At 44.5% G+C, this 72,089-nt stretch overlaps 1 protein-coding gene across 1 annotated transcript; it reads right to left on the bottom strand.

Annotated features, from left to right (window-relative positions):
• Positions 1 to 28,866: 28,866 nt before the first annotated feature.
• Positions 28,867 to 53,352, bottom strand: LOC310876178 (NLR family CARD domain-containing protein 3-like; the record flags this gene model as incomplete). The annotated part of the gene is made up of 10 exons (XM_083789623.1): positions 53,294 to 53,352; positions 34,734 to 34,826; positions 34,225 to 34,279; positions 33,430 to 33,675; positions 33,098 to 33,142; positions 32,702 to 32,830; positions 29,559 to 31,191; positions 29,297 to 29,467; positions 28,931 to 29,104; positions 28,867 to 28,888 (listed from the first exon to the last, which is right to left on the bottom strand). The coding sequence occupies exons 2-10, from the start codon at positions 34,770 to 34,772 to the stop codon at positions 28,867 to 28,869; spliced, it is 2,514 nt and encodes an 837-aa protein (XP_083645749.1). The 5' UTR covers positions 34,773 to 34,826; positions 53,294 to 53,352.
• Between the last annotated feature and the right edge of the window lie 18,737 nt (positions 53,353 to 72,089).

A 72,089-nucleotide genomic window follows, 5' to 3' on the forward strand; every position in this document is an offset into this window, starting at 1 on the left:
CCGTTAAAACGACAGGATTAAGGTTGGTGAGGGGTCTGTTAAAACGACCAGATTAAGGTTGGTGAGGGGTCCGTTAAAACGACAGGATTAAGGTTGGTGAGGGCCGGAGGTCCGTTAAAACCACCGGATTAAGGTTGGTGAGGGGTCCGTTAAAACGACTGGATTAAGGTTGGTGAGGGGTCCGTTAAAACGAAAGGATTAAGGTTGGTGAGGGGTCCGTTAAAACCACCGGATTAAGGTTGGTGAGGGGTCCGTTAAAACGACTGGATTAAGGTTGGTGAGGGGTCCGTTAAAACCACCGGATTAATGTTGATGAGGGGTCCGTTAATATGATCGGATTAAGGTTGGTGAGGGGTCTGTTGAACCGACCGCATTAAGGATGGTGAGGGGTCTGTTAAAACGTCTGAATTAAGGTTGGTGAGGGGTCCGTTAAAACGACTGGATTAAGGTTGGTGAGGGGTCCGTTAAAACAACTGGATTAAGGTTGGTGAGGGGTCCGTTAAAACGACCGGATTAAGGTTGGTGAGGGGTCCGTTAAAACGACCGGATTAAGGTTGGTGAGGGGTCCGTTAAAACATCTGGATTAAGGTTGGTGAGGGGTCCGTTAAAACCACCGGATTAAGGTTGGTGAGGGGTCTGTTAAAACGACCGGATTAAGGTTGGTGAGGGGTGCGTTAAAACCACCGGATTAAGGTTGGTGAGGGGTCCGTTAAAACGACCGGATTAAGGTTGGTGAGGGGTCCGTTGAAACGACCGGATTAAGGTTGGTGAGGGGTCCGTTAAAACGACCGCATTAAGGTTGGTGAGGGGTCTGTTAAAACCACCGGATTAACCCATTTAGACTTGACGTCGACAAAAAATGTCTTCTAAATCCTGACAGTTTTCTGAAATACCTAAGTTTCTATATCAGTGGTGCTCAATATTTCATGTCAAGGACCACAAACATTATATGTAATTGGCCGCGGACCCCCATTTGAAAATATGTTGTTCTAGGGACCCCTCGGAAGCAAAGATATGAGTTAAAAACGTTCGCTCTGAAAGAATATATATTCAAAGATTTGTGCCGCATTTTCACGATTAAAAAAAAATAGCAGAACTACAAGCTCGGTGGCGCGCTATGAGCTTGTAGATCTGCTATTTTTCAACAGCTAAATTATAACAATGCTTAAAACACCAAAAGGGGTTCCCGCCCAAAATGGATTAAGGTTGGTGAGGGGTCCGTTAAAACCACCGGATTAAGGTTGGTGAGTGGTCCGTTAAAACGACAGGATTAAGGTTGGTGAGGGGTCCGTTAAAACGACCAGATTAAGGTTGGTGAGGGGTCCGTTAAAACGACAGGATTAAGGTTGGTGAGGGCCGGAGGTCCGTTAAAACCACCGGATTAAGGTTGGTGAGGGGTCCGTTAAAACGACTTGATTAAGGTTGGTGAGGGGTCCGTTAAAACGAAAGGATTAAGGTTGGTGAGGGGTCCGTTAAAACCACCGGATTAAGGTTGGTGAGGGGTCTGTTAAAACGACCGGATTAAGGTTGGTGAGGGGTGCGTTAAAACCACCGGATTAAGGTTGGTGAGGGGTCCGTTAAAACGACCGGATTAAGGTTGGTGAGGGGTCCGTTGAAACGACCGGATTAAGGTTGGTGAGGGGTCCGTTAAAACCCTGGATTAAGGTTGGTGAGGGGTCCGTTAAAACGACCGCATTAAGGTTGGTGAGGGGTCCGTTAAAACGACCGGATTAAGGTTGGTGAGGGGTCCGTTAAAACGACTGCATTAAGGTTGGTGAGGGGTCTGTTAAAACCACCGGATTAACCCATTTAGACTTGACGTCGACAAAAAATGTCTTCTAAATCCTGACAGTTTTCTGAAATACCTAAGTTTCTATATCAGTGGTGCTCAATATTTCATGTCAAGGACCACAAACATTATATGTAATTGGCCGCGGACCCCCATTTGAAAATATGTTGTTCTAGGGACCCCTCAGAAGCAAAGATATGAGTTAAAAACGTTCGCTCTGAAAGAATATATATTCAAAGATTTGTGCCGCATTTTCACGATAAAAAAAAAAAACAGACCTACAAGCTCGGTGGCGCGCTATGAGCTTGTAGATCTGCTATTTTTCAACAGCTAAATTATAACAATGCTTAAAACACCAAAAGGGGTTCCCGCCCAAAATGGATTAAGGTTGGTGAGGGGTCCGTTAAAACCACCGGATTAAGGTTGGTGAGTGGTCCGTTAAAACCACCGGATTAAGGTTGGTGAGGGGTCCGTTAAAACGACTGGATTAAGGTTGGTGAGGGGTCCGTTAAAACGACCAGATTAAGGTTGGTGAGGGGTCCGTTAAAACGACAGGATTAAGGTTGGTGAGGGCCGGAGGTCCGTTAAAACCACCGGATTAAGGTTGGTGAGGGGTCCGTTAAAACGACTTGATTAAGGTTGGTGAGGGGTCCGTTAAAACGAAAGGATTAAGGTTGGTGAGGGGTCCGTTAAAACCACCGGATTAAGGTTGGTGAGGGGTCCGTTAAAACCACCGGATTAAGGTTGGTGAGGGGTCCGTTAAAACCACCGGATTAACCCATTTAGACTGACGTCGACAAAAAATGTCTTCTAAATCCTGAGAGTTTTCAGAAATACCTAAGTTTCTATATCAGTGGTGCTCAATATTTCATGTGAAGTACCCCAAACATTATATGTAATTGGCCGCGGACCCCCATTTGAAAATATGTTGTTCTAGGGACCCCTCAGAAGCAAAGATATGAGTTAAAAACGTTCGCTCTGAAAGAATATATATTCAAAGATTTGTGCCGCATTTTCACGATAAAAAAAAAATAGCAGACCTACAAGCTCGGTGGCGCGCTATGAGCTTGTAGATCTGCTATTTTTCAACAGCAAAATTATAACAATGCTTAAAACACCAAAAGGTGTTCCCGCCCAAAATGGATTAAGGTTGGTGAGGGGTCCGTTAAAACCACCGGATTAAGGTTGGTGAGGGGTCCGTTAATATGATCGGATTAAGGTTGGTGAGTGGTCCGTTAAAACGACAGGATTAAGGTTGGTGAGGGGTCCGTTAAAACGACTAGATTAAGGTTGGTGAGGGGTCCGTTAAAACGACAGGATTAAGGTTGGTGAGGGGTCCGTTAAAACGACCAGATTAAGGTTGGTGAGGGGTCCGTTAAAACGACCAGATTAAGGTTGGTGAGGGGTCCGTTAAAACGACAGGATTAATGTTGGTGAGGGGTCCGTTAAAACCACCGGATTAAGGTTGGTGAGTGGTCCGTTAAAACGACAGGATTAAGGTTGGTGAGGGGTCTGTTAAAACGACCAGATTAAGGTTGGTGAGGGGTCCGTTAAAACGACAGGATTAAGGTTGGTGAGGGCCGGAGGTCCGTTAAAACCACCGGATTAAGGTTGGTGAGGGGTCCGTTAAAACGACTGGATTAAGGTTGGTGAGGGGTCCGTTAAAACGAAAGGATTAAGGTTGGTGAGGGGTCCGTTAAAACCACCGGATTAAGGTTGGTGAGGGGTCCGTTAAAACGACTGGATTAAGGTTGGTGAGGGGTCCGTTAAAACCACCGGATTAATGTTGATGAGGGGTCCGTTAATATGATCGGATTAAGGTTGGTGAGGGGTCTGTTGAACCGACCGCATTAAGGATGGTGAGGGGTCTGTTAAAACGTCTGAATTAAGGTTGGTGAGGGGTCCGTTAAAACGACTGGATTAAGGTTGGTGAGGGGTCCGTTAAAACAACTGGATTAAGGTTGGTGAGGGGTCCGTTAAAACGACCGGATTAAGGTTGGTGAGGGGTCCGTTAAAACGACCGGATTAAGGTTGGTGAGGGGTCCGTTAAAACATCTGGATTAAGGTTGGTGAGGGGTCCGTTAAAACCACCGGATTAAGGTTGGTGAGGGGTCTGTTAAAACGACCGGATTAAGGTTGGTGAGGGGTGCGTTAAAACCACCGGATTAAGGTTGGTGAGGGGTCCGTTAAAACGACCGGATTAAGGTTGGTGAGGGGTCCGTTGAAACGACCGGATTAAGGTTGGTGAGGGGTCCGTTAAAACGACCGCATTAAGGTTGGTGAGGGGTCTGTTAAAACCACCGGATTAACCCATTTAGACTTGACGTCGACAAAAAATGTCTTCTAAATCCTGACAGTTTTCTGAAATACCTAAGTTTCTATATCAGTGGTGCTCAATATTTCATGTCAAGGACCACAAACATTATATGTAATTGGCCGCGGACCCCCATTTGAAAATATGTTGTTCTAGGGACCCCTCGGAAGCAAAGATATGAGTTAAAAACGTTCGCTCTGAAAGAATATATATTCAAAGATTTGTGCCGCATTTTCACGATTAAAAAAAAATAGCAGAACTACAAGCTCGGTGGCGCGCTATGAGCTTGTAGATCTGCTATTTTTCAACAGCTAAATTATAACAATGCTTAAAACACCAAAAGGGGTTCCCGCCCAAAATGGATTAAGGTTGGTGAGGGGTCCGTTAAAACCACCGGATTAAGGTTGGTGAGTGGTCCGTTAAAACGACAGGATTAAGGTTGGTGAGGGGTCCGTTAAAACGACCAGATTAAGGTTGGTGAGGGGTCCGTTAAAACGACAGGATTAAGGTTGGTGAGGGCCGGAGGTCCGTTAAAACCACCGGATTAAGGTTGGTGAGGGGTCCGTTAAAACGACTTGATTAAGGTTGGTGAGGGGTCCGTTAAAACGAAAGGATTAAGGTTGGTGAGGGGTCCGTTAAAACCACCGGATTAAGGTTGGTGAGGGGTCTGTTAAAACGACCGGATTAAGGTTGGTGAGGGGTGCGTTAAAACCACCGGATTAAGGTTGGTGAGGGGTCCGTTAAAACGACCGGATTAAGGTTGGTGAGGGGTCCGTTGAAACGACCGGATTAAGGTTGGTGAGGGGTCCGTTAAAACCCTGGATTAAGGTTGGTGAGGGGTCCGTTAAAACGACCGCATTAAGGTTGGTGAGGGGTCCGTTAAAACGACCGGATTAAGGTTGGTGAGGGGTCCGTTAAAACGACTGCATTAAGGTTGGTGAGGGGTCTGTTAAAACCACCGGATTAACCCATTTAGACTTGACGTCGACAAAAAATGTCTTCTAAATCCTGACAGTTTTCTGAAATACCTAAGTTTCTATATCAGTGGTGCTCAATATTTCATGTCAAGGACCACAAACATTATATGTAATTGGCCGCGGACCCCCATTTGAAAATATGTTGTTCTAGGGACCCCTCAGAAGCAAAGATATGAGTTAAAAACGTTCGCTCTGAAAGAATATATATTCAAAGATTTGTGCCGCATTTTCACGATAAAAAAAAAAAACAGACCTACAAGCTCGGTGGCGCGCTATGAGCTTGTAGATCTGCTATTTTTCAACAGCTAAATTATAACAATGCTTAAAACACCAAAAGGGGTTCCCGCCCAAAATGGATTAAGGTTGGTGAGGGGTCCGTTAAAACCACCGGATTAAGGTTGGTGAGTGGTCCGTTAAAACCACCGGATTAAGGTTGGTGAGGGGTCCGTTAAAACGACTGGATTAAGGTTGGTGAGGGGTCCGTTAAAACGACCAGATTAAGGTTGGTGAGGGGTCCGTTAAAACGACAGGATTAAGGTTGGTGAGGGCCGGAGGTCCGTTAAAACCACCGGATTAAGGTTGGTGAGGGGTCCGTTAAAACGACTTGATTAAGGTTGGTGAGGGGTCCGTTAAAACGAAAGGATTAAGGTTGGTGAGGGGTCCGTTAAAACCACCGGATTAAGGTTGGTGAGGGGTCCGTTAAAACCACCGGATTAAGGTTGGTGAGGGGTCCGTTAAAACCACCGGATTAACCCATTTAGACTGACGTCGACAAAAAATGTCTTCTAAATCCTGACAGTTTTCTGAAATTCCTAAGTTTCTATATCAGTGGTGCTCAATATTTCATGTGAAGGACCCCAAACATTATATGTAATTGGCCGCGGACCCCCATTTGAAAATATGTTGTTCTAGGGACCCCTCAGAAGCAAAGATATGAGTTAAAAACGTTCGCTTTTTCAAAAATAGCAGACCTACAAGCTCGTAGCGCGGCACTCGCGCTATGAGCTTGTGGATCTGCTATTTTTTATTTTGGTCCGTTAAAATGACAGGATTAAGGTTGGTGAGGGGTCCGTTAAAACGACTGGATTAAGGTTGGTGAGGGGTCCGTTAAACGACCGCATTAAGATTGGTGAGGGGTCCGTTAAAACGACTGGATTAAGGTTGGTGAGGGGTCCATTAAAACGTCTGGATTAAGGTTGGTGAGGGGTCCGTTAAAACGACCGCATTAAGGTTGGTGAGGGGTCCGTTAAAACGACCGGATTAACCCATTTAGACTTGACGTCGACAAAAAATGTCTTCTAAATCCTGACAGTTTTCAGAAATACCTAAGTTTCTATATCAGTGGTGCTCAATATTTCATTTCAAGGACCCCAAACAATATATGTAATTGGCCGCGGACCCCCATTTGAAAATATGTTGTTCTAGGGACCCCTCAGAAGCAAAGATATGAGTTAAAAACGTTCGCTCTGAAAGAATATATATTCAAAGATTTGTGCCGCATTTTCACGATAAAAAAAAAATAGCAGACCTACAAGCTCGGTGGCGCGCTATGAGCTTGTAGATCTGCTATTTTTCAACAGCAAAATTATAACAATGCTTAAAACACCAAAAGGGGTTCCCGCCCAAAATGGATTAAGGTTGGTGAGGGGTCCGTTAAAACCACCGGATTAAGGTTGGTGAGGGGTCCGTTAATATGATCGGATTAAGGTTGGTGAGTGGTCCGTTAAAACAACAGGATTAAGGTTGGTGAGGGGTCCGTTAAAACGACTAGATTAAGGTTGGTGAGGGGTCCGTTAAAACGACAGGATTAAGGTTGGTGAGGGGTCCGTTAAAACGACCAGATTAAGGTTGGTGAGGGGTCCGTTAAAACGACCAGATTAAGGTTGGTGAGGGGTCCGTTAAAACAACAGGATTAATGTTGGTGAGGGGTCCGTTAAAACCACTGGATTAAGGTTGGTGAGTGGTCCGTTAAAACGACAGGATTAAGGTTGGTGAGGGGTCTGTTAAAACGACCAGATTAAGGTTGGTGAGGGGTCCGTTAAAACGACAGGATTAAGGTTGGTGAGGGCCGGAGGTCCGTTAAAACCACCGGATTAAGGTTGGTGAGGGGTCCGTTAAAACGACTGGATTAAGGTTGGTGAGGGGTCCGTTAAAACGAAAGGATTAAGGTTGGTGAGGGGTCCGTTAAAACCACCGGATTAAGGTTGGTGAGGGGTCCGTTAAAACGACTGGATTAAGGTTGGTGAGGGGTCCGTTAAAACCACCGGATTAAGGTTGATTAGGGGTCCGTTAATATGATCGGATTAAGGTTGGTGAGGGGTCTGTTGAACCGACCGCATTAAGGATGGTGAGGGGTCTGTTAAAACGTCTGAATTAAGGTTGGTGAGGGGTCCGTTAAAACGACTGGATTAAGGTTGGTGAGGGGTCCGTTAAAACAACTGGATTAAGGTTGGTGAGGGGTCCGTTAAAACGACCGGATTAAGGTTGGTGAGGGGTCCGTTAAAACGACCGGATTAAGGTTGGTGAGGGGTCCGTTAAAACATCTGGATTAAGGTTGGTGAGGGGTCCGTTAAAACCACCGGATTAAGGTTGGTGAGGGGTCTGTTAAAACGACCGGATTAAGGTTGGCGAGGGGTGCGTTAAAACCACCGGATTAAGGTTGGTGAGGGGTCCGTTAAAACGACCGGATTAAGGTTGGTGAGGGGTCCGTTGAAACGACCGGATTAAGGTTGGTGAGGGGTCCGTTAAAACGACCGCATTAAGGTTGGTGAGGGGTCTGTTAAAACCACCGGATTAACCCATTTAGACTTGACGTCGACAAAAAATGTCTTCTAAATCCTGACAGTTTTCTGAAATACCTAAGTTTCTATATCAGTGGTGCTCAATATTTCATGTCAAGGACCACAAACATTATATGTAATTGGCCGCGGACCCCCATTTGAAAATATGTTGTTCTAGGGACCCCTCAGAAGCAAAGATATGAGTTAAAAACGTTCGCTCTGAAAGAATATATATTCAAAGATTTGTGCCGCATTTTCACGATTAAAAAAAAATAGCAGACCTACAAGCTCGGTGGCGCGCTATGAGCTTGTAGATCTGCTATTTTTCAACAGCTAAATTATAACAATGCTTAAAACACCAAAAGGGGTTCCCGCCCAAAATGGATTAAGGTTGGTGAGGGGTCCGTTAAAACCACCGGATTAAGGTTGGTGAGTGGTCCGTTAAAACGACAGGATTAAGGTTGGTGAGTGGTCCGTTAAAACGACCAGATTAAGGTTACCTAAGTTTCTATATCAGTGGTGCTCAATATTTCATGTCAAGGACCACAAACATTATATGTAATTGGTCGCGGACCCCCATTTGAAAATATGTTGTTCTAGGGACCCCTCAGAAGCAAAGATATGAGTTAAAAACGTTCGCTCTGAAAGAATATATATTCAAAGATTTGTGCCGCATTTTCACGATTTTTCAAAAATAGCAGACCTACAAGCTCGTAGCGTGGCACTCGGTGGCGCGCTATGAGCTTGTAGATCTGCTATTTTTCAAAAGCTAAAGTATAACATAATGCTTAAAACACCAAAATGGGTTCCCGCCCAAAATGGGGTAAGGTTGGCAAGGGGTCCGTTAAAACGACCGGATTATGGTTGGTGAGGGGTCCGTTAAAACGACTGGATTAATGTTGGTGAGGAGTCCGTTAAAACGACCGGATTAAGGTTGGTGAGGGGTCCGTTAAAACGACCGGATTAAGGTTGGTGAGGGGTCCGTTAAAACCACCGGATTAAGGTTGGTGAGGGGTCCGTTAAAACGACCGGATTAAGGTTGGTGAGGGGTCCGTTAAAACCACCGGATAATTAAAATGTCTTCTAAATCCTAACAGTTTTCTGAAATTCCTAAGTTTCTATATCAGTGGTGCTCAATATTTCATGTCAAGGACCCCAAACATTATATGTAATTGGCCGCGGACCCCCATTTGAAAATATGTTGTTCTAGGGACCCCTCAGAAGCAAAGATATGAGTTAAAAACGTTCGCTCTGAAAGAATATATATTCAAAGATTTGTGCCGCATTTTCACGAATTTTCTAAAATAGCAGACCTACAAGCTCGGTGGCGCGCTATGAGCTTGTAGATCTGCTATTTTTCAACAGCTAAATTATAACAATGCTTAAAACACCAAAAGGGGTTCCCGCCCAAAATGGATTAAGGTTGGTGAGGGGTCCGTTAAAACGACCAGATTAAGGTTGGTGAGGGGTCCGTTAAAACGACAGGATTAAGGTTGGTGAGGGGTCCGTTAATATGATCGGATTAAGGTTGGTGAGGGGTCTGTTGAACCGACCGCATTAAGGTTGGTGAGGGGTCCGTTAAAACGACCAGATTAAGGTTGGTGAGGGGTCCGTTAAAACGACAGGATTAAGGTTGGTGAGGGCCGGACGTCCGTTAAAACCACCGGATTAAGGTTGGTGAGGGGTCCGTTAAAACGACTGGATTAAGGTTGGTGAGGGGTCCGTTAAAACCACCGGATTAAGGTTGGTGAGGGGTCCGTTAAAACGACTGGATTAAGGTTGGTGAGGGGTCCGTTAAAACCACCGGATTAAGGTTGGTGAGGGGTCCGTTAAAACGACTGGATTAAGGTTGGTGAGGGGTCCGTTAATATGATCGGATTAAGGTTGGTGAGGGGTCTGTTGAACCGACCGCATTAAGGTTGGTGAGGGGTCCGTTAAAACGACCGGATTAAGGTTGGTGAGGGGTCCGTTAAAACGACCGGATTAAGGTTGGTGAGGGGTCCGTTAAAACCACCGGATAATTAAAATGTCTTCTAAATCCTGACAGTTTTCTGAAATACCTAAGTTTCTATATCAGTGGTGCTCAATATTTTATTTCAAGGACCCCAAACATTATATGTAATTGGCCGCGGACCCCCATTTGAAAATATGTTGTTCTAGGGACCCCTCAGAAGCAAAGATATGAGTTAAAAGCGTTCGCTCTGAAAGAATATATATTCAAAGATTTGTGCCGCATTTTCACGATTTTTCTAAAATAGCAGACCTACAAGCTTGGTGGCGCGCTATGAGCTTGTAGATCTGCTATTTTTCAACAGCTAAATTATAACAATGCTTAAAACACCAAAAGGGGTTCCCGCCCAAAATTGATTAAGGTTGGTGAGGGGTCCGTTAAAACGACCAGATTAAGGTTGGTGAGGGGTCCGTTAAAACGACAGGATTAAGGTTGGTGAGGGGTCCGTTAAAACGACAGGATTCAGGTTGGTGAGGGGTCCGTTAAAACCACCGGATTAAGGTTGGTGAGGGGTCCGTTAAAACGACCGGATTAAGGTTGGTGAGGGGTCCGTTGAAACGACCGGATTAAGGTTGGTGAGGGGTCCGTTAAAACGACCGCATTAAGGTTGGTGAGGGGTCTGTTAAAACCACCGGATTAACCCATTTAGACTTGACGTCGACAAGAAATTTCTTCTAAATCCTGACAGTTTTCTGAAATACCTAAGTTTCTATATCAGTGGTGCTCAATATTTCATGTCAAGGACCACAAACATTATATGTAATTGGTCGCGGACCCCCATTTGAAAATATGTTGTTCTAGGGACCCCTCAGAAGCAAAGATATGAGTTAAAAACGTTCGCTCTGAAAGAATATATATTCAAAGATTTGTGCCGCATTTTCACGATTTTTCAAAAATAGCAGACCTACAAGCTCGTAGCGTGGCACTCGGTGGCGCGCTATGAGCTTGTAGATCTGCTATTTTTCAAAAGCTAAAGTATAACAATGCTTAAAACACCAAAATGGGTTCCCGCCCAAAATGGGGTAAGGTTGGCAAGGGGTCCGTTAAAACGACCGGATTATGGTTGGTGAGGGGTCCGTTAAAACGACTGGGTTAATGTTGGTGAGGAGTCCGTTAAAACGACCGGATTAAGGTTGGTGAGGGGTCCGTTAAAACGACCGGATTAAGGTTGGTGAGGGGTCCGTTAAAACCACCGGATTAAGGTTGGTGAGGGGTCCGTTAAAACGACCGGATTAAGGTTGGTGAGGGGTCCGTTAAAACGACCGGATTGGCCCAGGCCGTAGCGTAACGGTCTGGGCACCGGACTGGTAATCCAGTCGCAGTGTGCCGCGGGTTCGACTCCCGGACCCGACACGGCCTTTACTGCATGTCATCCCCCCATCTCTCTCCCGTTTCCTGTCAGCCTACTGTCTGTCCCTTCAAAAAAATCAATAAAAGGCGTAAGCCGCAAAAAAATATCAAAAAAAAAAAAAAAAACGACCGGATTATGGTTGGTGAGGGGTCCGTTAAAACGACCTGATTAAGGTTGGTGAGGGGTCCATTAAAACGACCGGATTAAGGTTGGTGAGGGGTCCGTTACAACGACTGGATTAAGGTTGGTGAGGGGTCCGTTAAAACGACCGGATTAAGGTTGGTGAAACCACCGGATTAAGGTTGGTGAGGGGTCCGTTATAACGACCGGATTAAGGTTGGTGAGGGGTCCGTTAAAACGACCGGATTAAGGTTGGTGAGGGGTCCGTTAAAACGACCGGATTAAGGTTGGTGAGGGGTCCGTTAAAACGACCGGATTAAGGTTGGTGAGGGGTCCGTTAAAACGACCAGATTAAGGTTGGTGAGGGGTCCGTTAAAACGACAGGATTAAGGTTGGTGAGGGGTCCGTTAAAACCACCGGATAATTAAAATGTCTTCTAAATCCTAACAGTTTTCTGAAATTCCTAAGTTTCTATATCAGTGGTGCTCAATATTTCATGTCAAGGACCCCAAACATTATATGTAATTGGCCGCGGACCCCCATTTGAAAATATGTTGTTCTAGGGACCCCTCAGAAGCAAAGATATGAGTTAAAAACGTTCGCTCTGAAAGAATATATATTCAAAGATTTGTGCCGCATTTTCACGAATTTTCTAAAATAGCAGACCTACAAGCTCGGTGGCGCGCTATGAGCTTGTAGATCTGCTATTTTTCAACAGCTAAATTATAACAATGCTTAAAACACCAAAAGGGGTTCCCGCCCAAAATGGATTAAGGTTGGTGAGGGGTCCGTTAAAACGACCAGATTAAGGTTGGTGAGGGGTCCGTTAAAACGACAGGATTAAGGTTGGTGAGGGGTCCGTTAAAACGACTGGATTAAGGTTGGTGAGGGGTCCGTTAAAACCACCGGATTAAGGTTGGTGAGGGGTCCGTTAAAACGACTGGATTAAGGTTGGTGAGGGGTCCGTTAATATGATCGGATTAAGGTTGGTGAGGGGTCTTTTGAACCGACCGCATTAAGGTTGGTGAGGGGTCCGTTAAAACGACCGGATTAAGGTTGGTGAGGGGTCCGTTAAAACGACCGGATTAAGGTTGGTGAGGGGTCCGTTAAAACCACCGGATAATTAAAATGTCTTCTAAATCCTGACAGTTTTCTGAAATACCTAAGTTTCTATATCAGTGGTGCTCAATATTTCATGTCAAGGACCCCAAACATTATATGTAATTGGCCGCGGACCCCCATTTGAAAATATGTTGTTCTAGGGACCCCTCAGAAGCAAAGATATGAGTTAAAAACGTTCGCTCTGAAAGAATATATATTCAAAGATTTGTGCCGCATTTTCACGAATTTTCTAAAATAGCAGACCTACAAGCTTGGTGGCGCGCTATGAGCTTGTAGATCTGCTATTTTTCAACAGCTAAATTATAACAATGCTTAAAACACCAAAAGGGGTTCCCGCCCAAAATGGATTAAGGTTGGTGAGGGGTCCGTTAAAACGACCAGATTAAGGTTGGTGAGGGGTCCGTTAAAACGACAGGATTAAGGTTGGTGAGGGGTCCGTTAATATGATCGGATTAAGGTTGGTGAGGGGTCTGTTGAACCGACCGCATTAAGGTTGGTGAGGGGTCCGTTAAAACGACCAGATTAAGGTTGGTGAGGGGTCCGTTAAAACGACAGGATTAAGGTTGGTGAGGGGTCCGTTAATATGATCGGATTAAGGTTGGTGAGGGGTCTGTTGAACCGACCGCATTAAGGTTGGTGAGGGGTCCGTTAAAACGACCAGATTAAGGTTGGTGAGGGGTCCGTTAAAACGACAGGATTAAGGTTGGTGAGGGCCGGACGTCCGTTAAAACCACCGGATTAAGGTTGGTGAGGGGTCCGTTAAAACGACTGGATTAAGGTTGGTGAGGGGTCCGTTAAAACCACCGGATTAAGGTTGGTAAGGGGTCCGTTAAAACGACTGGATTAAGGTTGGTGAGGGGTCCGTTAAAACCACCGGATTAAGGTTGGTGAGGGGTCCGTTAAAACGACTGGATTAAGGTTGGTGAGGGGTCCGTTAATATGATCGGATTAAGGTTGGTGAGGGGTCTGTTGAACCGACCGCATTAAGGTTGGTGAGGGGTCCGTTAAAACGACCGGATTAAGGTTGGTGAGGGGTCCGTTAAAACGACCGGATTAAGGTTGGTGAGGGGTCCGTTAAAACCACCGGATAATTAAAATGTCTTCTAAATCCTGACAGTTTTCTGAAATACCTAAGTTTCTATATCAGTGGTGCTCAATATTTCATTTCAAGGACCCCAAACATTATATGTAATTGGCCGCGGACCCCCATTTGAAAATATGTTGTTCTAGGGACCCCTCAGAAGCAAAGATATGAGTTAAAAGCGTTCGCTCTGAAAGAATATACATTCAAAGATTTGTGCCGCATTTTCACGATTTTTCTAAAATAGCAGACCTACAAGCTTGGTGGCGCGCTATGAGCTTGTAGATCTGCTATTTTTCAACAGCTAAATTATAACAATGCTTAAAACACCAAAAGGGGTTCCCGCCCAAAATTGATTAAGGTTGGTGAGGGGTCCGTTAAAACGACCAGATTAAGGTTGGTGAGGGGTCCGTTAAAACGACAGGATTAAGGTTGGTGAGGGGTCCGTTAAAACGACAGGATTCAGGTTGGTGAGGGGTCCGTTAAAACCACCAGGTTAAGGTTGGTGAGGGGTCCGTTAAAACCACCGGCTTAAGGTTGGTGAGGGGTCCGTTAAAACGACAGGATTCAGGTTGGTGAGGGGTCCGTTAAAACCACCGTATTAAGGTTGGTGAGTGGTCCGTTAAAACGACAGGATTAAGATTGGTGAGGGGTCCGTTAAAACGTCTGGATTAAGGTTGGTGAGGGGTCCGTTAAAACGACAGGATTAAGGTTGGTGAGGGGTCCGTTAAAACGACAGGATTAAGGTTGGTGAGGGGTCCGTTAAAACGACTGGATTAAGGTTGGTGAGTGGTCCGTTAAAACGACAGGATTAAGGTTGGTGAGGGGTCCGTTAAAACGACAGGATTAAGGTTGGTGAGTGGTCCGTTAAAACGACAGGATTAAGGTTGGTGAGGGGTCCGTTAAAACAACTGGATTAAGGTTGGTGAGGGGTCCGTTGAACCGACCACATTAAGGTTGGTGAGGGGTCCGTTAAAACGTCTGGATTAAGGTTGGTGAGGGGTCCGTTAAAACGTCTGGATTAAGGTTGGTGAGGGGTCCGTTAAAACCACCGGATTAAGGTTGGTGAGGGGTCCGTTAAAACCACCAGATTAAGGTTGGTGAGGGGTCCGTTAAAACCACCGGATTAAGGTTGGTGAGGGGTCCGTTAAAACCACCGGATTAAGGTTGGTGAGGGGTCTGTTAAAACGACCGGATTAAGGTTGGTGAGGGGTCCGTTAAAACGACCGGATTAAGGTTGGTGAGGGGTCCGTTAAAACGACAGGATTAAGGTTGGTGAGGGGGGTCCGTTAAAACGACAGGATTAAGGTTGGTGAGGGGTCCGTTAAAACGACAGGATTAAGGTTGGTGAGGGGTCCGTTAAAACGACAGGATTAAGGTTGGTGAGGGGTCCGTTAAAACCACCGGATAATTAAAATGTCTTCTAAATCCTGACAGTTTTCTGAAATTCCTAAGTTTCTATATCAGTGGTGCTCAATATTTCATGTGAAGGACCCCAAACATTATATGTAATTGGCCGCGGACCCCCATTTGAAAATATGTTGTTCTAGGGACCCCTCAGAAGCAAAGATATGAGTTAAAAACGTTCGCTCTGAAAGAATATATATTCAAAGATTTGTGCCGCATTTTCACGATTTTTCAAAAATAGCAGACCTACAAGCTCGTAGCGCGGCACTCGGTGGCGCGCTATGAGCTTGTAGATCTGCTTTTTTTCAAAAGCTAAAGCATAACATAATGCTTAAAACACCAAAAGGGGTTCCCGCCCAAAATGGGTTAAGGTTGGTGAGGGGTCCGTTAAAACGATCGGATTAAGGTTGGTGAGGGGTCCGTTAAAACGACCGGATTAAGGTTGGTGAGGGGTCCGTTAAAACGACCGGATTAAGGTTGGTGAGGGGTCCGTTAAAACGACAGGATTAAGGTTGGTGAGGGGTCCGTTAACACCACCGGATTAAGGTTGGTGAGGGGTCCGTTAAAACCACCGGATTAAGGTTGATGAGGGGTCCGTTAAAACCACCGGATTAAGGTTGGTGAGGGGTCCGTTAAAACGATCGGATTAAGGTTGGTGAGGGGTCCGTTAAAACGACCGCATTAAGGTTGGTGAGGGGTCCGTTAAAACCACCAGATTAAGGTTGGTGAGGGGTCCGTTAAAACGACTGGATTAAGGTTGGTGAGGGGTCCGTTAAAACGACTGGATTAAGGTTGGTGAGGGGTCCGTTAAAACGACTGGATTAAGGTTGGTGAGGGGTCCGTTAAAACGACCGGATTAAGGTTGGTGAGGGGTCCGTTAATATGATCAGATTAAGGTTGGTGAGGGGTCCGTTAAAACGACAGCATTAAGGTTGGTGAGGGGTCCGTTAAAACCACCGGATAATTAAAATGTCTTCTAAATCCTGACAGTTTTCTGAAATTCCTAAGTTTCTATATCAGTGGTGCTCAATATTTCATGTCAAGGACCCCAAACATTATATGTAATTGGCCGCGGACCCCCATTTGAAAATATGTTGTTCTAGGGACCCCTCAGAAGCAAAGATATGAGTTAAAAACGTTCGCTCTGAAAGAATATATATTCAAAGATTTGTGCCGCATTTTCACGATTTTTTTAAAATAGCAGACCTACAAGCTCGTAGCGCGGCACTCGGTGGCGCGCTATGAGCTTGTAGATCTGCTATTTTTCAAAAGCTAAAGTATAACATAATGCTTAAAACACCAAAAGGGGTTCCCGCCCAAAATGTGTTAAGGTTGGTGAGGGGTCCGTTAAAACGATCGGATTAAGGTTGGTGAGGGGTCCATTAAAACGATCGGATTAAGGTTGATGAGGGGTCCGTTAAAACGATCGGATTAAGGTTGGTGAGGGGTCCGTTAAAACCACCAGATTAAGGTTGGTGAGGGGTCCGTTAAAACCACCGGATTAAGGTTGGTGAGGGGTCCGTTAAAACGACTGGATTAAGGTTGGTGAGGGGTCCGTTAAACGACCGCATTAAGGTTGGTGAGGGGTCCGTTAAAACCACCGGATTAAGGTTGGTGAGGGAGGGGTCCGTTAAAACGACTGGATTAAGGTTGGTGAGGGGTCCGTTAAAACGACTGGATTAAGGTTGGTGAGGGGTCCGTTAAAACGACTGGATTAAGGTTGGTGAGGGGTCCGTTAAAATGACCGGATTAAGGTTGGTGAGGGGTCCGTTAAAACCACCGGATAATTAAAATGTCGTCTAAATCCTGACAGTTTTCTGAAATTCCTAAGTTTCTATATCAGTGGTGCTCAATATTTCATGTGAAGGACCCCAAACATTATATGTAATTGGCCGCGGACCCCCATTTGAAAATATGTTGTTCTAGGGACCCCTCAGAAGCAAAGATATGAGTTAAAAACGTTCGCTCTGAAAGAATATATATTCAAAGATTTGTGCCGCATTTTCACGATTTAAAAAAAATAGCAGACCTACAAGCTCGTAGCGCGGCACTCGGTGGCGCGCTATGAGCTTGTAGATCTGCTATTTTTCAAAAGCTAAAGTATAACATAATGCTTAAAACACCAAAAGGGGTTCCCGCCCAAAATGGGTTAAGGTTGGTGAGGGGTCCGTTAAAACGATCGGATTAAGGTTGGTGAGGGGTCCGTTAAAACGATCGGATTAAGGTTGATGAGGGGTCCGTTAAAACCACCGGATTAAGGTTGGTGAGGGGTCCGTTAAAACAACCGGATTAAGGTTGGTGAGGGGTCCGTTAAAACGACTGGATTAAGGTTGGTGAGGGGTCCGTTAAAACGACCGCATTAAGGTTGGTGAGGGGTCCGTTAAAACCACCGGATTAAGGTTGGTGAGGGGTCCGTTAAAACAACCGGATTAAGGTTGGTGAGGGGTCCGTTAAAACGACTGGATTAAGGTTGGTGAGGGGTCCGTTAAAACGACTGGATTAAGGTTGGTGAGGGGTCCGTTAAAACGATCGGATTAAGGTTGATGAGGGGTCCGTTAAAACCACCGGATTAAGGTTGGTGAGGGGTCCGTTAAAACCACCGGATTAAGGTTGGTGAGGGGTCCGTTAATATGATCAGATTAAGGTTGGTGAGGGGTCCGTTGAACCGACCGCATTAAGGTTGGTGAGGGGTCCGTTAAAACGTCTGGATTAAGGTTGGTGAGGGGTCCGTTAAAACGACTGGATTAAGGTTGGTGAGGGGTCCGTTAAAATGATCGGATTAAGGTTGGTGAGGGGTCCGTTAAAATGACCGGATTAAGTTTGGTGAGGGGTCCGTTAAAACCACCGGATTAAGGTTGGTGAGGGGTCCGTTAAAACGACCGGATTAAGGTTGGTGAGGGGTCCGTTAAAACCACCGGATAATTAAAATGTCTTCTAAATCCTGACAGTTTTCTGAAATACCTAAGTTTCTATATCAGTGGTGCTCAATATTTCATGTCAAGGACCCCAAACATTATATGTAATTGGCCGCGGACCCCCATTTGAAAATATGTTGTTCTAGGGACCCCTCAGAAGCAAAGATATGAGTTAAAAACGTTCGCTCTGAAAGAATATATATTCAAAGATTTGTGCCGCATTTTCACGATAAAAAAAAGAATAGCAGACCTATAAGCTCGTTGGCGCGCTATGAGCTTGTAGATCTGCTATTTTTCAACAGCTAAATTATAACAATGCTTAAAACACCAAAAGGGGTTCCCGCCCAAAATGGATTAAGGTTGGTGAGGGGTCCGTTAAAACCACCGGATTAAGGTTGGTGAGGGGTCCGTTAAAACGACAGGATTAAGGTTGGTGAGGGGTCCGTTAAAACGACCAGATTATGGTTGGTGAGGGGTCCGTTAAAACGACAGGATTAAGGTTGGTGAGGGCCGGAGGTCCGTTAAAACCACCGGATTAAGGTTGGTGAGGGGTCCGTTAAAACGACTGGATTAAGGTTGGTGAGGGGTCCGTTAAAACGAAAGGATTAAGGTTGGTGAGGGGTACGTTAAAACCACCGGATTAAGGTTGGTGAGGGGTCCGTTAAAACGACTGGATTAAGGTTGGTGAGGGGTCCGTTAAAACCACCGGATTAAGGTTGATGAGGGGTCCGTTAATATGATCAGATTAAGGTTGGTGAGGGGTCTGTTGAACCGACCGCATTAAGGTTGGTGAGGGGTCCGTTAAAACGTCTGGATTAAGGTTGGTGAGGGGTCTGCTAAAACGACTGGATTAAGGTTGGTGAGGGGTCCGTTAAAACAACTGGATTAAGGTTGGTGAGGGGTCCGTTAAAACGACCAGATTAAGGTTGGTGAGGGGTCCGTTAAAACGACCGGATTAAGGTTGGTGAGGGGTCCGTTAAAACGTCTGGATTAAGGTTGGTGAGGGGTCCGTTAAAACCACCGGATTAAGGTTGGTGAGGGGTCTGTTAAAACGACCGGATTAAGGTTGGTGAGGGGTGCGTTAAAACCACCGGATTAAGGTTGGTGAGGGGTCCGTTGAAACGACCGGATTAAGGTTGGTGAGGGGTCCGTTAAAACGACCGCATTAAGGTTGGTGAGGGGTCTGTTAAAACCACCGGATTAACCCATTTAGACTTGACGTCGACAAGAAATTTCTTCTAAATCCTGACAGTTTTCTGAAATACCTAAGTTTCTATATCAGTGGTGCTCAATATTTCATGTCAAGGACCACAAACATTATATGTAATTGGTCGCGGACCCCCATTTGAAAATATGTTGTTCTAGGGACCCCTCAGAAGCAAAGATATGAGTTAAAAACGTTCGCTCTGAAAGAATATATATTCAAAGATTTGTGCCGCATTTTCACGATTTTTCAAAAATAGCAGACCTACAAGCTCGTAGCGTGGCACTCGGTGGCGCGCTATGAGCTTGTAGATCTGCTATTTTTCAAAAGCTAAAGTATAACATAATGCTTAAAACACCAAAATGGGTTCCCGCCCAAAATGGGGTAAGGTTGGCAAGGGGTCCGTTAAAACGACCGGATTATGGTTGGTGAGGGGTCCGTTAAAACGACTGGATTAATGTTGGTGAGGAGTCCGTTAAAACGACCGGATTAAGGTTGGTGAGGGGTCCGTTAAAACGACCGGATTAAGGTTGGTGAGGGGTCCGTTAAAACCACCGGATTAAGGTTGGTGAGGGGTCCGTTAAAACGACCGGATTAAGGTTGGTGAGGGGTCCGTTAAAACGACCGGATTGGCCCAGGCCGTAGCGTAACGGTCTGGGCACCGGACTGGTAATCCAGTCGCAGTGTGCCGCGGGTTCGACTCCCGGACCCGACACGGCCTTTACTGCATGTCATCCCCCCATCTCTCTCCCGTTTCCTGTCAGCCTACTGTCTGTCCCTTCAAAAAAATCAATAAAAGGCGTAAGCCGCAAAAAAATATCATAAAAAAAAAAAAAACGACCGGATTATGGTTGGTGAGGGGTCCGTTAAAACGACCTGATTAAGGTTGGTGAGGGGTCCGTTAAAACGACCGGATTAAGGTTGGTGAGGGGTCCGTTACAACGACTGGATTAAGGTTGGTGAGGGGTCCGTTAAAACGACCGGATTAAGGTTGGTGAAACCACCGGATTAAGGTTGGTGAGGGGTCCGTTATAACGACCGGATTAAGGTTGGTGAGGGGTCCGTTAAAACGACAGGATTAAGGTTGGTGAGGGGTCCGTTAAAACGACCGGATTAAGGTTGGTGAGGGGTCCGTTAAAACGACCGGATTAAGGTTGGTGAGGGGTCCGTTAAAACGACAGGATTAAGGTTGGTGAGGGGTCCGTTAAAACCACCGGATAATTAAAATGTCTTCTAAATCCTAACAGTTTTCTGAAATTCCTAAGTTTCTATATCAGTGGTGCTCAATATTTCATGTCAAGGACCCCAAACATTATATGTAATTGGCCGCGGACCCCCATTTGAAAATATGTTGTTCTAGGGACCCCTCAGAAGCAAAGATATGAGTTAAAAACGTTCGCTCTGAAAGAATATATATTCAAAGATTTGTGCCGCATTTTCACGAATTTTCTAAAATAGCAGACCTACAAGCTCGGTGGCGCGCTATGAGCTTGTAGATCTGCTATTTTTCAACAGCTAAATTATAACAATGCTTAAAACACCAAAAGGGGTTCCCGCCCAAAATGGATTAAGGTTGGTGAGGGGTCCGTTAAAACGACCAGATTAAGGTTGGTGAGGGGTCCGTTAAAACGACAGGATTAAGGTTGGTGAGGGGTCCGTTAATATGATCGGATTAAGGTTGGTGAGGGGTCTGTTGAACCGACCGCATTAAGGTTGGTGAGGGGTCCGTTAAAACGACCAGATTAAGGTTGGTGAGGGGTCCGTTAAAACGACAGGATTAAGGTTGGTGAGGGCCGGACGTCCGTTAAAACCACCGGATTAAGGTTGGTGAGGGGTCCGTTAAAACGACTGGATTAAGGTTGGTGAGGGGTCCGTTAAAACCACCGGATTAAGGTTGGTGAGGGGTCCGTTAAAACGACTGGATTAAGGTTGGTGAGGGGTCCGTTAAAACCACCGGATTAAGGTTGGTGAGGGGTCCGTTAAAACGACTGGATTAAGGTTGGTGAGGGGTCCGTTAATATGATCGGATTAAGGTTGGTGAGGGGTCTGTTGAACCGACCGCATTAAGGTTGGTGAGGGGTCCGTTAAAATGACCGGATTAAGGTTGGTGAGGGGTCCGTTAAAACGACCGGATTAAGGTTGGTGAGGGGTCCGTTAAAACCACCGGATAATTAAAATGTCTTCTAAATCCTGACAGTTTTCTGAAATACCTAAGTTTCTATATCAGTGGTGCTCAATATTTTATTTCAAGGACCCCAAACATTATATGTAATTGGCCGCGGACCCCCATTTGAAAATATGTTGTTCTAGGGACCCCTCAGAAGCAAAGATATGAGTTAAAAGCGTTCGCTCTGAAAGAATATATATTCAAAGATTTGTGCCGCATTTTCACGATTTTTCTAAAATAGCAGACCTACAAGCTTGGTGGCGCGCTATGAGCTTGTAGATCTGCTATTTTTCAACAGCTAAATTATAACAATGCTTAAAACACCAAAAGGGGTTCCCGCCCAAAATTGATTAAGGTTGGTGAGGGGTCCGTTAAAACGACCAGATTAAGGTTGGTGAGGGGTCCGTTAAAACGACAGGATTAAGGTTGGTGAGGGGTCCGTTAAAACGACAGGATTCAGGTTGGTGAGGGGTCCGTTAAAACCACCGGATTAAGGTTGGTGAGGGGTCCGTTAAAACGACCGGATTAAGGTTGGTGAGGGGTCCGTTGAAACGACCGGATTAAGGTTGGTGAGGGGTCCGTTAAAACGACCGCATTAAGGTTGGTGAGGGGTCTGTTAAAACCACCGGATTAACCCATTTAGACTTGACGTCGACAAGAAATTTCTTCTAAATCCTGACAGTTTTCTGAAATACCTAAGTTTCTATATCAGTGGTGCTCAATATTTCATGTCAAGGACCACAAACATTATATGTAATTGGTCGCGGACCCCCATTTGAAAATATGTTGTTCTAGGGACCCCTCAGAAGCAAAGATATGAGTTAAAAACGTTCGCTCTGAAAGAATATATATTCAAAGATTTGTGCCGCATTTTCACGATTTTTCAAAAATAGCAGACCTACAAGCTCGTAGCGTGGCACTCGGTGGCGCGCTATGAGCTTGTAGATCTGCTATTTTTCAAAAGCTAAAGTATAACATAATGCTTAAAACACCAAAATGGGTTCCCGCCCAAAATGGGGTAAGGTTGGCAAGGGGTCCGTTAAAACGACCGGATTATGGTTGGTGAGGGGTCCGTTAAAACGACTGGATTAATGTTGGTGAGGAGTCCGTTAAAACGACCGGATTAAGGTTGGTGAGGGGTCCGTTAAAACGACCGGATTAAGGTTGGTGAGGGGTCCGTTAAAACCACCGGATTAAGGTTGGTGAGGGGTCCGTTAAAACGACCGGATTAAGGTTGGTGAGGGGTCCGTTAAAACGACCGGATTGGCCCAGGCCGTAGCGTAACGGTCTGGGCACCGGACTGGTAATCCAGTCGCAGTGTGCCGCGGGTTCGACTCCCGGACCCGACACGGCCTTTACTGCATGTCATCCCCCCATCTCTCTCCCGTTTCCTGTCAGCCTACTGTCTGTCCCTTCAAAAAAATCAATAAAAGGCGTAAGCCGCAAAAAAATATCTAAAAAAAAAAAAAAAACGACCGGATTATGGTTGGTGAGGGGTCCGTTAAAACGACCTGATTAAGGTTGGTGAGGGGTCCATTAAAACGACCGGATTAAGGTTGGTGAGGGGTCCGTTACAACGACTGGATTAAGGTTGGTGAGGGGTCCGTTAAAACGACCGGATTAAGGTTGGTGAAACCACCGGATTAAGGTTGGTGAGGGGTCCGTTATAACGACCGGATTAAGGTTGGTGAGGGGTCCGTTAAAACGACCGGATTAAGGTTGGTGAGGGGTCCGTTAAAACGACCGGATTAAGGTTGGTGAGGGGTCCGTTAAAACGACCGGATTAAGGTTGGTGAGGGGTCCGTTAAAACGACCAGATTAAGGTTGGTGAGGGGTCCGTTAAAACGACAGGATTAAGGTTGGTGAGGGGTCCGTTAAAACCACCGGATAATTAAAATGTCTTCTAAATCCTAACAGTTTTCTGAAATTCCTAAGTTTCTATATCAGTGGTGCTCAATATTTCATGTCAAGGACCCCAAACATTATATGTAATTGGCCGCGGACCCCCATTTGAAAATATGTTGTTCTAGGGACCCCTCAGAAGCAAAGATATGAGTTAAAAACGTTCGCTCTGAAAGAATATATATTCAAAGATTTGTGCCGCATTTTCACGAATTTTCTAAAATAGCAGACCTACAAGCTCGGTGGCGCGCTATGAGCTTGTAGATCTGCTATTTTTCAACAGCTAAATTATAACAATGCTTAAAACACCAAAAGGGGTTCCCGCCCAAAATGGATTAAGGTTGGTGAGGGGTCCGTTAAAACGACCAGATTAAGGTTGGTGAGGGGTCCGTTAAAACGACAGGATTAAGGTTGGTGAGGGGTCCGTTAAAACGACTGGATTAAGGTTGGTGAGGGGTCCGTTAAAACCACCGGATTAAGGTTGGTGAGGGGTCCGTTAAAACGACTGGATTAAGGTTGGTGAGGGGTCCGTTAATATGATCGGATTAAGGTTGGTGAGGGGTCTTTTGAACCGACCGCATTAAGGTTGGTGAGGGGTCCGTTAAAACGACCGGATTAAGGTTGGTGAGGGGTCCGTTAAAACGACCGGATTAAGGTTGGTGAGGGGTCCGTTAAAACCACCGGATAATTAAAATGTCTTCTAAATCCTGACAGTTTTCTGAAATACCTAAGTTTCTATATCAGTGGTGCTCAATATTTCATGTCAAGGACCCCAAACATTATATGTAATTGGCCGCGGACCCCCATTTGAAAATATGTTGTTCTAGGGACCCCTCAGAAGCAAAGATATGAGTTAAAAACGTTCGCTCTGAAAGAATATATATTCAAAGATTTGTGCCGCATTTTCACGAATTTTCTAAAATAGCAGACCTACAAGCTTGGTGGCGCGCTATGAGCTTGTAGATCTGCTATTTTTCAACAGCTAAATTATAACAATGCTTAAAACACCAAAAGGGGTTCCCGCCCAAAATGGATTAAGGTTGGTGAGGGGTCCGTTAAAACGACCAGATTAAGGTTGGTGAGGGGTCCGTTAAAACGACAGGATTAAGGTTGGTGAGGGGTCCGTTAATATGATCGGATTAAGGTTGGTGAGGGGTCTGTTGAACCGACCGCATTAAGGTTGGTGAGGGGTCCGTTAAAACGACCAGATTAAGGTTGGTGAGGGGTCCGTTAAAACGACAGGATTAAGGTTGGTGAGGGGTCCGTTAATATGATCGGATTAAGGTTGGTGAGGGGTCTGTTGAACCGACCGCATTAAGGTTGGTGAGGGGTCCGTTAAAACGACCAGATTAAGGTTGGTGAGGGGTCCGTTAAAACGACAGGATTAAGGTTGGTGAGGGCCGGACGTCCGTTAAAACCACCGGATTAAGGTTGGTGAGGGGTCCGTTAAAACGACTGGATTAAGGTTGGTGAGGGGTCCGTTAAAACCACCGGATTAAGGTTGGTGAGGGGTCCGTTAAAACGACTGGATTAAGGTTGGTGAGGGGTCCGTTAAAACCACCGGATTAAGGTTGGTGATGGGTCCGTTAAAACGACTGGATTAAGGTTGGTGAGGGGTCCGTTAATATGATCGGATTAAGGTTGGTGAGGGGTCTGTTGAACCGACCGCATTAAGGTTGGTGAGGGGTCCGTTAAAACGACCGGATTAAGGTTGGTGAGGGGTCCGTTAAAACGACCGGATTAAGGTTGGTGAGGGGTCCGTTAAAACCACCGGATAATTAAAATGTCTTCTAAATCCTGACAGTTTTCTGAAATACCTAAGTTTCTATATCAGTGGTGCTCAATATTTCATTTCAAGGACCCCAAACATTATATGTAATTGGCCGCGGACCCCCATTTGAAAATATGTTGTTCTAGGGACCCCTCAGAAGCAAAGATATGAGTTAAAAGCGTTCGCTCTGAAAGAATATACATTCAAAGATTTGTGCCGCATTTTCACGATTTTTCTAAAATAGCAGACCTACAAGCTTGGTGGCGCGCTATGAGCTTGTAGATCTGCTATTTTTCAACAGCTAAATTATAACAATGCTTAAAACACCAAAAGGGGTTCCCGCCCAAAATTGATTAAGGTTGGTGAGGGGTCCGTTAAAACGACCAGATTAAGGTTGGTGAGGGGTCCGTTAAAACGACAGGATTAAGGTTGGTGAGGGGTCCGTTAAAACGACAGGATTCAGGTTGGTGAGGAGTCCGTTAAAACCACCAGGTTAAGGTTGGTGAGGGGTCCGTTAAAACCACCGGCTTAAGGTTGGTGAGGGGTCCGTTAAAACGACAGGATTCAGGTTGGTGAGGGGTCCGTTAAAACCACCGTATTAAGGTTGGTGAGTGGTCCGTTAAAACGACAGGATTAAGATTGGTGAGGGGTCCGTTAAAACGTCTGGATTAAGGTTGGTGAGGGGTCCGTTAAAACGACAGGATTAAGGTTGGTGAGGGGTCCGTTAAAACGACAGGATTAAGGTTGGTGAGGGGTCCGTTAAAACGACTGGATTAAGGTTGGTGAGTGGTCCGTTAAAACGACAGGATTAAGGTTGGTGAGGGGTCCGTTAAAACGACAGGATTAAGGTTGGTGAGTGGTCCGTTAAAACGACAGGATTAAGGTTGGTGAGGGGTCCGTTAAAACAACTGGATTAAGGTTGGTGAGGGGTCCGTTGAACCGACCACATTAAGGTTGGTGAGGGGTCCGTTAAAACGTCTGGATTAAGGTTGGTGAGGGGTCCGTTAAAACGTCTGGATTAAGGTTGGTGAGGGGTCCGTTAAAACCACCGGATTAAGGTTGGTGAGGGGTCCGTTAAAACCACCAGATTAAGGTTGGTGAGGGGTCCGTTAAAACCACCGGATTAAGGTTGGTGAGGGGTCCGTTAAAACCACCGGATTAAGGTTGGTGAGGGGTCTGTTAAAACGACCGGATTAAGGTTGGTGAGGGGTCCGTTAAAACGACCGGATTAAGGTTGGTGAGGGGTCCGTTAAAACGACAGGATTAAGGTTGGTGAGGGGGGTCCGTTAAAACGACAGGATTAAGGTTGGTGAGGGGTCCGTTAAAACGACAGGATTAAGGTTGGTGAGGGGTCCGTTAAAACGACAGGATTAAGGTTGGTGAGGGGTCCGTTAAAACGACCGGATTAAGGTTGGTGAGGGGTCCGTTAAAATGACTAAATTAAGGTTGGTGAGGGGTCCGTTAAAACGACCGGATTAAGGTTGGTGAGGGGTCCGTTAAAATGACTAAATTAAGGTTGGTGAGGGGTCCGTTAAAAAAACCGGATTAACCCATTTAGACTTGACGTCGACAAAAAATGTCTTCTAAATCCTGACAGTTTTCTGAAATTCCTAAGTTTCTATATCAGTGGTGCTCAATATTTCATGTCAAGGACCCCAAACATTATATGTAATTGGCCGCGGACCCTCATTTGAAAATATGTTGTTCTAGGGACCCCTCAGAAGCAAAGATATGAGTTAAAAACGTTCGCTCTGAAAGAATATATATTCAAAGATTTGTTCCGCATTTTCACGATTTTTCAAAAATAGCAGACCTACAAGCTCGTAGCGGGGCACGCGCGCTATGAGCTTGTGGATCTGCTATTTTTCAACATCTAAAGTATAACAATGCTTAAAACACCAAAAGGGGTTCCCGCCCAAAATGGATTAAGGTTGGTGAGGGGTCCGTTAAAACGACCGGATTAAGGTTGGTGAGGGTTCCATTAAAACGACCGGATTAAGGCTGGTGAGGGGTCCGTTAAAACCACCGGATTAAGGCTGGTGAGGGGTCCGTTAAAACGACCGGATTAAGGTTGGTGAGGGGTCCGTTAAAACCACCGGATTAAGGTTGGTGAGGGGTCCGTTAAAACGACCGGATTAATGTTGGTGAGGGGTCCGTTAAAACGACAGGATTAAGGTTGGTGAGGGGTCCGTTAAAACCACCGGATTAAGGCTGGTGAGGGGTCCGTTAAAACCACCGGATTAAGGTTGGTGAGGGGTCCGTTAAAACCACCGGATTAAGGTTGGTGAGGGGTCCGTTAAAACGACCAGATTAAGGTGGGTGAGGGGTCCATTAAAACGACCAGATTAAGGTTGGTGAGGGGTCCGTTAAAACGACCGGATTAAGGTTGGTGAGGGGTCCATTAAAACGATCGGATTAAGGTTGGTGAGGGGTCCGTTAAAACGATCGGATTAAGGTTGGTGAGGGGTCCTTTAAAATGACTGGATTAAGGTTGGTTAGGGGTCCGTTAAAACCACCGGATTAAGGTTGGTGAGGGGTCCGTTAAAACGACCGGATTAAGGTTGGTGAGGGGTCCGTTAAAACGACCGGATTAAGGTTGGTGAGGGGTCCGTTAAAACGACCGGATTAAGGTTGGTGAGGGGTCCGTTAAAAGACCGGATTAAGGTTGGTGAGGGGTCCGTTAAAACGACCGGATTAAGGTTGGTGAGGGGTCCGTTAAAACGACCGGATTAAGGTTGGTGAGGGGTCCGTTAAAATGACCGGATTAAGGTTGGTGAGGGGTCCGTTAAAACGACTGGATTAAGGTCGGTGAGGGGTCCGTTAAAACGACCGGATTAAGGTTGGTGAGGGGTCCGTTAAAACGACCGGATTAAGGTTGGTGAGGGGTCCGTTAAAACGACTGGATAAAGGTTGGTGAAGGGTCCGTTAAAACGACCGGATTAAGGTTGGTGAGGGGTCCGTTAAAAATACCGGATAATTAAAACTAAATCCTGACAGTTTTCAGAAATACCTAAGTTTCTATATCAGTGGTGCTCAATATTTCCTAAATATATCCTTGGATAAAGAGGTTAAAGTTATTGTGATGCTGTATTAACACATTTAGCTGGGGACCCCCTGGAACCCCCCAAAGACCCCTGGAGGGTCCCCAGACCCCACTTTGAGAACCAATGACCTAATAGCTGATGTGATGCTTTGACTGAATGAATAAAACAGAATAGCAACTTACTCATCATGCTCTTCCTCAAACCTGGTTTCAGCCAACACTCTCCACCGTGGTCCACACTGGAGTTGGAGGAGAGACAAAGTCAGACCTGAATATTCTCTATGATAATATAATTGATAATGATTTTACACCATTAAACATCAAACAACACAGAACAGCATCACAGTATGATTGAGAACATTGAGTCCTTCTCTCCTAGTTATTGATGTATTCACAGTGTATTGACCACCAAGTTATTGATGTATTCATAGCCTATTGATTACCTAGTTATTGATGTATTCATAGCCTATTGATTACCTAGTTATTGCTTTTCTATCAGAGGTGAGCTGGCAGAACAGAGGTTGTGTTGGTCTTTGTCTCTCTCACAGCCTCCTGCTGTCAGAGTTGAACTGACTAACTGTCTCTCTCACAGCCTCCTGCTGTCAGAGTTGAACTGACTAACTGTCTCTCTCACAGCCTCCTGCTGTCAGAGTTGAACTGACTAACTGTCTCTCTCACAGCCTCCTGCTGTCAGAGTTGAACTGACTAACTGTCTCTCTCACAGCCTCCTGCTGTCAGAGTTGAACTGACTAACTGTCTCTCTCACAGCCTCCTGCTGTCAGAGTTGAACTGACTAACTGTCTCTCTCACAGCCTCCTGCTGCCAGAGTTGAACTGACTAACTGTCTCTCTCTCACATCCTCCTGCTGTCAGAGTTGAACTGAATAACTTATTTCTATCTGATGTCTGGTGTTTACACGTGGTCTGAGTAGACACTGCATGCACACCCACACACACCCACACAGTCTCTCTCACACCTCAGAGCGTCCAGTCTGTAGCGTGGATCCTTCACAGCAGCAGAGAGCATCGCTTCGCCTGATTCTCCTGGATGATTGAAGGTCAAGTCCAACTCTCTCAAATGGGAAGGGTTGGAGCGCAGAGCTGAGGTCAGAGAAGAACAGCCTTTCTCTGTGACCAGACATCCTGACAAACTACACACACACACACACACACACACACACACACACACACACACACACACACACACACACACACACACACACACACACACACACACACACACACACACAGAGAGAGTTTCACAATGTTATATTTTGTCCCATTGATCTTAAAAACTTTTGTTTTATTTTAACACAGTTGAACCCAGTTTCAGGCATACTGACTTGAGAGTCTCCAACATGCAGTGTGGGCTCCCCAGTCCCTCAGCCAGGAGGCTGACTCCAGAGTCCTGAAGGTCATTATTGCTCAGGTCAACTTTTCTCAGGCTAGAGCTGGAGCTGAGAGCTGACGATAACTCCTGACAGCATCTCTTCGACAGGTTGCAGCCACTCAGCCTGAATAAACAATAGTGGTGCATGTATTAGATTTGATGTTAAATAAAGATCAAATAATATTTGAAATGTATCCAGATATCAGTGAACCTACAGAGCTTTCTTGGAGGCTTTGAGCACGGGCAGCAACCCCAGAAGAGCCTCCTCTGAAGCAGAGTATTTCTTCAGGTCAAACACGTCCAGCTCCTTTCCTGAAGACAGCAACACGAAGACCAAAGCTGACCACTGAGCAGGAGAGATCTTGTCTGTGGAGAGACGTCCTGACGTCAGGTACCGTTGGATGTCCTCCTCCAGAGAATGATCATTCAGCTCATTCAGACAGTGGAACAGATTGATGCTTCTCTCTGGAGATGGATTCTTTTTGATCTTCTCCTTGATGTATTTGATGGTTTTATGATTGGTCTGGAAGCTTTTCCCTTTTTTTATGAGCTTTTGTACGAACTTCTGATTGGTGTCCAAAGAGAGGCCCATCAGGAAACGCAGGAACAAGTCCAGGTGTCCATTTGGACTCCTTAAGGCCTTGTCTACAGCACTTTGGTAGAGGTGATGAATCTTGGATTTGAAAACCTTTCCAAATGACCTCTTGGAGGTTGAGAGTAGTAGGTTGTCACCAGTGTTGATGAAAGTGATGAAGACGTGGAGGGCAGCCAGAAACTCCTGAACACTCAGATGGACAAAGGAGAACATCTTGTCCCTTGTTCCGCGAACCTCTCCAAACAGTTCTGCGTACACTGCTGCGTCGCTGATATCAATGCCAGACGCTGTCAGGTGTTCTTCCTCGAAGATCAGGTCGCCTTTCATCAGCCCTTCAAAAGCCAGTTTCGCCAGAGAGAGAATGACATCATACTGTTTCCTGTCAGGATACTTGGCATTCTTAAGTAAGGACTGCATCTTAATGAATTGGGAGTACATGGCGCTCTGGCTCTTTGGCAGCTCTCCTTTCTTCCTCACAATTTTTTCCATAACGTTAGAAGTGATCCAACAGAAGGCCGGGAGGTGACACATGATGTGGATGCTTTGGGACTTCTCGATGTGACAGTAGATTTGATTGGCCAGCTGCTCATCATCAGGGAACCTCTTGAAGAAGTACTCCTTCTTCTGAGGGTCTCTGAACCCTCTCACCTCTGTCACCCTGTCAACAGAAGGGATCTGGCCGGCGGCTGCAGGTCGTGAGGTTATCCAGAATTTGGCTTTTGGAAGCAAGTTCCCCCTGATGAGGTTTATCAGGAGAACGTGCACTGTGTTTGGCTTCATCGGATCAGTCCATGTCACAGTGTTCTTGAAATCTAGAGCTGGCCTCGATTCATCAAGCCCATCCAGGATGAACAGAATGTTGCACTGTTGGAAGGTGCAGATATTTATCTTCTTGGTTTCACTGAAGAAGTGATGAAGAAATCCCTCCATGCTGTACTTGTTCTCCTTGTTCGCCTTCATCTCCAAATTCAACTCTCGGAAAGTGAATGGAAACACAAAGTCGACATGCTGGTTGGCTTTGCCTTCTGCCCAGTTCTGAGTGAACTTCTGAACTTGTACTGATTTACCAATGCCGGCCCCTCCCTTCATCATCACTGTTTTGATGGGATCACTTTGTCCAGGTGAAGGTTCCACTATGTCGTCCATGTTGATTGGTGTTTCTGGTCCAGGTGTTTGCCTGTATGCCAATTCAATCTGCTTGATCTCATGTTCTTGATTGACCTGTCCACTGCCTCCCACTGTGGTGTAGACCTCTGTGAACATGTCACTCACAAGTGGTTGTGGTAAATCTTTTGAGCTCCAGTGAATCAAACGCTGATTCTTCTGCCTCAGATTAGACTTGAGCTCTTGTTTACACAGATCAAGAGTTTCTAAATGACCAAAGACAAGATGACATCATTAAGTATGTGTTATAGAATTACATCAGTATAAGATGAAGGTGGGGAAGGTGTACTGCTGTACTTGGAGATACAAAGGTAGAGAACCTGATCTAAGTTTCTCTACTCACCCTTGCTAGCCAAGTCTTGTGATGGAAGTTCAGGTCCTGAATAAGGAGGAGGATAATGAAGTGAAACGTTAGTTTGTCTATTGTCATTATACGTTAGCATGTATTGATGCTCTATTGTCCTTATCTAAGTAACAACATTCATGCAATTAGTCTATTGTCATTATCATTATAGTAGAATGGCATTTATATAATTGCCACTAGAACTCTACAGTGTACCTTGCTGTGTAGTAGTACAGTAGGATATTTTACAGTGTACCTTGCTGTGTAGTAATACAGTAGTATATTTTACAGTGTACCTTGCTGTGTAGTAGTACAGTAGTATATTTTACAGTGTACCTTGCTGTGTAGTAATACAGTAGTATATTTTACAGTGTACCTGGCTGTGTAGTAATACAGTAGTATATTTTACAGTGTACCTTGCTGTGTAGTAATACAGTAGTATATTTTACAGTGTACCTTGCTGTGTAGTAGTACAGTAGTATATTTTACAGTGTACCTTGCTGTGTAGTAATACAGTAGTATATTTTACAGTGTACCTGGCTGTGTAGTAATACAGTAGTATATTTTACAGTGTACCTTGCTGTGTAGTAATACAGTAGTATATTTTACAGTGTACCTTGCTGTGTAGTAATACAGTAGTATATTTTACAGTGTACCTGGCTGTGTAGTAGTACAGTAGTATATTTTACAGTGTACCTTGCTGTGTAGTAATACAGTAGTATATTTTACAGTGTACCTGGCTGTGTAGTAATACAGTAGTATATTTTACAGTGTACCTTGCTGTTTAGTAGTACAGTAGTATATTTTACAGTGTACCTTGCTGTGTAGTAATACACTAGTATATTTTACAGTGTACTTTGCTGTGTAGTAATACAGTAGTATATTTTACAGTGTACCTTGCTGTGTAGTAATACAGTAGTATATTTTACAGTGTACCTTGCTGTGTAGTAATACAGTAGTATATTTTACAGTGTACCTTGCTGTGTAGTAATACAGTAGTATATTTTACAGTGTACCTGGCTGTGTAGTAGTACAGTAGTATATTTTACAGTGTACCTGGCTGTGTAGTAATACAGTAGTATATTTTACAGTGTACCTTGCTGTGTAGTAATACAGTAGTATATTTTACAGTGTACCTGGCTGTGTAGTAATACAGTAGTATATTCTACAGTGTACCTGGCTGTGTAGTAATACAGTAGTATATTTTACAGTGTATCTGGCTGTGTTGTAATACAGTAGTATATTTTACAGTGTACCTGGCTGTGTAGCAGTGGTGACAGTGATGATAACTGAACCACTGATGTTACATCCAGATAAAACAGGAGAAACCACTGCACTTCCACCATGTGCTTCATTAATGGCTCCAGCAGGGGGCACTGGAGAAGCTGCACAATAGAAAGAAACATATTAGTGTTACACTCAGAGAGAGAGAGAGAGAGAGAGAGAGAGAGAGAGAGAGAGAGAGAGAGAGAGAGAGAGAAAGAGAGAGAGATAGCGTGATTATAATATTGCATTGTTTAAAACAATTTGTTGCCTGCCAATAATATGATGATGACACCTTAACTCATTTACTGCTGGAGTACATACAGAAATAATCTGTTACTGTTTAACTAATTTACAAAAGGCTCCGTCCAGATTGTTTCATGACTCACCCTCGTTAGCCTTGTTAGTCGAGTCTTGTGATGGAGGATCAGCTCCTGCATAAGGAGAGGAGGATGAAGTGTGAGTGGACATGGTAAATGCATAAGGAGGATAAATGCATAAGGAGAGGAGGATGAAGTGTGAGTGGACATGGTAAATGGTAACTGCTGTATTTATATAGCGCCTTTATGATTGTGCATTACATTCATCCATTCACACAGCGATGGTGGAGGAAACCATGCAAGGCACCAACCTGCACATTGGGAGCAAGTAGCCCTTCGCTAAACCCAAAAGCGGTTGTCCAATTAAATAAATGAATGAATGAATGAATGAATGATCTTACCAAGGTCCACCAGCAGGCGGGGTTGGTGTTCCATGAGGGCATCATAAAATGCTGCCCGGGCGTTGGTTCCTCCTGGAACTACTGTTGATGTGTACAGAGTCCTCATTTTTTCCATGGTTGTCTTCTCGGCATGAATCTCGCTGTAGCTCTCAGGGTGGACCCAGCTGTCTCCTAGACTGTCTACTACAGCCATGACTGCGGACACCCTTTGGGTCAACTGTGCCCTGTGCTGCATCACAAACTGTGCTGTTTGCAAGAGAGAAAAAGAGTGGATGGAATTAGAGAATCCTATGAATGAAAAACAAAGCTCTCTGCATCTCCATTATGCCATACAAAGTAATGTAACATCTTGTACAACCCTACTGTACAGCCCTGGTAAACAGAACTACTGTACAGCCTGTACTACTGTACAGTACTACTGTACAGCCCTGGTAAACAGAACCCTACTGTACAGCCCTGGTAAACAGAACTACTGTACAGCCTGTACTACTGTACAGTACTACTGTACAGCCCTGGTAAACAGAAGAACCCTACTGTACAGCCCTGGTAAACAGAAGAACCCTACTGTACAGCCCTGGTAAACAGAAGAACCCTACTGTACAGCCCTGGTAAACAGAACTACTGTACAGCCTGTACTACTGTACAGCCCTGGTAAACAGAACTACTGTACAGCCTGTACTACTGTACAGCCCTGGTAAACAGAAGAACCCTACTGTACAGCCCTGGTAAACAGAAGGTAGCACCAGCTACCAACCTACTCACCGGTCACCTCGGACACTGAGATAAAACACTCACCTTTTCTGGATTTTTCTGCATCCATTGCTTCAGAAGTCAAGTCGTCATCAGCATCCTGTTGGATACAGTCATGTTATTTCAATCATAACAATACAGAGTGATGATCGTAATATGGTAATAAATATCTGTATCAGTCAATGTGGAAACAATTAGTAGGATAATATATATTTCCATTCCGTCTAACTCTACTACATATATGGTCTAACTCTACTGCAAAGCACGGGGAGAACATCACATCTAATTCATTGTGTTGCCATAAAGACTAATCCCACCGAGACAAACATTTAATAAGAATTGGGATAAATTAATGATTGATTGAATAATTAATGAACAGATTGGAGAATTACAGTATACATTTCAAGCACAACTCAATACAAAACTGTTAACTGTGGTCGACGATCATAAAGCATTACACTGGTTTACAATGGGGTCCACCATGTTCAATTCGTCATAACATTTAGCACAAATAAACTGTGTAAAGATGTGAGTGCATTAGTAACCAACAGTACCGTGGTCTGTGGACCTGATGCTGATGCTGATGGGTCCATTGTGGGTTTGATTGATGCCTCGGAGTGGAGCGACAGCAGCTAGCACTGAAGAACCTGGATGCAGTGTTGGGAAAGGTCTTTATTTAAGAACCTGGATGCAGTGTTGGGAAAGGTCTTTATTTAAGAACCTGGATGCAGTGTTGGGAAAGGTCTTTATTTAAGTGGTGCAACCACTTCCTTAAGTAGCTTTGTTTGTGCCTGGGTGGCCGGCTGGGTGGCTACCTGTGCCTGAGCACGGAAATTGCATTTGGTTGGTTTTCAAAACCAAGTGTCACTGTTGCGCAGCATACATACATACATATTAAATATTATTACTATACGTGTTTCCGCACGGACATGTTAGAGTGTAACACCAGAGCAGCTACGTTATGTGTAAAGTGAATAAAGTGTACGCAGCTTCAATGCTTTAATCGTCCGTTCTTGAAGTAAGAGAGGCAAGAATGAAACAGGCCTGTTCTAACCCAAGGAAGCTCTTCTCCACTTTCTCCTCCCTCCTTAAACTCCCTTCCCCCACTCAACCTTCATCCCTCACTGCTGATGTTTTTGTCAACTACTTCGAGAAGAAGGTTGATGATATCAGCAGCTCCTTTCCTCCCCTCCCACATAAAGTGGCATCTGACTCAACCAAAACTAACCCCAACATACCATGCATGTCCTCATTCTCTCCTCTTTCCCCAGACGAGGTTCTACAACTAGTAACATCCTCTAGACCTACCACCTGTCCTCTTGACCCTGTCCCGTCTCCAATCTTCCAGACCATCGCACCTGATCTGCTCCCCTTCATCACCTCCATCATCAACACCTCAGTAACCTCAGGCTGCGTCCCATCTGCCCTCAAATCAGCCAGAGTAACACCACTCCTCAAGAAACCAACCCTTGACCCCTCAGATGTCAAGAACTACAGACCGGTATCACTCCTTTCATTTATTTCTAAAACCATTGAACGTGTTGTCTCCAACCAGCTCTCTCTCCATCTCTCACAGAACAACCTGCTGGATCCCAACCAGTCCGGATTCAAGAAGGCCCACTCCACAGAAACTGCCCTGCTGGCAGTCACAGAAGCACTACATGCTGCCCAAGCTGCTTCCCACTCTGCAGTACTGATTCTCCTAGACCGGCAGTATTTGACACAGTGAACCGCCAGCTGCTCCTAGACACCCTAGCGGATCTAGGCATCGGTGGAATGGCACTAAAGTGGTTCTACTCCTACCTCACCGACCGGACCTACCAGGTTTCCTGGAAAGGTCTGTTATCATCCCCCCGAACCCTCCAAACTGCATGGGGTCCCACAGGGATCTGTACTTGGTCCCCTCCTTTTCTCACTGTACACTAAATCCCTTGGCACTATCATCTCTGCTCACAATATATCCTATCACTGCTACGCCGGTGACACACAACTGTTTCTATCCTTCCCCCCCTCTGCCACTCAGGTGGAAGAGCGCATCACCGCATGCCTGGCTGACATCAAACTGAACCCAGACAAGACTGAGCTTCTCTTCTTCCCAGCTCCAAGTCCTGCCCTATGCGGGAGCTAACTATTTCCGTAGACAACGCCCTGGTAACGTCTGTCCCAACAGCCAGGAATATTGGTGTTGTCCTGGACAGTCAGCTCTCGTTCAAAACCCACATCACAGCTGTCACTCGATCCTGTAGGTTCACACTCTATAACATACGACGAATTAGACCGTTCCTCACCCAGGAATCAGCCCAGCTCCTCATCCAGACAACAGTCTTGTCAAAACTCGACTATTGTAACTCCCTCCTTACTGGCCTACCAGCATGTGCACTTAAGCCTCTCCAGCTGATCCAAAATGCCGCAGCTCGCTTGGTCTTCAACCAGCCAAAATTCTCACATGTCTCCCCCCTGCTCCGCTCCCTCCACTGGCTCCCGGTCGCTGCCCGCACAGAATACAAAACTCTGATGCTGGCATTCAAAGCAACCAAAGGTATGGCTCCCCCATATCTTCCAAGTATGATCGAACCCTACAAACCCTCCCGCTCACTCAGATCAGCCAACGCAGGGAAGCTGGAAGCACCCTCACTAAAAACGCCGGGACAACGCTCCACACATCCCAAACTCTTCTCCCTTCTGGCTCCAAAACTGTGGAATGCACTTCCCATTGCAGTCAGAACTGCAGCATCACTCCCAATCTTCCGCCGTAGTCTGAAAACCCACCTTTTCAGACTCCATCATGGCCCATAGCACTTACCCTACCCCCTTAGATAGCATTTCTGTTGACTTAGATAGCATTTGACACAGACTTATAGCATGTTATGTAGACAGCACTATAATTGCATTGTATGTAGTCATAGCACGCCATAGTACATATGTATAGCATAGTAGTATATATGTATAGTTTATATGTATAGTTTCATTATATAGATATTCCACTGTTACTTTCTTAGCTTACGCATGTTTCTTGATAAATGTTTTTATGTGATGTATTCCCATGCTTTTTTGTTCTTGCTTAATGTAAGTCGCTCTGGATTAAGAGCGTCTGCTAAATGCCTACATTGTAAATTGTAAAGTGCAACACGTCCCGCTTTAAGAACAGCACTTATCCCGAGGCTGTTCGCCTCTTGAATGCTGACCCTCTTTTCACTCGCACTTTACAGCGTGAAGCTGCTTTGTAAAACGATGAACTGTGATGAATTTGCAATTTATTTATTCAACATGAATTGTAACGTTTTGCATTCTTCTTATTTATTGGTCCCCTTCATAATTATGATGTCTGTATTTTTGTATCGTGTTCTGTCTGATTATGTGATGTGAATATGTGTATGTATCGTATGTATGTTTTTAGTGCACTGAAACAAATTCCAATCAACTCTGTTGACATGGCAATAAAGTCTTGAATCTTGAATCTAGAGAGCTGGACCACCCATCCATTTTTGGAGAAAAATAAATAAATAATACATAATTATTATTTTCATAATCATATTCATAATGTCTTTGTTGTGTTTTTTCCGCGATCATCTTCCTTAATATTATGAATAAACAGGCTGTCACTTTTTCTTAGCTCTGACTTCTGTCTGTCTGACGTGTCTGTGTTGTTCAATTGCGCAAAAACTACAAATCCCACTATCCCAGAATGCTGAGCTCCCCAGTCTCCCCAGAGTTAGATGGTCAGAGTGCACTGCAGGTACACGGAGCCATGGGCAGGACACGACACACCGAGGGAAAGCCTCAGGGACACGGAGCCATGGGCAGGACACGACACACCGAGGGAAAGCCTCAGGTACACGGAGCATATGGGCAGGACACGACACACCGAGGGAAAGCCTCAGGTACACGGAGCCATGGGCAGGACACGACACACCGAGGGAAAGCCTCAGGGACACGGAGCCATGGGCAGGACACGACACACCGAGGGAAAGCCTCAGGTACATGGAGCATATGGGCAGGACACGACACACCGAGGGAAAGCCTCAGGTACACGGAGCCATGGGCAGGACACGACACACCGAGGGAAAGCCTCAGGTACACGGAGCATATGGGCAGGACACGACACACCGAGGGAAAGCCTCAGGTACACGGAGCATATGGGCAGGACACGACACACCGAGGGAAAGCCTCAGGTACATGGAGCATATGGGCAGGACACGACACACCGAGGGAAAGCCTCAGGTACACGGAGCCATGGGCAGGACACGACACACCGAGGGAAAGCCTCAGGTACACGGAGCCATGGGCAGGACACGACACACCGAGGGAAAGCCTCAGGTACATGGAGCCATGGGCAGGACACGACACACCGAGGGAAAGCCTCAGGTACACGGAGCCATGGGCAGGACACGACACACAGAGGGAAAGCCTCAGGTACACGGAGCCATGGGCAGGACACGACACACCGAGGGAAAGCCTCAGGTACACGGAGCATATGGGCAGGACACGACACACCGAGGGAAAGCCTCAGGTACACGGAGCCATGGGCAGGACACGACACACCGAGGGAAAGCCTCAGGTACACGGAGCATATGGGCAGGACACGACACACCGAGGGAAAGCCTCAGGTACACGGAGCATATGGGCAGGACACGACACACCGAGGGAAAGCCTCAGGTACACGGAGCATATGGGCAGGACACGACACACCGAGGGAAAGCCTCAGGTACACGGAGCCATGGGCAGGACACGACACACCGAGGGAAAGCCTCAGTTAGAAGCCGTGCGACGGTGTCGCTTGCCGAAAAGATCTGATCTACACAATACAAGCTAAACGACGCTTATAGCGTTGCGAGTGCGACGCATTGTTAGCTTCCACTAATCAGATATTTTCGGCATGCAACATCGGCGTGCGATGGAGTATAGTCTTAGCCTGGTTAATAAACCAGACCGAATCAGCCGTTGGCAAAAATAAATTGCCTGCCGGCGGATTTCGGTCTGGAGAGGCTCAATTGTACGCCCATTTCCTACACCAGAGAATGTGGGCGCCCAATAGGGACACGGTATGCAATATGGGCGGGCTTTGGTACAGTGACTTTCAATGCTTGAGACCTTTGACTGACAGTAGCTCTGACCAATTGCGTCAAAGAGAAAATGTTTCCCTGGAAATGAAATCCAAGCTGAGCCTCCCCAGACTAATATCCCGCGGTCTGTGCGATATTAGTCTGGTTTATTAACCAGACTAATATCCCGCGGTCTGTGCGATATTAGTCTGGTTTATTAACCAGGCTAATGTCCCGCGGTCTGTGCGATATTAGTCTGATTTATTAACCAGACTAATATCCCGCGGTCTGTGCGATATTAGTCTGGTTTATTAGAGACGTAGAGAGACCGTATCTATAGGCTAGAGACGTAGAGAGACCGTATCTATAGGCTAGAGACGTAGAGAGACCGTATCTATAGGCTAGAGACGTAGAGAGACCGTATCTATAGGCTAGAGACGTAGAGAGACCGTATCTATAGACTAGAGACGTAGAGAGACCGTATCTATAGACTAGAGACGTAGAGAGACCGTATCTATAGACTAGAGACGTAGAGAGACCGTATCTATAGACTAGAGACGTAGAGAGACCGTATCTATAGACTAGAGACGTAGAGAGACCGTATCTATAGACTAGAGACGTAGAGAGACCGTATCTATAGACTAGAGACGTAGAGAGACCGTATCTATAGGCTAGAGACGTAGAGAGACCGTATCTATAGACTAGAGACGTAGAGAGACCGTATCTATAGGCTAGAGACGTAGAGAGACCGTATCTATAGACTAGAGACGTAGAGAGACCGTATCTATAGGCTAGAGACATAGAGAGACCGTATCTATAGACTAGAGACGTAGAGAGACCGTATCTATAGGCTAGAGACGTAGAGAGACCGTATCTATAGGCTAGAGACGTAGAGAGACCGTATCTATAGGCTAGAGACGTAGAGAGACCGTATCTATAGGCTAGAGATGTAGAGAGACCGTATCTATAGGCTAGAGACGTAGAGAGACCGTATCTATAGGCTAGAGACGTAGAGAGACCGTATCTATAGGCTAGAGACATAGAGAGACCGTATCTATAGGCTAGAGACGTAGAGAGACCGTATCTATAGGCTAGAGACGTAGAGAGACCGTATCTATAGGCTAGAGACGTAGAGAGACCGTATCTATAGGCTAGAGACGTAGAGAGACCGTATCTATAGGCTAGAGACGTAGAGAGACCGTATCTATAGGCTAGAGACGTAGAGAGACCGTATCTATAGACTAGAGACGTAGAGAGACCGTATCTATAGACTAGAGACGTAGAGAGACCGTATCTATAGACTAGAGACGTAGAGAGACCGTATCTATAGAATAGAGACGTAGAGAGACCGTATCTATAGGCTAGAGACGTAGAGAGACCGTATCTATAGGCTAGAGACGTAGAGAGACCGTATCTATAGACTAGAGACGTAGAGAGACCGTATCTATAGACTAGAGACGTAGAGAGACCGTATCTATAGACTAGAGACGTATAGAGACTGTATCTATAGGCTAGAGACGTAGAGAGACCGTATCTACAGGCTAGAGACGTAGAGAGACCGTATCTATAGACTAGAGACATAGAGAGACCGTATCTATAGGCTAGAGACGTAGAGAGACCGTATCTATAGGCTAGAGACGTAGAGAGACCGTATCTATAGACTAGAGACGTAGAGAGACCGTATCTATAGGCTAGAGACGTAGAGAGACCGTATCTATAGACTAGAGACGTAGAGAGACCGTATCTATAGGCTAGAGACATAGAGAGACCGTATCTATAGGCTAGAGACGTAGAGAGACCGTATCTATAGGCTAGAGACGTAGAGAGACCGTATCTACAGGCTAGAGACGTAGAGAGACCGTATCTATAGGCTAGAGACGTAGAGAGACCGTATATATAGACTAGAGACGTAGAGAGACCGTATCTATAGGCTAGAGACGTAGAGAGACCGTATCTATAGGCTAGAGACGTAGAGAGACCGTATCTATAGCCTAGAGACGTAGAGAGACCGTATCTATAGGCTAGAGACGTAGAGAGACCGTATCTATAGGCTAGAGACGTAGAGAGACCGTATCTATAGGCTAGAGACGTAGAGAGACCGTATCTATAGGCTAGAGACGTAGAGAGACCGTATCTATAGGCTAGAGACGTAGAGAGACCGTATCTATAGGCTAGAGACGTAGAGAGACCGTATCTATAGGCTAGAGACGTAGAGAGACCGTATCTATAGACTAGAGACGTAGAGAGACCGTATCTATAGACTAGAGACGTAGAGAGACCGTATCTATAGGCTAGAGACGTAGAGAGACCGTATCTATAGACTAGAGACGTAGAGAGACCGTATCTATAGGCTAGAGACGTAGAGAGACCGTATCTATAGACTAGAGACGTAGAGAGACCGTATCTATAGGCTAGAGACGTAGAGAGACCGTATCTATAGGCTAGAGACGTAGAGAGACCGTATCTATAGGCTAGAGACGTAGAGAGACCGTATCTATAGGCTAGAGACGTAGAGAGACCGTATCTATAGACTAGAGACGTAGAGAGACCGTATCTATAGGCTAGAGACGTAGAGAGACCGTATCTATAGGCTAGAGACGTAGAGAGACCGTATCTATAGACTAGAGACGTAGAGAGACCGTATCTATAGGCTAGAGACGTAGAGAGACCGTATCTATAGGCTAGAGACGTAGAGAGACCGTATCTATAGGCTAGAGACATAGAGAGACCGTATCTATAGGCTAGAGACGTAGAGAGCCGGTAGCAGCTAAACTCCACCACCGGCGTGACAAACAGGAGAGGAGACTGTGTGCGCACACACACACACACACACACACACTATTTGACTCAGACAAACACGACATCATTTCTGGTATTCCACAGGGCTCGATTCTTGGTCCTCTGCTATTCTTCTTGTACATACTGCCATTGAGTGAACTCATTACCAATCACGGAGTCAATTTTCATTTCTATGCTGATGTTACCCAACTATATCTTTCTGTGGCTCCAGATGATCCCTGTGCCTTAGACCCACTGCTGACCTGTCTGTCTAGCATCAAATGCTAAATGAGGATAAGACAGAAGTTCTCATAATCGGTTCTAGTGAGCAGAAATAATCAATAATAAGCAGACTTGGCAACCTGACTGTAGAAAGTAACAGTACAGTAAAGAACCTGGGGGTCATTATTGATTCCGAATTGAATTTTAATTCAAACATTAATCATGTTACCAAGATTGCCTTTTTTCACCTTAGAAATATTGCACGAATCAGAGCCTATTTGTCCTTGGACGATGCAAAAACGCTAATCCACGCCTTTGTTTTTTCTCGGCTTGATTACGGCAATGCACTTTTTTCAGGACTGCCTGAGAAAACAACTGACAGATTACAACTTGTCCAAAATGCAGCATCCAGAGTTTTAACTAGAACTAACATGAGAGAACATATTACTCCAGTTTTGGCATCAGTGCACTGACTTCCGGTTGTATTTAGGATTGATTGTACAATTATTTTACTTGTCTATAAAGCTCTCAATGGTCTCGTACCTTCCTACCTACATGACTGCCTGCCTAAATATGTCCCAAACCGCCCCCTAAGGTCTTCCACCGCTGGCCTGCTCGCTTTGCCTAATAAAATGGCAACTAAAAAATACGGGGAAGCAGCTTTTTGCTTCTACGGGCCGACGGCATGGAACAAGCTCCCACTGTACCTTCGTCAGGCAGCCTCTGTAGACATTTTTAAAGCTCAGCTCAAGACCCACTTCTACAACATTGCTTTTAATTGATCTTTTATTTTTTGTTATTCATGACCTCACTGTTTTGCATTACTGCTTGTTTTTTAATGTCGTTGCCTTGCTTTTCTTTTATTCTCCATTGTTCTGTAAAGCACTTTGAGCTGCATTTAATGTCATGAAAGGTGCTATACAAATAAAGATGTATTATTATTATTATTATTTGTAATAGCGACGTGAAAATTAAACTTAAAGTCGCTGAGAGGCGATGGGATGGGCCATGTTGTCAGACGCGCTCCGCCGTAAACCAAAGGAATTCGCTGGATCCAAATGATGCATTTTAAGGGTTTTATTAAAGCAAGGTAGATAACTCATAATGGTGCTCAAACGTAAAGCAAAATGTCCACAGCTACAAAGTAAATAAAAATAAATGAAATAAAGCGGTCAACAAAAAGTATGGCGTCCCACACACCCCCTCTCTCTCTGTGTCCACAGCAGGTGAACAGGTGATGTTAAAGGTAACCTTGGGTCCGCCCCTATGCCCGTCAATCATCCACATCAACACCAGTGACAGCCTACTCATTTCATTGACCGAATGTATAGTCAACATAACCAAACCATTTCATGGCTCTTACACGCCAGCCCCTAATTATTAGGTTATTACATAATAATTACATTCAAATACATAATAGGAGGCATGAAATCCCAAACTAAAAAAAATTATATATATATATAAGTCCTTCTTCAGCCGAACGCAAAAACGATTCATTGTTCATGAGGCCAGATGTTCCGATGTTTCGGGTAAACACTCGAGTGTGTGTGTGTGTGTGTGTGTGTGTGTGTGTGTGTGTGTGTGTGATTGTAATCCATGGAATGCTAATTGTAAACTTATTCAACCTGAATCCAACAGGCAATGGAATTGTCCAGACATTAGTCCTCCTCGGCCTCTCGGATCAAGCAGATTTTGGACATTGGCAGATCCAGGCAGCTGTCCACTCTCCATTTCCATCAGTGGGCAAAGTAGGTAGATGTGACTATCCTCCTTCACCCCTTTGCCTTTGTGAGGCCTGGAGACATCCTCTGCCATCCTCTTTAGTAGGGTGAACTCCATAATTTCCAGTTCCACATTCTCAAGCGCTTCCACTGATAGGCAACTTGAAACCGTTTCTTTCTTGAAGGTCTCCATACAATTTTCCATCGAACATCTCGTTTGGTCCACGTCCAACTCAAACTGTTTGAGGTCAGTTTTTACTTCTTGTCTCCTCTCACAAAGAGACAAGAGCCAGGTCATAAGACTTAAGATCCAAGCTGCCGACTTTATCACACAGGTCCAAGATTCCCAGTATGGGATCCTGTGAGTCACTGCATCGACCTTCTCCTTGGTCTGTACAGCATGGACAACGGATTTCTTGACCTCAGGGTCATCGGAAACTAGTTGATGAATATCTTCAGGATCAACGTTAAACTTCTTGTTCCTAGTGGTTTTGATCACTGAAGTGTCATCCGTCCAAGTTACAGAAGCTGGATTCATGTGCAGCCCTTTCCTCCACAACACATCCGTGTGACTTGGCTTGGTGGCAGCAATGACCTCCATTTGTGGGGTGGTAATGTCCCTTCTCCTTGATGGTAAGCTGATCAGATGCTGGCCATTGACCAGCTCCATAAATGAATGATCTTCCTTTGAGAAGGCAGGTTGTTCATCATTGCTGCATTCGGGGAAATCTGTCTTAAACTCTGGCTGACACAGTTCATCCAAGTCCTTGACAGACACCCTGTTCACTGATAACTCTTGCTGCTGATAATCGTTTGCGTTCTCGCTGCCTCCTTTCAGCGGTCCAGTTACAGTCCAGCCTAGCATCGTCCTGATGGCATAAGGACCATTATTTAGACTGCTAATAACTTGCAATGGTTCTAAAGCTGCGGGAACATTTGTTCCTATCAATAGCTCAATGTCAGCATCGATCTCAGGCAGCTGAACATGTTGTAAATGAGGCCATCTCAAGAGATCCTTCTGTTTTGGGATATTCCCCTTGTGGACAGGCATGCACATCTGTGTGTAAGCCTTAGGAAGGTTACAGAAGTGCTCCTCGTTCAAACCAGCCACTTCCAGTCCGGACACACTGTAGCTAGAAACAACTTTCTCTTCGCCCATTGTCCTTAACAGAATATTTGTCTTCCTCCCTGTGAGGTCAAGTTTGTGCATCAGAGCTTCGGTGCAGAACACTGCAGAGCTTCCTGGGTCCAAGAAAGCATAGGTGGTAACAGTCTTGCTCCCCTTCTTGGACCTAACATGTACTGGAACAATAGGCAGTTTACAGTCGTCACCAGCCCCAGTAACGCCACTCGATACCACTGTGCCGTCCACTGATATTCCTGACTTCCGATCAGATTGGTCAGACCCTTTGTCCCATTCTTTCCGAGTGATATGAAGTACAGTAGGATGATTACGACCACAAGTTTGACAGGTCATCTTCTTTCTACAAAATTGGTTTACATGTCCAACACCCAGGCATCCGAAACAGACACCATTTTCTCTCAAGAAGCCCATCTTCTCTTGGTGAAGTCTTTTTCCCAACTGAGGGCACAAATCTAATACATGATCTTCTCCACAGCAAAGACATGTCTTCATTATTTGTTCCATCTCTGCAACTTCAAGCCGAGTCATGGGTGTTACCGGGGTCGCAGTAGTGGCATAGCTGATTCCTCTCATTCCAGAATGAGGTTGTGAAGTGCGTTTGCTCACACCTCTAGTTGTTGCTGGTGATGGAGCATCCTGTATGTTTCCAAATACTGGATCCGACAGTATTCTCACTTGTTTCCCAATAAAATCAGTAATGTCCATAAATGTAGCTCTACGTCTGTGTCTTTCCTGCAGATCACATGCCGCACTTCTCCACGTGTCCCGGTATTTGTATGGTAACTTTCTAATGATGGTCAGCATATTTGCAGGCATGTCCAGCTCATGTAAATATTGCACCTCTGCCATGGTGTTACAGCAGCCTTTAAGAAAAAGGCTGTACTCTTGAAGAGCTTTCACATCTTCGGTTTTAATAGGTGGCCATAAAAGAGCTTTGTCCATGTATGCAGATGCAATTTTCTGCTCGTCTCCAAACTCCTCCTTCAATAGAGCCTTAGCTTTAGCATACCCCCTCACGGGGTCCAGGTGCTGGCAGCTCTGAACAAGTTCCCGGGGAAGACCCTTTGTCTGCTGCTCCAGGTAATATAGACGGTCACTGTTATTTTGAGTATTGTTTTCCACTCCATTCTCAAAAGCCTTCATAAAAGCGTGATATTTTAATGGATCCCCATCAAATATTGTTACCTCTCTCTTTGGCAAGGATGAGAGGCATTGCTGCTGTATCAACAGTGTGGTTATTTCATTTTGTTTCCTCATAATACCAAGCATCTCATTTTGACAGACATTTGCATTTCCAGAATGTACATTTGGATTTCCATAATTAGCATTTGCATTGTCATGAGGAGTTGCATTTGGGACATTCAAGACATATTGCATGGATACATTTTCATGATGGTTTTGTTGAACTGGGCGTGGCATAGCTTCCTGGTGCATAACTGACAGAACCTGTGATTGTGAATGAATAGATTGAGTGTTACTTTTGTCTTTAGGCCTTGTTCCTGTGTCCACATGATTGTGTGACATTTTTGGTGTGAATGGATTTGCATTAGCATTGAGGGTTTGCATTTCTCTTTGTGTTTTTTCCACATATGAATTCATTCCATCCACATGTTTTATGTTTGAGGACCTCCCACTTATGACAGTTTTAGATTGTAGCACATTTAATTTTGCCATTTGTGCTGCAATGTCTTCGTCCATTTGCAGTTGCTCCTTTCTCTTGCGCAACCTTTCCTCCTCAGCTTCAAGTTCATGTTTATCTTTTAAAAGTTTGTGTTTGACCTGCAATGCTGCCAAGTCAGCTTGAACAATCAGACATTCGGAATAAACTCTAGAAGTGGTAGATTTCCCTCCTATATCAGAGTTTTGCATTATGGATTTCCTTCCCACATTTGACACACTGTCATTTGGATGTACATCATCTTGTATGTCATGTGTCATTATTGATGCAGCTTGCGTTATTGAATGAGGTTCATCCATTAGGCCTACTGGGGGAGTGGCCACATTTTCGTTAATCATGTCAGTTTCAACTCCCAAAAGTGACCTCGTTATTTGCGCAATAGTGTCAACAGGTTCTGTTCCCTTTGGTTCATTCAACCACTTTTCCACATCACATTTAAATGAATGGCTGTATTTTGCAATGCTGTAAAACCATTCATCTTGTCTTTCCTTTTCCTCGTCAGACAATAAAGGCAATAATGTATTGTGAGACATTATGGCATTTGCGTAATGTTCATCCAAAGTGACCAACAAAGATTTCACTGTCAAAGCATTTGCCCTTTTCTCCATGAAGGTTTTTATTTGTGGTATTAGTGCTTTCATTTTATTGACAGAAAGGTGGCGCTCCCGTTCAAGCTTGTCAATTTTGTTCAGCGCGGCCTTGGCCGTGAGCACAATTTCTCGTTTTCCACGTTCCATTTCTGACTGAGAACTGGTAACTTCGCCAGTATTTATTTGACTCATTTTCCTCTTAATTTCCAAGTTATTCGTGCAATTTAACACATCCACATTGCACACATTGAAAGGAAACTTATCCACAGAACATCATCCATCAGTATTCGGCAATATTCACACTCCAACAGCACAGCAGTTTGACAGACAAGCGGATTTAAATAGACGGCGGATTCCTTTGACAGCTACGAGAGGATTCATCAAACTTTATTCATGCGTCAACTTTACTCAACCCGTGTCGTGATCAGGTAGGTTACTCGTCGCCAATGGACTTGTGCAGACTGCGTTCCTTCCTTGATACAGTTTACAAGCGTAGGCTACTACCTGACTTTCGTTGACTTTGACCGTGACTCACGGACACGGAATGTTTGTTGTCAGCACTCAGCAGCCATGCAGAACCGTGATCCTCCGTCCTTGTCTCCGACCGTCTTTCTTCCATTCTTGTTCATTTGATTCGAACTTCTGCTGTTTGATGCCGCCGTTGACAATGCCGTTTTTTGTTGACAATGTAATAGCGACGTGAAAATTAAACTTAAAGTCGCTGAGAGGCGATGGGATGGGCCATGTTGTCAGACGCGCTCCGCTGTAAACCAAAGGAATTCGCTGGATCCAAATGATGCATTTTAAGGGTTTTATTAAAGCAAGGTAGATAACTCATAATGGTGCTCAAACGTAAAGCAAAATGTCCACAGCTACAAAGTAAATAAAAATAAATGAAATAAAGCGGTCAACAAAAAGTATGGCGTCCCACACACCCCCTCTCTCTCTGTGTCCACAGCAGGTGAACAGGTGATGTTAAAGGTAACCTTGGGTCCGCCCCTATGCCCGTCAATCATCCACATCAACACCAGTGACAGCCTACTCATTTCATTGACCGAATGTATAGTCAACATAAGCTGTAGGCTATTGTATTATAGCCTACAGCTTATGAAATATTAATGATTTCTAGCTAGCAGCTATTAATATTTGATCAGATGATAATGCTCATGACATGTGTGATGACAACTGCCCGGCTGTCACTCCGGGGGCAATATAACCCCAAATATAACCGAAATACGGCACGAAATACGGTCCGGCACGCACGCGCGCGCCGGCCCACCTGGCCATTGTGAGGCCCGTCTAGAATCTCCTTTCTGGCCGTGCCTCTGGCCGGCACCCTGGGCGCGTTTCCTGTGGGTCTGGAAGTTCCGGTGACTCAGGTCACATTCATACCAGAGAGCTTTGCTGCGATTAAAACGAATTCTGCTGCGCATTTTCAGAAAGTGCGCTTCGTTTGGCAGGTGTGAAGGCTCATTCGAATCGAAAATGCGTATCAAAGAACCGCATTATACTCCGAGCAAAAACGGGGGTTTCGCTTCGCTTCCAATCGCACTTGATTACGATTCGGTGCAGGTGTGAATGCAATCCGCAGTAAATAAAGGAAATGAAGCAAACAATGTGGCGGGTGAGGAGCTGAACACAGTTGGAGACGGAGAAGGCATATTTTACGCAGCGCAAAGATGTCCCGTTACCGTGGATAGACGTGGTCGGATGAGGAGACTGAAGCCCTGATCGAAATGAGGACGAGTAAATTAATCAATTATTGCTTAAGAAAGAAGAACACTGCAGTGCAGTGTAATAGTATTATAGCCTACATAATATTCTGTCTGTCTGTGCGTGCGTGCCGTAAACATGGAGTGCTGTCACTGTGTGGGGACTAGTGGGGAGTAGGAACTTTCATCTCAATAAACGTGTAAACATTTTGCGCTGCTGTCTGTTATATCAGTGTGCTCAGCACTGTGCCTGCATGCCCAAAAGAACAGTGTGTGGCTGCGTGCGTATAGTGAGAGAGAGAGAGGGGGGGGGGGGTCCAGTCCCAGACGGCACGACACATGCACGTTATGAGTATAATTTTATCACTGTGTTGTAGGCTGTGTTGTATAGGCTAGGTTTATGAATGGAACACATTGATAAAGGTCCCCCCTGCTGTGTAGGCTATAGTTTATGAATGGAACACATTGATAAAGGTCCCCCCTGCTGTGTAGGCTATAGTTTATGAATGGAACACATTGATAAAGGTCCCCCTTGCTGTGTAGGCTATAGTTTATGAATGAAACACATTGATAAAGGTCCCCCCTGCTGTGTAGTTTATGAATGGAACACATTGATAAAGGTCCCCCCTGCTGCGTTTCCAATTGCTACGGATGACAGTGTGAAGGCAAACCGCAGCAAATTAAATATGCAAGAATCCCCAAATCTCCGCCCATACGCATTGAGTCTACCGAAGTATTAGGTGAGAATGTGACCTTAGATAGCATTTCATACAGACTTACTGTATATCATGTGATGTAGACGGCACTAGAATGGCATTGTATGAAGTCATAGCACTTTATAGTATATATGTATAGCATGGTATATATGGGGTTCTCAACCCGTGGGGCGCGACCCCTCAGGGGGTCGCCAAACTATTTTGGGGTGTCCCCAAGAAGAGTTTACATAGTACACATAGTACATGCATACACCTTCCCTATAAGGCTGTACCCTAGCCCTGTTTTTAGGACTCGAACATTTGCAGGAACATCCGAACCATTTGGTTAATTGGTTCTAATTAATTAATTTCTCAGAGTGCTTTTAACCAGGCTGCAATTCATCAATAGATCCTCCGGGGGGCGACGTTGCATAGACTATCAGTGAAATAATGGTTAAGTTCATCAGGGGTTGGTGAGGGTTGCTACCGGGTTGGCCGACCGGGAAGGCGTGCATTTTGAGTGTGGATACAACCGTCTTTACTTTAATACACTATAATGACAACACCAGATATCCGTCTTGAACATGATCAGAGCGCAGCGCGTGCAGAGATGGGGAACAGGAATTCAACAGGAGACAGGAATTCATCATAAAGGAAGCAAAAAGGGAAAAGATACATATACAGCGAGGGGAAATGGGGGGGATTCAGATTTTACAGAGGCCAGTTTTGAATTGCAGCCATCCGTAGGTGCCCTTTGAGAGCGGTTTTGAAGGAGTCAAGGGATTCACATGTCTTAATGACTGTTGGTAGGGCGTTCCACATTTTGGTGGCATAGGAGCGAAAATAATTTAGTCCCTTGTTTGTGCCGAATCTGGGTTGCACATGATTTGTTGCACTCCCTCTGGTGTTGTGGGTGTGGACTTCGTTTACATTAAGGAAGTATTTAGACAGGTACATGGGTATCTTGGTGGTGTATTTAGACAGGTACATGGGTATCTTAGTGAAGTATTTAGACAGGTACATGGGTATCTTGGTGGTGTATTTAGACAGGTACATGCATATCTTAGTGAAGTATTTAGACAGGTACATGGGTATCTTAGTGAAGTATTTAGACAGGTACATGGGTATCTTAGTGAAGTATTTAGACAGGTACATGGGTATCTTAGTGAAGTATTTAGACAGGTACATGGGTATCTTGGTGGTGTAACGAATCTTGTGGACCAAACCCATTGCAAGATGCTGTACTCTGTCGTCGACCCTAAGCCATCCCAGCCTGTCAAAGTGGGCAGGGGTGAGGTGGGTTTGGGGGGTGAGGCCAAGTAGGAGCCTGACCAGTTTGTTTTGGGAGGTCTGGAGCCTTGTTTTAAGGGCCTTTGAGGTGCTGTGGTACCAAGAGGTGCATGCATAGTGATAAAATGGACACCAACGTAATCAAAAAAGTCAATCAAAGAACAAGATTCCTTTACAGGATCTCAACAAAATCACCTTGAAGACCTTAACAGGGTTTATTTGACTATGCATGCACCTCTTGGTACCATAGCACCTCAAAGGCCCTTAAAACAAGGCTCCAGACATCCCAAAACAAACTGGTCAGGCTCCTACTTGGCCTCACCCCCCGAACCCACCTCACCCCTGCCCACTTTGACAGGCTGGGATGGCTTAGGGTCGACGACAGAGTACAGCATCTTGCAATGGGTCTGGTCCACAAGATTCGATACACCACCAAGATACCAAGATAATGTACCTGTCTAAATACTTCACTAAGATACCCATATACCTGTCTAAATACTTCACTAAGATACCCATGTACCTGTCTAAATACACCACCAAGATACCCATGTACCTGTCTAAATACACCACCAAGATACCCATGTACAAAGATGGGCAGTATTTGAAATACATGTATTTGAAATACGTATTTGAAATACTTTTTTGTATTTTGTAATTTGTATTTCGCTGGGATGGAAGAAATGAGATGTATTTTGTATTTAGATACATTTTTTGACCCAGTATTTGGGTATTTTGTATCAAAATACATTTTCAATGTATTTTGCCCATCAGAGATGGTCAGTATTTGAAATACATGTATTTGAAATATGTATTTGAAATACTTTTTTTGTATTTTGTAATTTGTATTTCGCTGGGATGGAAGATGTATTTTGTATTTTGTATTTAGATAAATTTTTTGACCCAGTATTTGTATTTTGTATCAAAATACATTTTCAATGTATTTTGCCCATCTCTGCCCGTGTACCTGTCTAAATACTTCACTAAGATACCCATGTACCTGTCTAAATACACCACCAAGATACCCATGTACCTGTCTAAATACACCACCAAGATACCCATGTACCTGTCTAAATACTTCCTTAATGTAAACGAAGTCCACACCCACAACACCAGAGGGAGTGCAACAAACCATGTACAACCCAGATTCGGCACAAACGAGGGACTAAATTATTTTCGCTCCTATGCCACCAAAATGTGGAACGCCCTACCAACAGTCATTAAGACATGTGAATCCCTTGACTCCTTCAAAACCGCTCTCAAAGGGCACCTACGGACGGCTGCAATTCGAAACTGGCCCCCATAAAATCTGAATCCCCCCCCCCCTTTCCCCTCACTGTATATGTATCTTTTCCCTTTTTGCTTCCTATATGATGAATTCCTGTTCTGTTCTTTAGCTACATAGAATTGTCTATTTGTACGTCTCTAAATGTTTTGATGAATTGAACCATGTGGACCGTGTTGTAAACAAGTGTAATGCTTAATTGGGTCGTCCACTCACAGTTAACAGTCTTTGTATTGAGTTTGTGCTTGAAATTTACTGTAATTCTGCAAACTGTTAATAAATATTTCAATCAATCAATCTGATTGATTAATCAGAAGGCGGAATAGAAATGACATCACACATTGTGTTGTGTTGTGTGTATGGGTGCATGCGTTTTGCCCCTACAGTTTAAACCTGAGGAAGTGTAAATGTTTACCATGTGTCCATGTGAGAATAAAATTACATTAAAACAAAAAAAGTCTTTTATGTATTTGTATTTGAAAATACTCAATCTGAAAGTATTTAGAACATTCTGTTTAACCGTGCCTGGACGCGAAATCGCCCTCCAGGGCGAGGCCGCTTCTCACCCCCAGGGTGTCGTACTGGTACTATATATTCATACGGTCATAATGTACAGCGTAATACAGTAGCAGTGAAACACTGATACTAGTGTTGGAATATTATCTATATTGTGTGTATAACCTTTTATTCTGAAGTGCCCGGAGTGTTACCCGGAAGTGCTCATTAACATGAGTGTATATATTGGCTGAATAAACGCCTCTCGTCAGTGTGTTGTGTTGTGCGTCAACATGAAACTGACACTGCTGCCTACTTGTCTTATTTATTTCCTCCGTCTATATTTCTTCACTTTATATTTCTGGTACAACACGCTAAGACAGCTGTGAAACTCAACAACTAGTTTGTGTTATTAGGCTCAGGATGGTGAATTGACATCCAGATGAAATCAAAGAGACATTTTACCTTCATAGAGGAGATGACATCGGGGTCATCAGAGGGTCTTCATCCCTCCTCTCAAAGTGGGAAGAACATCTGTGGTGTTTCCCCTGGAAGAGTCAGGAAGAGGAACACAGACCATGAGCACTGGACTAGAAACACAAACCATAAACAATGTGGACTAGGACGAAAGTCACTCTCACCAAGATGGTGATATATTATTTGACCCCTGGTCCCTCTGAGGACCCCTAGGGGCCCCGGACCCCCTGTTGAAGACCCCTGCCTCAGCCCATATGCTAATTGTCCAGAGAATGAATAAAGATTCACTCAGTCTTACACACACACACACACACACACACACACACACACACACACACACACACACCTCCTCGCCACTCACCCTACACACTTGCCCTCGATATGAACGTTCACGTGAGGCTGCGCTATATTAAGTGTCGTCCGAAACCAAGCAGCCTTGAGTGGAAGTGGCTTATAAAGCCCTCAAGAGTGAGTCTGTGCCCATCTAGACTCCATTGCCTTGTGCAGCCCTGCTCTCTGTCCGCATGGAAACCGCCACCTACAAATGGAAGTACCACCACAGATAAATGCTAAATAAACTCCTCCTAAACAATCTTCATCTGATGCAGAATAGACAACGCTCCAACTGATGTTCACAAGGGCTATTTATTTACCCCACTGTGAAAACACTATAAATGAAACCACACAAACAAAACAACTTTTAACACAATGATTTATAAACACCATGGAGGTATATGACATGTCATTTTTGACAGTCATGCTGTATTTCTTTTTTCCATATTAATGAAATCCACATGTCACACAAACATACACGATGCAATGCAATATAACTGTACAAACAAAATGCATGATGGTAACCATGGCAACGATTGGTGTCTGCTTCCTGTTTCTGCACAAGGAGGGCGAGTGTATTTCCAAACAGTTTTTTATACCCAGCACCCTAATCAAGGGAACTTGATTCAGCTGGAGGGAGGGGCACTTCCTGACGAGGGAACCTCCCGAGAGACCTTCAAGTCAAGGGACTGGTTTCAGAAAGGGCCTAAGGGTGTGTACAGTCCTGTGCTCCTCTAGAAAAGTATTATAAAGTGCACTAAAAAGCTATCGTGAGATTTGTTGTATGATAAACACAGTCACGTAACAGCATTGGACATCCTATCCCAGTGTATTTTCGTTTTGTATTTGTTGCTCACGTTGGTGTACTATTAATTTTGATACTGAAGACAATGTTATCTTTCCTATAGACGTCACAACCAGTGAGGAGCTAACCAAAAATGTGTTTGTGCTTATGAACCTCATTTGAAGGTAAATGTTGTTGCACTATGTTCTGTTTTAAGTCAGAGATGAACCACTCATTTGAAGGTAAATATTGTTGCACTATGTTCTGTTTTAAGTCAGAGATGAACCACTCATTTGAAGGTAAATATTGTTGCACTATGTTCTGTTTTAAGTCATTTGAAGGTAAATATTGTTGCACTATGTTCTGTTTTAAGTCATTTGAAGGTAAATGTTGTTGCACTATGTTCTGTATTAAGTCATTTGAAGGTAAATGTTGTTGCACTATGTTCTGTTTTCAGTCATTTGAAGGTAAATATTGTTGCACTATGTTCTGTATTAAGTCATTTGAAGGTAAATATTGTTGCACTATGTTCTGTATTAAGTCATTTGAAGGTAAATGTTGTTGCACTATGTTCTGTATTAAGTCATTTGAAGGTAAATGTTGTTGCACTATGTTCTGTATTAAGTCATTTGAAGGTAAATATTGTTGCACTATGTTCTGTATTAAGTCATTTGAAGGTAAATATTGTTGCACTATGTTCTGTATTAAGTCATTTGAAGGTAAATATTGTTGCACTTTGTTCTGTTTTAAGTCAGAGATGTTTAAAGTTCATATTGTAGGCCTATTGTAGACCGTGGACTCCACTTTAGAATAATGCACATCCTAAACGTGGTGCCTGGTGTATTTTCTGTGTACCAGCAGAGGGTGCTGTTATGCAGTTTAATAATTCATTTTGGCTACAGCTAATTTCTGTATTTTCTATTTTATTTCATTATATAAAAAGGATGTTGTAGTTTAAAAACAAGTTAAAAAGATATTGTATTTGAATTCACTGTAAAGTATTATTGTCAACACCAAGTTAAAACCACTATACGATCACATCTGAATGCATTTCATGTAAATGTAAAGTATTATTTAAGATGTTCTGTACTACACAGTCTGACTAGCGATCTGCTGTGACGTCACAACCAGTGGAGGAGCTAAACCACAATGTTTGTGCTTGGGCTGTAGAGCCATATATATATATATATATATATATATATATATATATATATATATATATATATATATATATATATATATATATATATATATATATATATATGTGTGTAGAGCCATGCATCTCCATCCACCCATTGTCCTCCCTTGATAATACACTTCTGCCCAGTGCCCACAGGCACAGATAATCTGTCTATTATTTGTATTATTATTATTGACAAACAGTTGCTTTACGTTAGCCTATCGCTGCTATAGCTCTGTCTGACGCTGGCTGAGAGGTCTCGAGTTGGTCCCGCCCACGTCAGTAGGTTGTGTCGGTTTAATGTCAAATTATTACCATCTGAACATCGTGTGAAAAATCTGAAGGCAGTCGCGGTAATCTACACGTGTCTGTTGTCCCGACGGGCTGAAACAACCGTTTAAAACGTTTAGTTATTTGGCACACTGGGTTGAATTAACATGAACGCTCGTTCCCCGATCAAACACGACTACATGGTAAACGGCGACGCGCGTTCACGACCAGCAGCGTTGAATTCAACACAGACCGCCATAACCACCCGTTTAAAACGTTTTCTTCAGCGCATCCATTCATTTCTTCAGGCCGTCGTAACAACAGACACACACAGGTTACTGCGACTACCGTTACATTTCCCATATAGGGTGACCAGATGTCCCCCTCTGCTTGGGACCGTCCCTCATGGACAGGACTTTTCAGGCGTCCCACAAATTAGAGACCCTGTCCCACATTGTGAGGCATCACTGTTGAAACGCCCTATAGTCAAGGACTGTCTAAAGAGGACGAGACGCGAAGACCGTACGGGCGACGCCATGTTGCTCCATGGAAGGAAAGAAACATGCGCAGTTGAGACCTCTTTAGACAGTCCTTGACTATAGTCCCCTAATAGAGGATATGTGCGTGACATGATCACCAAACCAGGAAGTTATGTGGGAACACCTACTGAGTGGCAAAAAACTACTTTCTGGCATCGACAGCCCACATGCATCCTAACAGAAAATAAAAACTACTTTCTGGCATCGACAGCCCATATGCATCCTACGTAACAGAAAATAAAAACTACTTTCTGGCATCGACAGCCCATATGCATCCTAACAGAAAATAAAAACTACTTTCTGACATCGACAGCCCACATGCATCCTAACAGAAAACTACTTTCTGACATCGACAGCCCACATGCATCCTAACAGAAAAGTCCAATATGATTCCACCACTGCTAAAAGGGCATCAAGGGGCTTTACCTGCTGTTGTTCTGTCTGTGAGGTCTGTGAGATCTGCAGTGGCTCAGTGCACGGTGACAGGTTTGGAGTGCCTGTGAGGTCTGTGAGGTCTGCAGTGGCTCAGTGCACGGTGACAGGTTTGGAGTGCCTGTGAGGCCAAGTTGTCTCTCTTTTATACACGGAGGTTGAAACAGAAACTGTATTCTCAGTTGAGATTCTGGTTGGTTTATATTACTGGTGCTCAGGCTATGCATTCAGGTGTTAATGGAGCTCTCCACCATAGATACTCTCACATTGTGCCCCCTATAGCAGAGAGGAGGTATTGGGGAACTCTCCACCATAGATAGATACTCTCACATTGTGCCCCCTAGCAGAGAGGCGCGCCCACATACTTCGCCAGGAAGCTGTTCAAATCAAACTGACCCCATCATGCAGAACTGAGAGATAAGATTTTTAGATAGGCTATTGCATTTTAGTTTTATATTTGTGATTGGCAAAACAATGCAGTGTTTTTTATGGCACCTCTGTGTTTTATTAAAACCTGTGATCATGCTGAAAGTTGAATAAACAATAAACTAACTAAAGGGAATACCTCTGGCTCATGGACATTGACCTCATCTGAGTTACCCAATGTTTTTGCCACAATGATCACCAAATGAGTAGGAAAAGCCACACCTAGTTTACAGTAAAGTATACTGTATAAGGGGTGGGCAACTTTGACGATAGAGAGGGCCACTATATTTACACACTAACTGCCTATAGGGCCATATATTGCTGTCGTAGCAAAAATAGCCGATCTACAAGCTCAAAACGCGTCACGCTGCGACGCGTATTGTGCTTGTAGATCGGCTATTTTTGCTATCTTCATAAAGTCCATAGGCCAGAGCTCCACATTGACCTAATACCAACATAAAGTCCATAGGCCAGAGCTCCACATTGACCTAATACCAACATAAAGTCCATAGGCCAGAGCTACACATTGACCTAATACCAACATAAAGTCCATAGGCCAGAGCTCCACATTGACCTAATACCAACATAAAGTCCATAGGCCAGAGCTCCACATTGACCTAATACCAACATAAAGTCCATAGGCCAGAGCTACACATTGACCTAAGGGACTGATCGTTATTTATCCACCAGGGGGGGGGGGGGTGCAGATGTGATTTTATTTTTTTTATTTTTCCTCATCCCCCCCCAGCCTCCAAATATTTTTTCGGGACCCCCCCTCAGGGACTGGAAGAATATATATGACCATATGGTCAACACTCAACACTGATATGCCATTGCATTCTTCCAACTAAAGATTTAAATATGCTCCAAAATAGCATATGCAGACCTACAAGCTCACAACAACACGCTGATGACGCGACGCAAATTTGTGATCTTAGATTGGCTATGTTTGAGGTGAGCCTCGTGCGTAAAGTCATTCTAGCTAAGCTGCCAAGGCAGTGGGCACCCCTCGCCTCTGTGCCCAAGCCCAGGATGATGAAAATGAATGAATGCTAAATAAATATGTCACGCAGTCGCATACCATAATACTACAGCGTCATACTCCACAGAGAAAAGCACAATTTGCGCAACACCATGCGTGGCACCAACTGCCTGCTCGGCTCATTTAGCCAGCCAGGCACCACCGAATAGTTTAACTCTTTATAGTCTATTACAACCAGTACGCAGACAAGAGTAGGCTACATCATTGGCACCGGCCAAGTACTATTCTCTGACTCACACCAACATTGCAAGGGGCACAGTGCGCAAAGATGCACATCACGACCAGCCAGCCCTACCTTTTAAATCAATGAGCGTCTGTCTCGTCTGTGCTTTTCTCCGCCACCATGTCGACGATGCGTTGTCCAAAGACAGCGTCTCTTCCATCAAAATATTCCATATACCATCAACATAAAGGCAAGGTGTTTCTGTGATGTTTTTCTACTTTCTATTTGGATGAACTTGACGTTCACAAGCAACTTGAGTCACCAACAGTAACTTGTAAGAAGCCTTCTAAGCCAAGGTTATATCGTTACGTCATCCACGACCTCAGCCGCGACATTATTATTATTATCATCTCAGTCTGACATTCTCCTGACTCAGTGAAGCGGCGCTGGGTGAAACCCAAACACCAGCAGCAGCGCTGGTGCTTCCAGTCTGCTTTCCACATCTTCCTCCTCTCTGACACCGACAACACTCGCTCTTTTCAGTGCAAACACCGTGGTTCATAACCGTGTTTTTTTTTTCGCTTGCATTATTCTACTGGAAATGTCATGAGACATGAACGGCGCAGAATCAATCTATCTCGCGCCACCTTGTTTTGAACTGAAGTGGCTACGTCAGTTACTGAGTCAGACCTTTGCTGGTAGAAGAGATCTACAAGCTAACAACGCGCCACCAAGCAACGCGTTGTTAGCTTGTAGATCTGTTCTATTTGCATGTGCAGTGAGAAGCCCCTGACTGCAGCTTGCAGATCGGGGAGGAGCTGATGGTGGGCGGAGTTAAACAGTGATTGTGGGTGTAGTTAAACCATCAACCCCTCCCATTCTGGGCAGGGTCGAACCATTTAAAAGTTCCCCCGCGGGCGTCCTACTGTTTCCGGGTACTACTAGCACTGACCCCATGAGTCGAAGCAGCAGTCAAACAACTTCAGCAAACAGCAGTTACTATTCTTACTTACAGTTACTATTCTGTCCCTATCGGCTTCGTAACTCGGACGGCGCTGAGTCGGGTCTGACGGCCTTCGCACCGCTCGGCACGGCGACTCGCTCGGCTAGCGCCTCGCTCGGCGGTGCCTCACGGGGCTCATGGCCGCCAGACACGGCGCGCCTCCGTACTTATGGGAGGGGTTGATGGTTTAACTCCTCCCACCATCAGCTCCGCCCCGATCTGCAAGCTGCAGTCAGGGGTACTAGTGTGCAGTTGCGCACACATGGAAGATACCAAGTACACTCGCCACACAGGGTAAACTTTATATAGATAGGAGTAAAACACTATGAAAAACAAAATAATCTAAACATTTTTTAAAATACAAAATTCAGCAAAATAAAGTTGTACAACCTCCCCCAAGCCAAAATAAAATAAAACATATCCCCCCTCAGGCTCAAAAAATAGTTTAATGACCCCCCCCCCCCTTTTTTTGCACCATACCAACCTTTGATAAATAACGATCAGTCCCTAATACCAACATAAAGTCCATAGGCCAGAGCTACACGTTGACCTAATACCAACATAAAGTCCATAGGCCAGAGCTCCACATTGAATCTGAGTTCCCTGATGTTTTTTGACACAATGATCACCAAATGGGTAGGAAAAGCCACACCTATATTACACTGTTTCATTATTTTCACCTATGGTGACACATTTTAAGAAATAGTTATTTTATTATCAGCATGAAACTAAATTGTACATTTAAATAGGAAAATATGGCAGATTTGCAGGGGTCATCCCTATGTTCCCCAGATTCTATGTTCCCCACTTAATTACCTTAGGGTTTAGGGTTAGCGTTATAGGTTTATGTTTTAGGGAATACAGAACCCGGGGAAACATAGAACCTGGTGAACATAGAACCTGGTGAACATAGAACCTGGTGAACATAGGTACACTCCTAATTTGCATAACTAACCAGAATCAAAAATCTAAATGTGATGTTAGCCACGAGGCAACCTTCTTATTTAACGTAGTTTACATGAAGGGAAATTCACGTGTGTGTGTGTGTGTGTGTGTGTGTGTGTGTGTGTGTGTGTGTGTGTGTGTGTGTGTGTGTGTGTGTGTGTGTGTGTGTGTGTGTGCGTGCGTGGGCGTGTGTGTGCACATTCTCCTACTCACGGACAGGTCCATTCCACAGGCGTGTCAAATGCATTACATACTGCCTTCTGGGCACACCTGCTCCAGGGTGGAATGACACCGAAACTCTGTGTGTGTGTGTGTGTGTGTGTATGTGTGTGTGTGTGTGTGTGTGTGTGTGTGTGTGTGTGTGTGCGTGTGTGTGTGTGTGTGTGTGGCAGCTCCGCCCACGGAGGTTTTTGTGGTATTTAAAACATATATATAATGAGGGGGAGGTCAGGTGCGAGTGCAATAATAGTTAATATGATCCAAAATGCCGCAGCTCGCTTGGTCTTCAACCAGCCAAAATTCTCACATGTCTGCCCCCTGCTCCGCTCCCTCCACTGGCTCCCGGTCGCTGCCCGCACAGAATACAAAACTCTGATGGCATTCAAAGCAACCAAAGGTATGGCTCCCCCATATCTTGCAAGTATGATTGAACCCTACAAACCCTCCCGCGCACTCAGATCAGCCAACGCAGGGAAGCTGGAAGTACCCTCAATAAAAACGCCGGGACAACGCTCCACACGTCCCAAACTCTTCTCCCTTCTGGCTCCAAAACTGTGGAATGCACTTCCCATTGCAGTCAGAACTGCAGCATCACTCCCAATCTCAGCCTGAAAACCCACCTTTTCAGACTCCATCATGGCCCATAGCACTTACCCTAACCCCTTAGATAGCATTTCTGTTGGCTTAGATAGCATTTGACACAGACTTATAGCATGTTATGTAGACAGCACTATAATTGTATTGTATATAGTCATAGCACGCCATAGTACATATGTATAGCATAGTAGTAAATATGTATAGTTTATATGTATAGTGTATGTATAGTTTCATTATATAGATATTCCACTGTTACTTTCTTAGCTTACGCATGTTTCATGATAAATGCTTTTATGTGATGTATTCCCATGCTTTTGTTCTTGCTTAAATGTAAGTCGCTCTGGATTAAGAGCGTCTGCTAAATGCCTAAATTGTAAATTGTAAATTGTTAATAGTTATAGACCAGTGTTTACAAACATTGAGACTGGGCGCATACGGGTGACTGTTTCATCTAATCAATTCCCAACAGATCTCCAAACCTGTTGTTTTGGGCAGCGCTGGTTTCAGTCCATTCAACCTCTCTTGTGTGTTGGCTATAGTGAGACGCACCCTAGGAGACATTTATACTTCATTGTGTGTTGGCTATAGTGAGACGCACCCTAGGAGACATTTATACTTCATTGTGTGTTGGCTATAGTGAGACGCACCCTAGGAGACATTTATACTTCATTGTGTGTTGGCTATAGTGAGACACACCCTAGGAGACATTTATACTTCATTGTGTGTTGGCTATAGTGAGACGCACCCTAGGAGACATTTATACTTCATTGTGTGTTGGCTATAGTGAGACGCACCCTAGGAGACATTTATACTTCATTGTGTGTTGGCTATAGTGAGACGCACCCTAGGAGACATTTATACTTCATTGTGTGTTGGCTATAGTGAGACATTTATACTTCAAAGCGCAACAGTATTGCGCACAGAGACCAGCTGATATACAAGCTCACATCGCATCGCGGATGTGACTGTTGTGAGCGTAGAGGTCTGCGTGCGAGACACCGTCGCGGGACGAAGCATAGATTCTACTTGATGGGCTGCAGGTGCGCGTGCAGCCGTGCACAAACAGGCTCTGCTGCCGTCAGTGCCGTGACGCGCCTCCCGTCCCGTCTGATAGATAAAAAGGGTCTTATTTGTATACAAACTAATGTCCAGTGGTCATATTCTCCTTCTCCTGAACTATGAGCCAGGCCGGGTCATTGATATTGTCACCTTATTCATACTTTTACTCTTAACCTACTGCCTGTTGTTCTCCTTATCATCATAATGTCATGTCATCCATGTTTATGGTCAAAATATGCTTTCATCTGTCCCATTTAATATCTTGTTGACTCCTTATTCAGTCACCATGTTCCTTATTCAGTCTCCATGGGGTCTGCCTCCAGCTATACAAACTTTCAATACTGTAGGCGCTGTTTTTAATTCAACATGCAGCTGCTGTGTTATCAGTCTAGTTTGACCTTGGCCAGTTGGCCTAGTAACTTGGTACAGGGAAAGAAGTTATCTACAGGTTGCCTCGCAACGCCTGCCTAGGCGCTGCCGCTCTCCAGGCCTCAATGGGCATCAATGACTGAACCAAGGAAGATGAACTCTGCGTCGCTACGCCATCCTCATCATCTAGGCGTTGGACTAATGAGGGACAGCCAACACTGGTTTTGTCATCTGACATTGCGGACATGAAACATCTCCAGCCAATGAACATTATATCAACAAATCTGACGGGATCTGCAGTATTTAGCCTGGAACAAATGCTGTGAAGAGGAGTCTGACGGGATCTGCAGTATTTAGCCTGGAACAAATGCTGTGAAGAGGAGTTCAGTGGAGTTCAGCTTCGGGTTCTTTTTGGAATCAACAATTGATTATTCTAAATTATATTGATGTAAATATATTCTGAACCATGTAGCACATTCTCTATGTAAATTGACTTTATACCGACTAAAATAATTGTCTCTCCGAAAATTATTTCATCCTGCCTCCAAATCATTTTTTAAGGTATGTTTCTATTTTTGGTACAGTGATTGTCATTTAAAGGGCTAATCACTCATTTTTAAGGTACAGCACGGTATTTAATTGGTCTCCCAGCTGGGTTATTTGAAGTTATAGATTTACAATATGTTTTACAAATTATACAGTCCTTGCTTTCATTATAAAAGATGGATCCCATTTAAATTTATCCATCACCGTCTATAGATACTTCCTTGTCGACTAAAACTAAGACGAAAAATGTTCGTCGACTACCTTTGTTCACTGACTAAAACTAAATAAAAACGAATCTATGATGACTAAAACTAAGACTAAATATACTGACAATTTCGTCAACAAATAAAAACTAGACTAAAATGTTAGGAAGGGACTAGTGGACAAGAGATCCAGTTTTATGCTGGGTTGCATGCTGAAAATAGCAGATATACAATCTGAGATCTGCTATTTTCAGCATGCAACCAAAGTGTAAAATATGTCATTACAACGACATCAAGGCCTGTCAAAACACATGTCGACTAAATCAACTGTAGATTTAGTTGACTAAAATCGTATGACATTTGACTAAAACTAGACTAAACACTAGAACATTCCAGGTGACTAAAATGTGACTAAAACTAAGTGAAAACTATTCCAGAGACTATGACTAAAACTTACAGAAACTATAGAAAAATACGCACATCACTTCAAGGAGGTGCTGGGTTCAAAAAAGTAACATATGAAAAGAGAAAGGAACCAAAAGATCACTTTTATTGACGACGTTTGGAGCCAAGGCTCTTCATCTGGTCAAACTCAAGATGTCAGTGATCCACCCACTTAAATAGACACCCACGGGTCACGTTACTATAAGTGGGTGGAACTAACACTACATGGTCATTAGATCAAATACTGAAATATCATTAAAAACAGTGTTACACATTTCTCAAATCCACCACAGTGGAGTAAGACAAAAGGACATCATGATTATTAAAGAATCTAAAACAGTGATTCACATAATCAGGTATTATTAATTAGGCAACAATTCAAATATATACAGCATACACATTGTATTTAGGGTGTAAATCCAAAAGGATTCATGCTGTAACAATAGTCTATTTAGATCCCCTCCTCGCCTGGGACATTTAACATCAATCCCCTGGTATCTAAGCGTAGCCACATTGATTGATTGATTGAAATATTTATTAACAGTTTGTAGAATTTACAGTACATTTTAAGCACAAACTCAATACAAAGACTGTCAACTGTGAGTGGACGACCCAATTAAGCATTACACTTGTTTACAACAGGGTCCACATTGTTCAATTCATCAAAACATTTAAAGACATACAAACATTTAGAGACATACAAATAGACATTTCTATGTAGCTAAAGTACAGAACAGGAATTCATCACAGTGTGATTTGCGGCCAGAAAATGCATTGCAACGGGGCTTTTTGGATCTTGGTTGCGGATGCTGCTTCTATGTTCGGACATGCGTGTCTTTAGAGCCCTGTTGGTCTTGCCAACGTATCCAAGTCCACATGGGCATTTGAGTAAGTATATCACATTTGTTGTTGTGCAGGTTATGGTGCCTTTGATGTCAAAGTTTTTGCCCGTGAGTGGGTGCGTAAAAGTGTGGCTCTTAGTGGTGAAGTTGCATTGTGCGCACAATGCAACCTGCCGCATTTGTAATTGCCATCGGGGATTTGAGTCAAAAAATTAGAATCTGGCGGGATAGGAGTGAGATCTGATTTTACAACAGTTTGTCTGATATTGGGAGGACGTTTGTAAACAACCCTAGGTGTTTCTAGGGTGTTTCTAAGAGACACACTTTTACGCACCCACTCACGGGCAAAAACTTTGACATCAAAGGCACCATAACCTGCACAACAACAAATGTGATATACTTACTCAAATGCCCATGTGGACTAGGATACGTTGGCAAGACCAACAGGGCTCTAAAGACACGCATGTCCGAACATAGAAGCAGCATCCGCAACCAAGATCCAAAAAGCCCCGTTGCAATGCATTTTCTGGCCGCAAATCACACTGTGGCTACGCTTAGATACCAGGGGATTGAACACGTTAAATGTCCCAGGCGAGGAGGGGATCTAAATAGACTATTGTTACAGCGTGAATCCTTTTGGATTTACACCCTAAATACAATGTCCCCAAAGGGAATGAACGAGGACTTCCCCATCAGCCACTTTTTGTAATTTCTTTAGTGTATGCTGTATATATTTGAATTGTTGCCTAATTAATAATACCTGATTATGTGAATCACTGTTTTAGATTCTTTAATAATCATGATGTCCTTTTGTCTTACTCCACTGTGGTGGATTTGAGAAATGTGTAACACTGTTTTTAATGATATTTCAGTATTTGATCTAATGACCATGTAGTGTTAGTTCCACCCACTTATAGTAACGTGACCCGTGGGTGTCTATTTAAAGATGGAGTGCCGTGATTTTTTCCCACACTTAAACATGATCATCAGGTGTATTTAGGTGTATATGAGGTATAATTTTTAAAAAAAAAGTGTACAGTATTTGTTAAAATGATGGTTTTATGTGGACCCACCAGTTCATTAATGTTCCCCCTAACGTGCGCCCGTGCGCGCGCGCACACATGGCCAAATGCTCTCGCGCACAACTGAAATCTGTCGCGCACAGACACCGACGCTGGTGTAAAAAAGGTGTTCCCACCGAGTATCATCTACATTACAGTAATAATACGTATCCTGAGTCGACATTTGCCCACACTTTATTTCTATTTACTTCACAGTTTATTTAGATTACACACACACACTGAGGCGAGGCGACAGGCAGGTCTCCTCCCCTCCTTTTTTGACTCTTTGCTCTCCTCTCCTCTCCTCCTGTGTATACTGCGCCCAGTGCGTCGTCTGCGCGGCGAGTGAGGACCTTAATAGGTGGAGACGTAGCAGGCAAACAAACTGGTCAGGCTCCTACTTGGCCTCACCCCCCGAACCCACCTCACCCCTGCCCACTTTGACAGGCTGGGGTGGCTTAGGGTCGACGACAGAGTACAGCATCTTGCAATGGGTCTGGTCCACAATATTCGATACACCACCAAGATACCCATGTACCTGTCTAAATACTTCCTTAATGTAAACGAAGTCCACACCCACAACACCAGAGGGAGTGCAACAAACCATGTACAACCCAGATTCGGCACAAACAAGGGACTAAATTATTTTCGCTCCTATGCCACCAAAATGTGGAACGCCCTACCAACAGTCATTAAGACATGAGAATCCCTTGACTCCTTCAAAACCGCTCTCAAAGGGCACCTACGGATGGCTGCAATTCGAAACTGGCCTCTGTAAAATCTGAATCCCCCCCCCCCCACCCCATTTCCCCTCACTGTATATGTATCTTTTCCCTTTTTGCTTCCTATATGATGAATTCCTGTTCTGTTCTTTAGCTACATAGAAGTGTCTAATTGTATGTCTCTAAATGTTTTGATGAATTGAACAATGTGGACCCTGTTGTAAACAAGTGTAATGCTTAATTGGGTCGTCCACTCACAGTTAACAGTCTTTGTATTGAGTTTGTGCTTAAAATGTACTGTAAATTCTACAAACTGTTAATAAATATTTCAATCAATCAAAAAAGGCAGCACTGCAGTGCAGTCAGTGTGTGAAACCCCAAGAACCAGATAAGATCGCGTTGCGCCTTGGACCCGTGCGTTGATGGGACATTCAGATTTAAAAGGCCAACGGATGGAAGTGCGGCTGTGCGCAACAAGGAGAGGGGGAATAACGTTAGCTTCGCATTAGCTGGTTAGCTACCGTTGTTATCACTACAGCACAACAAGCCTCCGCAGTCCAGTGTACTTGTGAATGAAACAACATGTGGAAGTTAACATTAATCTCTAGCGGTCTAGTCCCATATGGAACCTCTCTCTGTAATTATTATCCAATCTGTTAATACATCTTTCTTCAATCAATCAATCAATCAATCAATCAATCAATCAATCAATCCCTCTGCTATGTAGAGCTACATATAATAATAGCTCAGTTACTCATAGCTGTTGACGTTCGACAATCTGAGAAACTATAGGAGTTGACACACCAACAAACTCAGTCTTAGGTCACATTCTCACCTAATACTTCGGTAGACTCAGAACCGTATGGGCGGGGAAAGGGGATTCTTGCATATTTAATTGGCTGCGGTTTGCCTTCACACTGTCATTCGCAGCAATTGGAAACGCAGCAGGGGGGACCTTTATCAATGTGTTCCGTTCATAAACTATAGCCTACACAGTGAAATCTATGGTGATAAAATTACACTCATAACGTGCGTGTGTCGTGCCGCCTGGGACCCCCCCCCCCCCCCTCTCTCTCTCTCTCTCTACGCACGCAGCCGCCACACACTGTTCTTTTGGGCATGGAGGCACAGCGCTGCATGAGCGCACTGATATAACTCCCCAGTCCCACACAGTGACAGCACTCCATGTTTACAGCACGCACAGACAGACAGACAGAATATTATGTAGGCTATAATACACTGCAGTGTTTTTATGTGTTTTCTTAAGCAATTGATTAATGTAGCCTACACGTCCTCATTTCGATCAGGGCTTCAGTCTCCTTATTCGACCACGTCTATCCACAGTAACGGGACATCTTTGCGCTGCGTAAAATATGCCTTAACCGTCTCCAACTGTGTTCAGCTCCTCACCCGCCACATTATGTTTGCTTCATTTCCTTTATTTACTGCGGATTGCATTCACACCTGCACCGAATCGTAGTCAAGTGCGATTCGAAGCGAAGCGAAACCCACGTTTTTTGGCGGAGTAAAATGCGGTTATTTGCTGCGCATTAGGATTCGAATGAGCCTTCACACCTGCCAAACGAAGCGCACTTTCTGACAATGCGCAGCAGGATTCGTTTTAATCGCAGCAAAGCTCTCTGGTATGAATGCGACCTTTGTGTGTGTGTGTGTGTGTGTGTGTGTGTGTGTGTGTGTGTCCCAATAAAGTTTTTACGGTTTCTCATGTCCTCCATGTAATGCACAATTGAGTAGGCTATTCATATACCAGTCGTTCTCAACCTGTGGGTCTCCACATGATTTGGGGGTGGGGGGAGGACCCCAGATGACAGTGAAGTGACAATTTAAGGACTTTTAAGACTTGTATAATACCTCAAAGGCTCTAAAATAAAAAATACCATTACTGCATCAAAAGTAATCAGCAGCAAACCATGCTATAAAAACTGGTCAAACTGGTGAAAATAGCCGATCTACAAGTTCACAACGAGCTTGTAGATTGGCTATTTTCACAATATTTATCTGTGGAACCATTCTGTTGCTTGTCTGGGTGGGGGGGTCCCCAGTTCAAATATGATTACTTTGGGGGGTCACAGCCTGAAAAGGTTGAGAACCACTGATAACTGAATATTTCTAAAAATGCTATCCTACCACCTTGATATAAAATTAAAATGTTGTAACTTGCGTAACCTTATGTAACTATTCATTGATTCACTCGTATACCAAAATCCATTTGGAAAAAGAAAAAAAAAATCACACCTGTGTGAAGTGAGGGGCGCTCACTTCGCATTATCTAACGTTTGGATAGTTGGTGTCAAGGTAGCCTCGATACCCAGGCTTTCATTTCGTCTGCGCGAAAGATGAAAGCCTGGAAAAAGCCGTGGGCTGAACCAGTCTAAAAGTGGGAGTCAACCCTTCCGGGTGGGCGTCGCTCTAAATTATGTGACGTAGCGCTGCACTAGGGGGGAGAGGAGGGGCCGGGGGTGACGGACAGATCGATGAGATCCAATCAGGGTGCGCGCATTTCTGAGGCGCGACCCTCCCATTTAGGCCAGAAATGTCTCTGCTTAGGTCAGGCTAGTGTCAAGGTGACGTTTGCTCAGTAGTTGCTGATGTCTGCTCAGGAGGTTTGAGTGTTTGCTCAGACCGAAAAAACATTAGAGGGAACATACCGTATGGTGAGTTTAACCGTAGCACCACCCACCTAATCCAGTCCCTCCGCCTCCTCCTTTAAGACCACCCACTTGTCCTAGTCCCTCCCCCTCCTTATAAAAGGACAGCCCATGGCTCTGCCCTTTTGTTTACAAAATGGCAAATTGGTGTCTGTAATGTAACAAGAACTCATGTTTTTGTGAATGTTAGAAGTGAACACTTCCCATATTTCTGAGATATCGTATAAGCACCATTATGCACTTATACTGCCACCATCCATGTATAGGCATATAATCCACACATCCATACCATATCAGATCTGTTTTTTCTGATTTTTTATAATCATTTATTTATTTCCTCCAATTATATTGACCCTATTGTCACAATCAGCTCAGCTCATCATCCAATTAAATCATAGTTTAACAGCAGAAACAATTAGTTTGATACATCATTTATCATGAATAATTTTATTAATTTGCCAATATATTGTAGGCTATTGATTTCCTCCAGCTAAGCACCCTGGCATTAAAACTGTCCTTTATTGACACAAAACACTTGCACTGCCCTAGGCACATGATGCTCCGGACAGAAGACTCTCCACTCTTGCTCTGATCAAACTCAATTTACAACATGAATGTTCCTTCTGACTGCATTGTGCCAAGTCCACAAAAATAAGTCACAGAAATTGCCTTGAATATTTATGAAAACGTTTCAACAACACCAATCCTTTTAACAACATATTAATCTGAGGGTCCTTCACATGAACCATTGGTCAAGTCAACCACATCTCCCCTGAAAGTTACTTATATGAAAACAAGCACAAGTCGCTTGTAATAGCCAGACATGGCAACATGACTTCCAGCGCGACACAACAACAGATTCTAATTCTTGACTTTACAGCCTCGTATAAGTATTAGGACCTACATATTGACTACAACAGCCAACAAGAATGCACACTGTGACACTACACTCTGTATCAAAGCCCGACCACTGTGATTATAAAAGAAACAACCTACTCCTTGAGAACAACAAGAGCAACTACATCAGAGCAGGTATAAGGCTGGTTTGTTGTGGTTTCCTTGATTATCCTGAGGACCCGACGTGAACATTTACTTGCTTCCAATCTAACGAAAAACAGTCTGCTCTGCTAACTGGTAATGTGTGAAATCAAATGACTGTTTGAAAATCTGCCACACAGAGCAACAAACTGGCTGGCTGCGCCGTTCAGTTCACACGTGTGTATGTGGCAGGCAGCTCCGCCCACAGAGGTTGTCGTATTTAAAAATATATATAGAGGGGGAGGTGCGTGTGTGCGTGCAACTTTTTTACGTCACACTATCCGTGTTTATTTAGACACGTGACAGACCAACAGCACACACACCAAGGCCCGCCCACGCTCGATCATGATTGGCAGAAGGCCCCTCTCTATCCTGATTGGATGAAGGCTGGGCCACCTAGCCAAAAACAAAACCTAAGGTTTTTTGACCCCCCCCCCCCCCCCTCCCCAAGGGTTAACTGGGGACAGGGAGGAACTCCTTATATGGTCAGCACACTCTATCACAACAAAACAAAAAAATAACTGATATTTGAATTAAGTAAAATCACTGAATATACCTTTAAAACCAATATATATGCATCAGATGTTTAAAAATTGCAGATCTACAAGCTCACATGAGACCTTTAACACCAATATATATGCATCTGATATTTAAAAATGGCAGATCTACAAGCTCACAACATGAGACCTTTAAAACCAATATATAATATATGCATCGGATATTTAAAAATGGCAGATCTACAAGCTCATGAGACCTTTAAAACCAATATATAATATATGCATCGGATATTTAAAAATGGCAGATCTACAAGCTCACAACATGAGACCTATCATCATATATTACATCATCACACTCCGGCCAATCACTTTTGGCGTTCTCACTTTCTTTAGCCCTCAGCCAATCAAGTTGCACGCTATAGGGCGCACGTGTGCGCATGCACCCGCGCACACACACACACACACACACACACACACACACACACACACACACACACACACACACACACACACACACACACACACACACACACACAGAGCTGGGCATAGCAGGGCCTCAAAAGTGAAAAACACACACATCTTGTCCCTGGCGGAGTCAGATTACGTGCATGTGCACAGTGCAATCACACACACACACACACACACACACACACACACACACACACACACACACACACACACACACACACACACACACACACACACACACACACACACACACACACACACACACACACACACACACACACACACACACACACACACACACACACACACACACACACACACACACAATACACACAGCCGTCATCATGATGACCAACCATGTTTAGTTCCTATACATAAATTAGCCATCAGGATAAATTCATCTTTTAGCTTGACGTGTGTTTGGTGTGTGTGTGTGTGTGTGTGTGTGTGTGTGTGTGTGTGTGTGTGTGTGTGTGTGTGTGTGTGTGTGTGTGCAGCTCTCACCGGTCAGATGTGTGCGTGAGTTGGTTCCGGCGTGTTCAGCGAGGTGATGTTGACCGTGGTCTGGGAGAGGAGAGGTGATGTTGATCTGGGAGAGGAGAGGAGAGGAGAGGTGATGTTGGTCTGGGAGAGGAGAGGTGATGGTGGTCTGGGAGAGGAGAGGTGATGGTGGTCTGGGAGAGGAGAGGTGATGGTGGTCTGGGAGAGGAGAGGTGATGGTGGTCTGGGAGAGGAGAGGTGATGGTGGTCTGGGAGAGGAGAGGTGATGTTGGTCTGGGAGAGGAGAGGAGAGGAGAGGTGATGTTGGTCTGGGAGAGGAGAGGTGATGGTGGTCTGGGAGAGGAGAGGTGATGGTGGTCTGGGAGAGGAGAGGTGATGGTGGTCTGGGAGAGGAGAGGTGATGTTGGTCTGGGAGAGGAGAGGAGAGGAGAG

Source organism: Protomyctophum parallelum (genome assembly GCF_964188405.1).
Source record: "Protomyctophum parallelum genome assembly, chromosome: 18".
Lineage (NCBI taxonomy): Eukaryota > Metazoa > Chordata > Actinopteri > Myctophiformes > Myctophidae > Protomyctophum > Protomyctophum parallelum.